This window comes from Microtus oregoni, unplaced genomic scaffold, assembly GCF_018167655.1.
Source record: "Microtus oregoni isolate MIOR12 unplaced genomic scaffold, Mior012 000007F_ref0000211, whole genome shotgun sequence".
In the NCBI taxonomy this organism is placed as follows: domain Eukaryota; kingdom Metazoa; phylum Chordata; class Mammalia; order Rodentia; family Cricetidae; genus Microtus; species Microtus oregoni.
Genome location: NW_024543066.1, coordinates 55,801,656 through 55,873,744, shown reverse-complemented (window position 1 = coordinate 55,873,744; position 72,089 = coordinate 55,801,656). Strand labels below are relative to the sequence as shown.

Genomic DNA, 72,089 nt, shown 5'->3' with positions numbered 1-72,089 from the left:
CCCTAGAATACTAAGGAGAGTCACATGACATTGCCATTGGCACACCAGGGACCATGTCCTGACCTCTCCCAGTTGATAAACTGTTTTGAAGAGCCAAGGAGGAGACTCAAATCAAACCACATGAGACAGTGATAGACTTCTCAAGGGTATGTGGACACTCATACCTCACTCCGCCTCAGAGTTCAAGTTCCCATGGGATGAGCCAAGTGTTAGGAGCATCTGTTTCTAAGTTTACACATCAATGAAGATGCCAGTGAGAGGATTAAACATCACCAAGTAGCTACAGGATGAATGTGTTCAACTACTGAAGATAAGAAAATTACAAACCCTAAGAAATGTTGTTAAGGAATTCATTGAGACTACATTAAACATCATGGATTAAGGAAAAAGAAAAATGTTGAAATGAGGTGCATGATCATAGCAGCTGAACTTTGTAACAGACAATTTAGAGAAAATTATGACCAAAGAACAGAAATGACATCATTCTACCAAGAACAAATTTGAGAGCAGGTGTGAAATGCTTCAGGTAAAGTAGCAGTAAAGGAGATATGCCTTACGAGTTTCTATTTGTGTTAACTGGCATACAGTTCTGAACAAGTCTCTGCTACTGGATTTGTGGCAGTTACCCCTGGGAGGGTTAGGGTCTTCTATGGGTTGGTGCTGCAACACAGTCAATGAAAGATCAAGGGGCTTCAGGGAACAAATTAGAGTTAGAACTTTGTATATGTGTAAATATTGCATGTATTTGAGAAAGGAATATGATAGTGGACATGCAGACAGATTATAGATACATGAAAATAGATGACAGAAGGTGAAGAGGTACAATCTCTATGTACGAAACTCTTGTTGATTGCCTTGGCAGGTTGCTTAGTCTAGGGGTTGTAACCCACCCTGCAGTCAGTTATTCCAGGGTCCCCGAGAGGTACTATCTGGAAGATAATGGGATAGGAGAGAAGAAGGAGGCTAAGCGGGGGGGGGGGGGGGGGAGGTGTTCCTGTCAAAGCCTCCGTTTATTAGAGATGGGGTACAGCTTATATAGGGTAAGGAGTTGGGGGGTGGGCACAGGGGCCTGGGCTCTTGCCGCATGGTTCACGTTGGTCACGTGGTCTAGATGGTTACCTTCGGTCAGGTCACGTAGGCCAGGAAGTCACAACTAGGAGTTGACACACCTAGTTCTCTAGATAGTTTGGAATGTGGGGCTGGTTCCGCTAACAGATAGCTCTCATTAACAGCCAATTTGGGTGTGGGGTAGGCTCTGTCAATAGAATGATTCCTAACACAATTAGGGGTGTGGGGTTCTCTGCAGACTCCCCAGGGTGATGGTTCCTGCAATAATCCTAGGAGGAAACGGCTCCTGACAAACTCTCGACACATGAATAAATATTCATGTTTCTCTATTACATTTTGTTTGTGCTCTATGAGCTCATGTGTCCCAGGTGAAATTTATTCATAAGACTTGGTACTTTCACGTCAACCAGCATTTAAGGAAAAGGGACTTGGCAAATTTAGTCTATATCATCTTTGCCTTTTCTCACTGATATATTTCGTTTAATTTGGTAAATCTTAAAGTATGACTATAACCATATTGTTCTATGCTGAAACATAACATCTCTATTAAATCTTGAAAAAACAAAATTAAAATACTGTGTTTATACATAGTTTATGAACATGTGGAATATAAATGAAAATCAGGCACACAGAGAAAACAGAGAGCTAATGCCCACAGAAAGACGTTCTTGTGAATGAGTGATTCTATTTAAAAATAACCCTTCTTCCTTCAGTCAGGATAAGGCCCCTTAGCCCTTTGTTTAACATGCAAGAGCAGACTGACTATATTTCTGTATTTTATATAGGTGAGCAAGAACCCTTCTCCTGATATTGTTCATACTAATGAGCTGTCTGACGTCAACAGTAATAGCACACCAATTCCTAGAGAGAGATTCTGGGTTCTACAGAGTATCCAGACATTTTGAAGTGGTAGACAAAAATAGCATATTCCTAAGCAGGATTACATGTAAATTCAAGAAATATCCAGGCTGGAGAGATGGCTCAGAGGAATAGAGCACTGCCTGCTCTTCCAAAGGTCCTGAGTTCAATTCCCAGCAACCACATGGTGCCTCACAACCATCTGTAATAAGATCTGGTGTTTTCTTCTGTACTGCAGGACACATGAAGGAAGAAACCTATATACATAATAAATAAAAATCTTTAACAAAAAAAATATTCAGTATAAAGTTATATGTTAGATAAGTGTAAAGAAATAAGCAAAGTAAGGACACCCACTCTCTCTGGTAATAACTACTGCCTTTTTATAATTAATGCATATAATTTTTAAAAACTTGGGACATGTCCATATATATCATTTATTGAACATTTTCATATTCTTTCAATTATGGTTTTAAAAGATTATATTACTTTTGATTGTGTGTATGTGTGTGTGTGCCTATGTTTGTAATTGAAGGCAGGAAGAGGGCATTAGAGGCCCTGAAGATGGATTTCCAGGGGCTGTGAGCTGTCAAGTGAAGATGTTGGGAACTAAACTCAGAGCCTCTACAAGAGCAGTGTGCATTCTGCACTGAGGAGCATCTCTCCATTTCTGTCTATAGAGAGCAGTGTCCGCACCCTGTATTTAGCAATTTGAACATCTGTCTGCTGTAACTGTGTACCATGATGCTCTATTTCTGTGAGCCACATTTTACTGTTTCAATGTTTCATTCATTTTTATAGTATTCAACAAATATTCTCCTTAAAATTTCCCTGTAATAGTTAAGTGGGAAATGAAACAGGACAGATATATTTAGAACCACACCTCAGCATAACTTGGTGCTGAATCAGATGCATTATTTAGGCTTTTAATAATGTAGGCATCTACACTGCACCCATATAGGAACAGTTGGGAACTCTGTGGATGGAGGCTGACCCCCCATCCCAAAAAACTTCAAGGTTTAATAGCTCAACTTGTACTATAAGCTGCAGGTATCACATAAAGAACCAGCAGTGAAGGAGGAAGCCAGAGGCATGACTAGTTCCCGAGACAATTACTCTGTGGGTATGCCAGACTGAAGGATCCAGGAATCCACTTCCTCCCTTCATACCTAACCCATGTCCTAATAGATAAAGCATTCCTGGGCACCATGGAGTTGAGTTGTTGAGGAACATCTAGTCACCACCAATCACATTACCATCTAAGTGTCATGAGGCAGAGCCACACATCTCCTGACACTGTCTGATAGGCTGAGGTAGAGCCCAGGATCAGAATAAAAGGGCTGAGGGACAGGGCACTTCCATCACTCACCTCCTGAGATACCCACAGATCCTGAGCTGCCTGCCATCTTAGTAGGTGTCCATGGGAACCAAGAGCAGAGACTTTTCCAGAGGGGTTGCCAGACTAGAGCTGAACACGGGACTGGGAAAGGTCTCTCGGCTTAGAGGCCATATCGATAGATCATAAAACATGGTGAATGGTGGGGGCTGAGGCAATGGGAACATGGACACACAGTAGTGGCAGTTCTGAGAGACACTGGAATGATTGGGACTTCCTGGCTCTGGAGAGAGCAAAATACCTTCAGTGTATAGCAGCCTCCTCAGGATGAGATGCTGAGCACAGAGAACTGAGCATTTGGACAGGCTTAGGAGGGAGTTGTTCTGTGAAGAAAATGCTTTTCCTCACTTTTGAAGAAGAGCTGAATCATGAAAGAACAAAAGAGTCTCATTTTGGCGTGGGAAAGAAAGAGAGCCCTGATTCTGGATCTGTTCATACATTTCTTTGATCAATAGGGCACCACCAGGATGACACTTTGCCACCCTTAGCCAGAGCAGGTGGTGATTTGCTTGCCTAGGAAGTCTGAACTCACAACAGGGACTCGTAGTGCCATGGCAGCTCTGAAAGGGCTTATTAAATATTTGTGCTTTTGGACCTGAATGTTATTCTCCATCAGTAATCTAGAAGATCTTGAAATTCTGACTTTAAACTAAAATCACCTTCAAGTAATGATTTCTCTTTGCTCTTACAATTACTTTTTTCTGAAATAATTTGTATACTGACATATCCATGAGACTAAGAGCAGTACACATTTTCCAATGTCACTAGGTAATCATTCAATACTTCTGGTTTCAGGTGACAATGCGTATCTCAGTTGCATGTGTTCTGCGGTTTTAGAGTCCTGATGCACATGATGTGATAGCTATAGTATAGTAGAATTATGGGAGTATAGATGGTGTTCTATGACTACCAGTGACACTTCTGGGGGCCAGGAGAAGCAAGGTGTTCACAGTGTCTGGTGTCTGATATGTGTGTGATTCTCTTGCAGCTCTTGAACACCCACAGACCGAGATGTCCTGCCAGCAAAGCCAGCAGCAGTGCCAGCCCCCTCCTAAGTGTGCCCCCAAATGCCCTCCCAAGTGCCAGACCCCAAAGTGTCCCCCAAAGTGTCCTCCTAAGTGCCCTCCTGTCTCTTCCTGCTGCAGTCTGGGTTCTGGGGGCTGCTGTGGTTCCAGTTCTGGGGGCTGCTGTGGTTCCAGCTCCGGGGGCTGCTGCAGCTCTGGTGGTGGTGGCTGCTGCCTGAGCCACCACAGGCCCCGCAGATCTCTCCGTCGCAGACACCAGAGCTCTGGATGCTGTAGCAGTGGTGGCAGCAGTGGATGCTGTGGTAGCAGTGGTGGCGGCAGTGGATGCTGTAGCAGTGGTGGCAGCTGTGGCAGTAGCCAGCAGTCTGGTGGTTGTTGCTAATCTGAAGAAGACTTCATCAAATGTCGTAGGAGGAAGCCATGCTCAGCAGACTGGTCCAGGTCTGCTTCCCTCTCCTCTCCTTTTTCTCTTTGGGCTGTGCTCTGAGATGCTGACATCTGTGAAAAGTTCTGTATTCCACTCACCAGATGACTGTGCTTCTTTCCCTCTTTGTTACAAATAAAAAAAGCCTTTGCGACAGTCCTGACAAGACTCTTGTTCATTTCTCAGCATCCTCTTGGTTCCATCTCAATGTTAAAACACACCGTGACCCATTTAAAAGTCTATTAGTCTTAATCTGTTTTTAATGTGCATCTGTGTTGTTTTTTGATTGCTTGAGGTTGATCTTGAAGCTGCTATGTTCGCTATCTGTACTGCTCAGATAGTAAATGGTACTAACTCCTGGTGGTTGACTCCTCCCCCTTGGTGTTCTGTGTATCTAATCTCATGGAGGAGGTACCAGGGAGGGTCGCACTCATCACTCAAACTCTTGGAAACAGTGGGATTAATTGACTCCAAGCAGAGGACAGCCCACAGTCACTAATCATGTGCTCCTTAGCAGGACCTCACAAAGGAGCCCTCGTGCATGTGAGCTGTTTATTTATTTTGGATAGCAATCCTCTATACAATGTATAGCATGCAAAGATGTTTTTCTATCTTATGGGCTTCCCCTTTGGCTTTGTGAAACCCCAGTTGTCAATTGTTGGCCTTAATTATTGGGCAAATGGAGTCCTATTGAGTAAGTCTTTTCTACACCTTTATCATGTATTGGCGTCTTTGTGGCCAGGTAAATTCACTTAAAACCTGAGAGAGTTTGAAAAGAAATTCTGGACATAAAAATACAGAGTTTTACACTGCTTCTTACTGTTTGCTGGTTGCATGCCACAGCTCCTTTGTGGGAGGTTTTCCTGATTCAGCTGTAGCAGAAAAAAGGCTGCTTGGTTTTAAAATGCAGCTCCCTGGGCCATGCAGCCAGCACGATCTCAGGCTATGGAGCATTTCAATGGCATTGGTGGGCTCAGGTGTTTGTATGCACATTCCAGGCTGGAAGAAAAGTAGCTGAGACCATGTCTTCAGCTCAGTGCTCCCTGCCTCAGCACGCTGTGGGATCAGGACTGCTAGGCGTGCACAAGCAGGAGAGCATGCTGGATTCCTGCCACAACACACAGAGATATTTCAAGGGCACATAGTGTGTTGCATGGCGGATTTAGCTTTTACTCAGAAAAAAAAGGGTTTATATGCTGCATGATGCTCTCCAGAGTTTAGGTGGTGAGGATGGCTCCCACCCAGCTGTCCTAGAGCTGAGGTGAACAACCTCCTCCATATTTAAAGCCTGAGAGAGGCGAGAAGTGGAGCCAGAACCAAGGGCCACTGAGACTAAGCTGCTTAGCATTATAAGATATGCTTCTTATCAGAAAATTATTACAGATACAAAAATAAAGACAAATTCAGATAAAAAAACCCTATAAATGGGTCATAGTGCTGGATAAATATACGTAGGCCTGGGAGAGAGAAGAAAAAGAATATAGCGAGTCATAAAGTAAGTTAATGCTCTAAAAAGAAAGTCTTTAAAGAGACAGAGTAGAGACAGTCATAGATTAAAAGGAGTAAAAAAAACACGCCATGTAAAAATGGAAAATTTACACAAAGTCTGGATTATGTATATTATTGTGTTTTCTTTGAATATTTTTGACTGTGAAGGAGCTAAGTACAGAGAGATATTTTATTATATGGGCTGCTAATCTAAACCAGCATGTATATTATATAAGTCTCTTGACTTCAGACTTGAGTCTAAGGATATGATGCTTTGGAAAAGAGATTCTTCTTTTGTTTTCACAGAAAATGAGAACCTGTGGATTGCTTCTAGATCAATTAGGTTTGATAGACCATCACCCATGAAAGGTTGCTGTGAACACCCTCAAAAAATACTTCGCCCAACTGCTGACTAAGATGAACCTAGCACACAGGATGCATGATGAAAAACCTGAGTAACAGCACCCCCAATCAGCAGGAAGCAGTATGGACAAAACTACCCCCATATTCCCAAATATTGTTTATAATTATTTACATTTAAAAGGGGACATGATATAGGTATGACTAATTTGCATTGGTATGAATCTTGGTTTATTGATATAAATTTAAGGTCAATTTTATATGTATTTCTGATCTTGATTAAGGTATTGTGATTGTGTAGTAGGTTATTTAAAGAAGTAATGTATAATTAAGAAATATAGGTTAATAGATAATTCTCTATAATAGTCAAGTTTGTAGTTATGCTAGTTAGATTTTCTAGATGTATAGAGATATATTTCCGTTAGTTAGGTATTCTTCAAATCTTTTAGAGATCTTCAGAATATGGCATTTAAAATATTTTAAAAATTTAAAACTTTTTATGACAGTGATATAATTGGCAGGACCAGTTACTCCAAGAAGAAGATGTGCATTGAAGAGGCTCTTTATGGAGTTGGTTAGCCATTTGGGCTGTTCTTGCCTGGACTTCTTAACTGGACATGCAGTACCTACAGAGAAATGACTGCTGAACTTGTCTAAAGATGAGATGATCCTTTTGGGTTCCTGCTTCATGAAAGAGACTGCAAGACACCCTGCAGGATACAGAAGAAAATGACTGGCAAACTGCCAATATAGACACACCTGTCTTTAAAATTTCCTACTTCATGTAAAAGTCTACTGGATACTATGGGCCTACAGGCTGAAAATGGGTACCCCAACAATACAGTAGAACTTTGGGTGACTGTCCAGGTGGCTAGATGTCTCTGTCAATTCTAGAGTTTTGGAAGTTGCTTACAATGCACTTCCAGTTTACTTAGGTACTATTATAAACTTCTGGAATCTTTGAGGGAGTTGAAGAACTTATAGTTATAATTATAGTTTTCCTTAGTTATGATAAAAAATAAAGTAGATATGAATATTGTAACTGTAATTCTAGCTTGATAACTATTTTGATATATGCAATTTTACTATGTTAAAGTTAAAGCCTTCCTTTTTGTTTAAACAGAAAATGGGAAATGGTGTAGGAGGTCCTTCTGTTCATGTGATGTTTTCATTGTTTAATGAATAAAGAAACTGCCTTGGCCTAATTGATAGCACATAACTTAGGTTGGCAGGGAGGACTGAATGCTGGGAGGAAGAAAGGCAGAAGAGGAAAGAGACACGATGGGGCCGCCAGAGACAGACATGCCAAATCTTTCCCAGTAAGCCACTGCCACATGGTTGTACACAAAGATTAATAGAATGGGTTAAACTAAAATGTCAGAGTTATCCAATAAGAAGTTAGAGCTAATGGGCCAAGACATGTTTTAATTAATACAGTGTCTGTATGGTTATTTCAGGGGGAAGCTGGCGGGGCAGCCAGGACGAACAAGCAGACCCCTCCTTGCAACAGATGCCTCTAAAACAATGTTGTATTTTCTCAGTTCTACCTCTCAAGTGCAAAGAAAAGACCATTTTCATTTGGATTACTATAGTGCTCTTAATAATTTCTTATATTCCAGAAGATGGGGAAAGTGCCTTTTAAAGCAGAAATGTCTGGTATTTTTAGCCCTCAGCATGCCAACAGTTTACTAGTCATGATATGCACATTGTCTTGACACAGTTGACTCGGTCTCCAGAGGTCACATTCAAGACTGATGTTACTGTTACAGAAAGCATTGTACTCACATTCACAACTATGCACAGGAGGTGAGTAGACAATCTGGGTGTTGCCCTGCACTAAGGCAGAAGTGTGAAGTAGCCACATAAACCTTGAATCCTAAGGTGAGCTATGTGGAAACCATTGGGAAATCAGGTATCTTGTCCTGACCTCTCCCAATTGCTAGTCTTTTGGAACAACTGAGGAGGAGACTAAAATCGAACCACGTGAGACAGGGAAAGGTTTCACAAGGTCACGTGGACACTCATACCTCAATTTTGCCTCAGACTTCAGGTTCCAATGGGATGAACCAAGTTGAGGAGTATCTACTTCTTAACTTACACATCAATGAAGATGTGAGTGAGAGGATTAAATACCACCAAGTAGCTACAGGATGAATGTGTTAAAATACCGCAGATAAAAACAAAAGCTCTAAGAAAGTTTGTTAAGGATTTCATCATGACTACATTAAACATCATGGATAAAAAAATAAAAAATGTGGAACTAAGCTGCATTATCACAGCAGCTAAATTTTGTGGAATATAATTTAGAGAAAATCATAATCAAAGAACATCATTCACCTAAGAACAAATTGGAGAACATGTGGGAAAAGCTTCAGATAAAGTAACACTAAGGGCTCCACATTGTAAGATTCTACTTGTGTTAACTGGCATACAGTCCTGAACAAATCTTAGCTGCCGACTCTGTGGTAGTTATCATTGGGAGGGTTAGGGTCTTCTATGCGTCTGATGCTGCAACACAGCAAATGGAAGATCAAGGGGCTCTAGGGCCTGTATTTTGAGTTAGAACTTTGAGTCTGTATAAATGTTACATGTATTTGAAAGAGAATATGATATTCAGACATGCAGGTACAATATAGATACACATAATTAGATGATATGAGGTAGAGAAGCACATATTTCTCTATGTGAAACTATACATTAATAAATGCTCATACTTATGTCTTACATTTTATTTGTGCTCAACATGCTCATATGTCCCAGGTACATTTTATTTCCAAGGACTGAAACTTCCAGAGCCCATCATCATTTAAAGAGAAAAGATTTTTGACAATGTTGTCTGTATTTTCTTCATATTGATACCTTTTTCCATTTGGATTTGCATAATCTTAATGATTCTCTAGAAACATATTATTATATAATGAATCACAACTATTTGTATTAAATACTGAAAATAAAAATATTCAAAATAATGTGTTCATATATAGACATGTAGAATACGAATGAAAATCAAAGGCACACAGAGAAGACAGAGTGCTAATGACCACAGAAACACATTTTTGTGAACTACTAATCAATGATTTTATTTAAAATAACCTACCTTCTTCCAGTCAGGGACATAGCCCGCTAATGCTTTATCTCACAGGAAGGAGTAAGATAACTCTGTTTTCCTATTACTTATAGGCGAAGAACATGATTCCTTTTATCTCGTGCAAACTCTTTTGCTGATTTTCTTCTTACTAATGAGCCATGTGACCTCTCCAGTAATAGCACACCGGTTCCTAGAGAAGATATGTTGGCTGCTAAAGAGTTTCCAGAAACTTTGACATAGAAAAGACTGAAGTAGCATATTCCTAAAGCAGGATTACTTGTAAATTCAAGAACTCTCCAATATATAGTTATATGTCAAACAAATTAAAAAACAGACCAAGTGAGGACACCCACTCTGTCTGGTAAGAACAGCTGCATTTCTGTAATTAATGCATATTATTTATTAAGTCCTACATTTACTTGGAACATTTGTATACATATCAATAATTGAATATCTCCATATACTTTGTTTTAAAAGATTACATTTTTATTTTTAAGGATGTGTGTGTGTGTGTGTGTGTGTGTGTGTGTGTGTGTGTGCATGTGTTTGTACTTTGGAGGTAAGAAGAGGATGTTAGAGGCCCTGAAGATGGAGTTCCAGGGGGCTGTGAGCTGTCCAGTGTAGATGCTGGGAACCAAATTCAGATCCTCTACAAGAGCAGTGTGCATTCTTCACTGGGAGCATCTCTCCATTTCTGTCTCTAGAGAACACTGTCCTCACACTATATTTCGTATTTTGAACTTATGTCTGCTGTAAACTGTGTACCATTATGCTCTATTTCTCTGAGCCACATTTTTACTGTTTCAACACTTAATTCATTTCCATAATATTCTATAAATATTCTGCTTAACTTTCTACTGTAATGGTTAACAGGGAAATAAAGCAGGACAGATAGACTCTCAGAACCACAACTTATTATAATTTAGTGCTGAACCAGATGCATTATGCAGGCTTTTGATAATGTAGGCATCTATACTGCACCCATACAGGCACAGTGGGTAACTCCATGGATGGAAGCTGACATTCAAAATCCCAACGTTTTATTGTATCGCTTAGGCTATCAGCTGCAGATATCACATGAAGAATCAGGATAAAAGGAGGAAGCCAGAGGTATGACTGGCTCCTGAGGCAAGTACTCTGTGGGAATGCCAGATTGAAGCATCCAGAAATCCACTTCCTCCCTTCATGTCTAAACCATGTCCTAAGATAGGTGCAGCATGTCTTGGCTCCATGGAGGAAGGGTGTTGGGATCATCTGGTCATCACCAGTCACATGACAATGTGGTGTCACGAGGCAGGGCCACCCCTGTCCACACACTCCCTGACTGGTTGAGGCAGAGCCCAGGATCAGAATAAAAGGGCTGAGGGACAGGGAACTTCAATCACTCACCTTCTGAGATACCCACAGATCTTGAGCTGCCTGTCAACTTGGTAAGTGTCCATGGGAGGCAAAAGCAGAGACTTTTCCAGAGGGGTTGCCAGACTAGAGTTGGACAGGAGTCTGGGAGGGGTCTCCACACCTAGAGGACATTGATAGATCATAAAACATAGTGAAGAGTGAGGGGTGAGGAAATGGGGACATGAATACACACAAGCCACAGCTCTGAAAGGCACTGTAATGTTTGGGTCATTCTGGCTCTGGAGAGGACCATGTACCTTCACTGTATAGGAACCCTTGGAAGGGGATGCTGAGCACAGAGACCTGAGCATCTGAACAGGCTCGGGGAGCTATTGGCCTATGAAGAAAATGCTTCCTCTAACTCCTAAAGAAGAACTGGATCTGAAAAGTCAACAGAGTCTCACTTAGGCTTGGGAATGAAATAGAGCCATGGTTCTGGGATCTGTTCACACACTTCTCTGATCAAGAGGACACCGCCAGGATGACACTGACTTTGTCACCCTTAACCTGTGGAGGTGGTGATTTGGATACCTCTGAAGTCTGTACTCACTACAGGGCCTCACAGTCCCATAGCAAATTTAAGTGGGTTTGCATATTTTTCTTTCAGGATTGAGATTACTCCCCCATCAGTAAACTAGAAGGTATCAATATGCTGACTTTAAACTAAAGTCAAATTTTGGTAGTGATTACTTTTTCCTTTTACAATTACTTTTCTCTGAAATATTCCATATACCACTTATGTGAGGACTATGAGCAGTACACCTTTTCCATTGTCACTAGATAATCATTCAGTGCTTCTGGATACTGGGTGACATTGAGTATTCTTGCATGGGTTTCTGAGGTTCTGAATTCATGATGAACATATTGTGACAGTGTGAGTATGCTTTAAAAGAAAGGACCATGAATGGTTGTTTTGAGGCTTATAGGGAAAATTCAGGTAACCAGAATATTTCAGGTGGCCACAGTGTCTGGTGTCTGACATGTTTGTGATTCTCTTGCAGCTCCTGAACACCCACAGGCCGAGATGTCCTGCCAGCAGAGCCAGCAGCAGTGCCAGCCCCCTCCCAAGTGCACCCCCAAGTGCCCTCCCAAGTGCCAGACACCAAAGTGTCCCCCAAAGTGTCCTCCTAAGTGTCCCCCTGTCTCTTCCTGTTGTAGCATGGGTTCTGGGGACTGCTGTGGTTCCAGTTCCGGGGGCTGCTGTGGTTCAAGCTCTGGAGGCTGCTGCAGCTCTGGTGGTGGTGGCTGCTGCCTGAGCCACCACAGGCCCCGCAGATCTTTCCGTCGCAGACACCAGAGCTCTGGATGCTGTAGCAGCGGTGGCAGCAGTGGCTGCTGTGGCAGCAGTGGCTGCTGTGGCAGCAGCGGTAGCAGCAGTGGCTGCTGTGGCAGCAGCTGTGGCAGTAGCCAACAGTCCGGTGGCTGTTGCTAAGCTGGTGAGGAAGACTTGACCAAGTGTTGCAGGAGGAAGCCATGTTCAGCAGATTGGTCCAGGCCTGCTGCCCTCTCCCCTCCTGCTTTCCTCCTTGCTCTCCTCTGAGATGCTGACATCTCATGTGAAAGATTCTGCATTCTACTGACCTGAATATAGTGCCCCTTTGCTTCTTTGTTACAAATAAAAAAGCCTCGGCAACCATTCCTAACGAGACTCTTGTTCATTTCTCAGCATCGTCCTCATCCCATGCCTTCCTCATCTTTTCAGAGTTGCCCTCTGATGTCTTTATTACGTGTGTGTTTCCTACAACTTTGTAACAACTCTTCTACTGTATAGGAACTACAATGGTGTTTTTATTTGAAATCTGATCTGAGGACTTAGAAATGGCAGTCACTTCTCACAATTTTAAAACCTGGGGAAACTTAGTGTCAATGGACTTGAAGGTCAATGTTCACTATTAGACACTTATTAGGAGGCTAACGATCAATACTGAGATTACATGAGCACAAAGAGCACATCAACCAATCACTTCTCTTCACAACTTCCTCTGTTATAAACAAAGTTTTGCTGGAGACCTACAGAAATTCTCAGTCTTTACATCCCTTTATTTTGCTGCTGTAGCTGAGTTGTTACAATATGGGAACTTCTGTTTACCTGACCACCTCAATGGTCTCCCTCCTTCCCTTCTGCTGGGGGCTGCTGAAATCCTGACATTGAGGAGATCTGCACTCAAGAGTGGATTGTTTGGCAATCTTTGCCTGTGCCTGCCCCATCTTCTGTCATTTGTTTTCAAGTCAAGTCACTAAGACAATGGTTTCACTGAACTGTGGACACCCTCAGGTCTCTAACTCTGCCCCCTCCCCCGTCCTTAGTAGGAAACAGGCTTTGTTGTCATTTTCCCAGTGTCACTTCACACTCAAGTGGTACCCAAATGCCGTCTTCCATCCTGTCAACCTTCTGTTTTAAGTTTATATATTCGTGTGTAATAATATTTAAAATGGTCCTAAACATTTAAATCACAGTATTATACATAATTTAAACACAATGAAATTCATTAATTTAAATGAAAAGTTGAATTGCTTTTCCAACACCGTTTAGAGTTATATGCCATAAAGAGTAATAATGTACACGCTGTGAATATTGTGAGAACTTGCCATTTGCTATTTGAGCAATTTATAAAAGAGAATAGTCCTCCTACAACATACAAATGAAACTGCGACTGAACATAATTTCAATAAAATTAATTATATGTTATAGGAAGCACCATTGAACTGATAGAAGATTTCAGTTTAGAAGCATATAATACACATTACACATTCCTACACGTGCACAGGTATTTTAATCTAAACTCCATAAATGATAGAAAATGTCCAAGAGTTTTCCTTCCGTGTCTGATGTGTCTAACTTAATGTTGTGGCTGTGCTCATATAGTCAACTGTGAGTGACTTAACTTTTTATTAGGACTGAATACAATTCCATTGATTATGCACACCACATTTTCTTTGTCCACACTGATGGTCATCTAGGCTGGTTCTATATGGTGGCTGTTACTAATAATGCAGTGACACCCATCAGTCTGTAGGTGTCTCTGTTGGACACTGACTTTGAGGCTTTGGTTGTGTACCTAGAAGTGGTGTAGCTGGATCCTAAGCGAATTCTCTCTCTCTCTCTCTCTCTCTCTCTCTTTTAGTATGATAACATTTATTTTAAATTCGTCACATCTTTTTACATACACATAGCAGGTGCTCTGCTGTTTACTAATATGCCTATTCCTCATTGTTCAAATTTCCTTTTCTTTTTTTTTTGTTTTTATTTTATTAATTTTTTTTTATTGAAAAAATTCTCTGCCTCTTCCCAGCCTCCCATTTCCTTCCCCCTATCCCCATTCCTCTCCCCCTCGCCCCACTCCTCTCCCCCTCCCTCTCTAGTCTGAAGAGCAGTTTTGAGATTCCTTTTCCCCAAGATCCTCAACAGCACTAGATACCATTGTTTCTGCTGATGGTGCACATGATGTGTTATAATTTCAGTAAGGCTCATTCCTAGTTTCCTGATGTCTCACAACAGTAAATATTCTCTGTAAATTGTTAGTCATTTCTCTTTTGAGTACTGGCTGCTTATTTCATTTTTCCTTTTATTAATTGCATGGTTTTAGGGTAAATTTGCAGTTCTCCGTGTCTTCTAGGTATTAATTTCCCAACAAATGTATTCTTTAATCCTGAGTGCTGTTCATTACTGGTTCTTACCTTTCCTGAGTATTCACTCTTCAATGTCATGGAAATATTCAGAATTCTCTTTCCTGAGCATGAAGAGTATTTTAGAAAGTCCTCACCGTGCCCTATGCCTTGAAGTCTTTTTTCCCTGATAGTCTCAAGTTGCCATAAGTCTTAGCTTTGGAGTTTGACTCATTTGAGGTTACTTTGTGCAGGGGAAGAGGACTGGATCCAGTTTATTCTTGTGTATGAGGATATTTTCTCAGGACCATTTGCTGAGGAGGCACAGTGTGTTAGTGACACTTTCATCAGCGATTGCATGGTTCTATCTGTGCACGTTTAACTTGGGTTCTGAAGTTTACATTACTGGTGCACACATTTGTTTTCTGGCAGTATACACAGTTTTTGGCATTTTATATAATAACTTTGCTCTGTAATATAATTTCAGTAGGTATTTTGAGTTCATGACATTGTCCTTTCTGTGTTTAATTTCTTTGCTGGTGTGAGTTATTTTAAACACCATTTTTTTAAGATTGCATTTTGTATTTCTGTAACAATTTCTATTATATTATATTTAATAACGATTGAAATTAATTTGGAGTTTGCTTTCTGTGATACAGTTATTTTCACAATATTAAATCTAGCTATATGTGAGAACGGTAGGTCTTCCCTTCTTTTATTATATTTTCAAATATCTTTCTTTGGTTTTTTGAAGCTTTCATTGAAGATCTCTTTTACTTCCTTGCTCCTATTTATTCCAAGGTTTTCTTTCTTTATTTTCTTTATCTGATTCCATGAACGTGGCTTTTCCCAGTTTCTATGTTAGGACTTTCAGTGTTGGCTTACAGAGATGCCACTGAACTTGGAATAGGTTTTTTTTTCTTTTAAATTTTTTATTTTTTTTCCCATTCAAAAATTTACACTTCCTCCCCTCCTCCCATACCCCTCCCACTCCCCCACTCCCCCTCCTCCCTCCTGCTCCCTCCTTAAGAGAGGGCAGGGAACCCTGCCCTGTGGGAAGTCCAAGGTCCTCCCCCATTCATCCAGGCCTAGGAAGCTTTGCATCCAAATAGACTAGGGCCCAAAAAGCCAGTACATGCAGTAGAAACAATTCCCAGTGACTTTATCAATGGCTTCTCAGTCAGCCCCCATTGTCAGCCACATTCAGAGAGTCCAGTTTGATAGATGCTCATTCAGTCCCAGTCCAGTCTGATTTGGTGAGCTCTTATTAGAACAGGCACACTGTCTCAGTGGGTGGACCAACCCCTTGAAGTCCAGACTTCCTTGCTCATCTTCTCCCTCCTGCTCTTCAATTGGACCTTGGGAGCTCAGTCCGTTGCTCTGATGAGGGTTTCTCTCTCTATCTCCATCCGTTGCTGTATGAAGATATTATGGTGATATTCAAGATAATCATCAGTGTGATAGAGGGGCAAGGCCAGTTCAGGCACCCTCTCCTCTGCTGCCCAAGGACCTAGCTGGGGACATCCCCGTGGACACCTGGGATCCCCTCTAGAGCCAAGTCTCTTGCTAACCTTAAAATGGCTCCTGTAATGTAGATATCTTCTTCCCTGCTCCTATATCCTCTCTTCCTCCATCTCCACTCTCCCACTCCCCGAAGCTCTCTCTGGTCTTTCCTTTCTCCCTTCTCTCTCCACCTCTTCCCTTCCTCCACCCTCACTCCTACTCCACCTCAATGTTCACTTTTCCCAAGCAATTTTGTTTCCTTCCAATTTCCAGGAGGATCTATATATGCTTCTCTTCGGGTTCACCTTGTTATTTGGCTTCTCTTGGCTTGCGAACTATAGGCTTAATGTCCTTTGTTTATGGCTAGAGTCCACTAATGAGTGAGTACATACCATATTCATCTTTTAGGGTCTGGGTTTTCTCACTCAGGATAGTGTTTTCCATTTCTATCCATTTTCATGCAAAATTCAAAATGTCATTATTTTTTACCGCTGAGTAGTACTCTAATGTGTATATATCCCACACTTTCTTTATCCATTCTTCCATTGAGGGACATCAACGTTGTTTCCAGGTTCTGGCTATTACAAATAATGCTGCTATGAACATACTTGAGCAAATGCTTTTATAGTATGATTGGGCATCTTTTGGGTATATTCCCAAGAGTGGTATTGCTGGATACTGAGGTAGATTGATTTCCAATTTCCTGAGAAACCGCCATACTGATTTCCAAAGTGGTTGCACAAGTTTGCATTCCCACCAGCAATGGATGAGAGTTCCGGTTGCTCCCTATCCTCTCCAGGATAGGTTATTATTGGTGTTTTTGATTTTAGCCATTCTGACAGGTGTAAAATAGTATCTCAAAGTTGTTTTGATTTGCATTTCCCTGATCGCTAAGGAGGATGAACATGATCTTAAGTTCTTTGGGCCATTTGAATTTCATTTGACAAGATTCAACACCCCTTTATGATAAAGGTCTTGGAGAGGTTAGGGATACAACGATCATATCTAAATATAATAAAAGCAGTATATAGCAAACCAACAGCTAATATCAAATTAAATGGAGATAAACTCAAAGACATTCCACTAAAATCAGGAACAAGACAAGGCTGTCCACTCTCACCATATCTCTTCAACATAGTGCTTGAAGTTCTAGCAATATCAATGAGCCAACATAAGGAGATCAAGGTTTTTTTTTTTTTTTTTTTTTTTTTTTTTTTTTTGAGACAGGATTTCTCTGTGGCTTTGGAGCCTGTCCTGGAAATAGCTCTTGTAGACCAGGCTGGTCTCAAACTCACAGAGATCCGCCTGCCTCTGCCTCCCGAGTGCTGGGATTAAAGGCATGCGCCACCACCACCCGGCAATCAAGGGGTTTTGAATCGGAGAGGAAGAAGTCAAACTTTCGTTATTTGCAGATGATATGATTGTGTACATCAGTGACCCCAAAAACTCTTCCAAGGAACTCCTACAGCTAATAAATACCTTAAGTGATGTGGCAGGATACATGATCAACTCAGAAAAATCAATAGCCCTTCTATACACAAAAGATAGAGAAGCAGAGAGGGAAATCAGAGAAATTTCACCTTTCATGATAGCCACAAATAGCATAAACTATCTTGAAGTTATAGTAACCAAGGAAATGAAAGACCTATTTGACAAGATCTTTAAGGCTTTGAAGAAAGAAACTGAAGAGGACAACAGAAAATGGAAGGATCTCCCATGCTCTTGGATAGGTGGATCTACAAAAGGCAATCTATAAATTCAACCCAATCCCCATCAAAATCCAAACAAAATTCTTTATAGACCTTGAGAGAACAATATCAACTTTATACGGAAAAACAAAAAACTCAGGATAGCCCAAACAATCCTATACAATAAACGAACTTCCAGAGGCATTACCATCCCTGACTTCAAACTCTATTACAGTAATGAAAACAGCTTGGTATTGGCATAAAAACAGAGACATTGACCATGAAATCGAACCCAAGACATGGATATTAACCCACAAACCTATGAACACCTGATTGTCGACAAGGGAGCTAAAGGTATACGGTGGAAGAACGAAAGCATCTTCAACAAATGGTACTAGCATAACTGGATGTCAACCTGTAGAAGGATGAAAATAGATCCATATCTATCACCATGCACAAAACTCAAGTCCAAATGAATTAAAGATCTCAATATAAATCCGACCACACTGAAACTGATAGAAGAGAAATTAAGAAGTAGACTGAAACACATGAGCACAGGAGACCACCTCCTATGTATAACCCCAGTAGCACAGACAACAAGAGCAACAGTGAATAAATGAGACATCCTGAAACTGAGAAGCTTCTGTAAAGCAAATGACATAGTCATTAAGACAAAAAGGCATCCTACTGAATGGGAGAAGATCTTCACCAACCCCACATCAGACAAAGGTCTGATCTCCAAAATATATGAAGAACTCAAGAAACTGGACATGAAAATTCTAATTAACCCAATTAAAAATGGAATAGGGTTATGAATAACACCACTTTTCTGTACATTGTATGAAAAATATTTTTCCAGTTAAATTTAGGGCATTTTACATATAGCATACTATAGTCGTCAAACAAAGCAATTTATCATATTGCTTTTGTCCTTGCATCCCTTTTTTGTCTATCTCTACCAGACCTCTGGCTAAGACTTTGAGAGTGGAGGAAGTGTACACTCTTGTCTTGGTACACATTATAAAGGAAGTCATTTGACATTTACATCAGTCATTCAGGAAACATTTGATGTATCTTTTCTATTTCTAATTTCTCAGTACTTTTTTTCTTTTTGGTCTGAGACAGGGTTTCTTTGTAGCTTTGAAATCTGTTCTGGAACTCACTTTGTAGACCAGGCTGGCCTCAAACTCATAGAGACCCACTAGCCCCTGCCTCCTGAATACTGGGATTAACAGTGTGCACCATCAACACCCGGGATCCTCAGGGCTTTTTTCATGAATGATGTTTGAGTTTGGTGTGTCATTTTGTCACCAGTGCAGAAGATTTTCACAATCCTGTCTAAGTCCATCCATACCCTCGGTTTCATTTAATGTTTAGTAATTGCTCAAGCATCTTAGCATCCATGAAGTCATAACAAATACTATGGTAAACTATTTTATTAATGTGCTTTGTTTTCAATGTTGTAATAAAATATTTATTGATTCATTAATTTTCTCACATGAACATCCTGTAGTTTGATGATATTCACCCCTTTTCATCCTACTAAGACCTACAAGACATCCTTTTATATCTTCTACCAAAGTCAAATTCTCTTCTTGGTTTTGTTTACTAGCATGAAAGTCTGTTCTGCTCATAGACTTCTAAGTGTGGACACATTCTTTGGAGCAGGGCAGCCTGGGAGTGGCCACAGCCTGAAAGAAAACTGGATCTTTTAGACCTGAAGTCAAAACTGTCTACGTGAGCTCAGCTTGCAGACAACCACATCTACTCTGATTTTTTTTGAAGGAGCTTGTCAACAATGTTTTGCTTTGTCCCTGCCTGACCTCTGATTGTGACAGTCTTATCACAACCCCCTCTGCAATGGTCCTTGAGGCTTGGGAGGGGTGTGACACAGATGTCTCATTTTAGGCTGATAATATGCAGACACTTCTCTGAACTTTGAACAGCTGTGATGCACTGCATGAACCATTGTTGATGGCACAAAATTGTTGTTCTGATAAGGTCTGAGGAGTCTGATCCAGACTGCAGTCTTCTCTGCAGTCTGCAAACACCAGGACCAGCAAAATAAGCATCCTTGTGAAGCAGGAAAGAAATATGACCATGAATGGGTGTGGAATGGCCAGCAATTAGATGCCCTTGCCTGAAGCTGCTGATCTTTGGGGATAGATGGAATGAGGTTTATGGTAAACAGAAATGTGCTTTATCAGATTCCCAAGGAAAACTGGATTTGACTTCTGGTCATCCAGTAAGAATTCTTCTACCTGGTTAGGACCCTTCTGTTCAGGACATTGTCACAAGTACTCCCATTGTGAGTGATGGGAAATTTTGGACAACTAGAATCCTCAGAATGTCAACAGGTTTTGGTCAAAATATTCATCTTGTCTTGCAGCCTAAGTCTCCAGAATTCACACTCAAGGCTGACTCTAGTCCTTTTCCAGCTAGCATGATACTCATACATACTTGTAACAGGAATAAGCATAGAGTTTGGGTGTTGCCTGCATGGAGGCAGAAGTCTGGACTAGCTGGCATCTCAGCCACATCATCATAGAAATCCTCAGGTGAGCCATTCATAACTACCGTTAGGGAAACCAGGGATTAGATAATGGCCTCTCCCAGTTGCTAAGCTATTTGGAACAGCTGAGTAGGAGACTAAAGTCAAGACATGTGAGACAGTGAAGTATTTCTAGAGACAATATGGACATGTGTACCTCACTCTGTCTCAGAGTTCAGGTTCCCATGGGATGAGCCAAGTGTTAGGAGTATCTGTTTCTAAGCTCAGACATCAATGAAGAAGCCAGTGAGAGGATTAGACATCACCAAGTAGCTATAGGATGATTGTGTTCAACTACTGATGATAAGAAAAATACAAACCCCAAGAAAGGTTGTTAATTGATCATGACTACATTACACATCATGTATTAAAAAAATAATGTAGACCTAAGCTGCATTACCATAGCAGCCAAAGTTTGTAATATAATTTCGAGAAAATTACCATCGAAAATCAGAAAACCACATATTCAACCAAGAACAAATTTGAGAGCAGGTGGGAAATGTTTCAGGCAAAGTAGCACTAAAAGGCGTAGGACATAAGGTAAGAGTTTTCATCTGTTCAGGTGTATAGTCCTGAACAAGGCTTAGCTTCTGATTTTGTGGCAGTTTCCATTGGGAGAGTTACTGTTATCTATGAGTCCGGTGCTGCAACATAGTCTATGAAAGATAAAGGGGCTTTAGGGGCCATATTTTCAGTTAGAAATTCGGGTATGTGTAAATATTACATGTACTTTTAAAAACACTTGGGGACAGATGATAGATGAAAATAACTGACAGAAGACAGGAAGATATACATTTCTCTACATGGAGACTCTCTGAAAATTTATAAGCACCCATGTTTCTCTACCATATTTTCTTGGTGCTCACCATACTCCTGTGTCCCAAACTCATATTATTCCCAAGGCTTAGAAATTTCAGAGTCCAGCAGCATTTAAGGAGAAGAGATTTTTGTTAATTTAGTTTGTTTTTTTCTTTGCCTCTTTTCACTGATATTTTATAGAGTTATGGTAATTTTAAATCATGGCTCTTTACAACCATATTCTTCTATGATGAATTCCAACTATTTCTACTAAATTTTGAAAAAAGAAAATTTTTCTAAATACTATATTCATATAGCCTATGGTCACATAGAATATAAATGAACATCAGAGGCATACAGAGAGAAGAGAGGTCTTATGACCACAGGAACACATTCTTGTGAACTACTAACCACTGATTCTTTTTTAAAGAACCTGCCTTCTGTCAGGGCCACAGCCCAATAGTGATATGTCTCACTTGTGAGAGTAGACTAACTCTATTCCTCTATTTCTCATAGGTGAACAGCATCATTCCCTGAGCCTCATGTGAACCCTTTTCTTGATTTTCTTCTTAAATGTGTCATCTAACCTTACCTGTCACATAGTTTTCATGAAAGAGATGTGCTGGCTTCTACAGAGTATCTATCAATCAATATTAAAATAGTAAAGACAAGAGTAGTATATTTCTAAATGAGTATTATATGTAAATTCATAAAATATACGATAAAAACATATTTACTTAGGGAGTTGGGGGGATGGCTTAGTGGTTAAGAGCACGGAGTGCTCATCCAGAGGACCTAAGTTTGATTCTCGGCTACCACATGGCAGATCACTTATATGTAACTCCATTCCATGGGACCTGAAACCCATGCAAAAATTTTATGGCAAAAGTTTTATCCAAAAAACTAAAGCACAAAAGAAAATATTTACTGAAACAAATGTAAAGAAACAGATAAAATAAGGATGTCCTCTCTCTCTGAACACAATTCCTGCTTTATTATTATTAATTCATATTAACTTTGCCAACTGTTGGTTTTCCTTGGTACATTTTCATATACATTACCTATTGAACCTCTTTATATTCTTTCAATTACTATTTTAGATAGTATTTTTATTTTAAATTGTGTGTGTATGTGTTTCTGTGTTTGTGTGTGTTTCTGCATAGAGGTCTCTCTGTTTGTCTCTCTGTGTGATTATGTGTACATGACTACATGTACATTTGGATGTCAGAAGAAGGTGTTAGACACCCTGAAGCTGGAGTTACAGGGGATTGTGCTGTTCAATCTAGATGCTGGGAACAAAACTCAGATCATCCAGAAGAGCAGTGTGCATTTTTCACTGACCAACCATCTCTCAATTTCTGTCTTTAGCAAGCAGTATCCAAAGGATATAATGAGCAGAATGTACATGTCTGTTGCTATCAGATGCTCTTTCCTGTGACCCATATTCGATCTGTTTTAATATTTTATTCATTTTCATAATATTCTATAAATATTCTTCTTAACATTTCACTGTAATGGTTATTGGGAAATGTAGCAGGACAGATAGACTCTCAGAACCACACCTCAGCATATGTTTGTGCTGAACCAGATGCATTATGCAGGCTTTCGATAATGTAGGCATCTACACTGTACCCATATAGGCACAGTTGGGAATTACGTGGATGGAACCAGACACCCAAGAAACTCAAGATTTTATTAGCTCAACTAGGGATATGAGTTGCAGATATCACATAAAGAACTAGCAGTAAAGGAAGAAGCCAGAGGCATGACTGGTTCCCGAGGCAAGTACTCTGTGGGTATGCCAGACTGAAGGATCCAGGAATCCACTTCCTCCCTTCATACCTAACCCATGTCCTAATAGATAAAGCATTCCTGGGCACCATGGAGTTGAGTTGTTGAGGAACATCTAGTCACCACCAATCACATTACCATCTAAGTGTCATGAGGCAGAGCCACACATCTCCTGACACTGTCTGATAGGCTGAGATAGAGCCCAGGATCAGAATAAAAGGGCTGAGGGACAGGGCACTTCCATCACTCACCTCCTGAAATACCAACAGATCGTGAGTTGCCTGCCATCTTGGTAAGTGTCCTTGGGACCCAAGAGCAGAGACTTTTCCAGAGGGGTTGCCAGACTAGAGCTGAACACGGGACTGGGAAAGGTCTCTCGGCTTAGAGGCCATATTAATAGATCATAAAACATGGTGAATGTGAGGGCTGAGGCAATGGTAACAATGACACACAGTAGTGGCAGTTCTGAGAGACACTGGAATGATTGGGACTTCCTGGCTCTGGAGAGAGCAAAATACCTTCAGTGTATAGCAGCCTCCTCAGGATGAGATGCTGAGCACAGAGAACTGAGCATTTGGACAGGCTTAGGAGGGAGTTGTTCTGTGAAGAAAATGCTTTTCCTCACTTTTGAAGAAGAGCTGAATCATGAAAGAACAGAAGAGTCTCATTTTGGCGTGGGAAAGAAAGAGAGCCCTGATTCTGGATCTGTTCATACATTTCTTTGATCAATAGGGCACCACCAGGATGACACTTTGCCACCCTTAGCCAGAGCAGACGGTTATTTGGATACCTAAGAAGTCTGAACTCACAACAGGGACTCGTAGTGCCATGGCAGCTCTGAAAGGGCTTATTAAATATTTGTGCTTTTGGACCTGAATGTTATTCTCCTTCAGTAATCTAGAAGGTCTTGAAATTCTGACTTTAAACTAAAATCACCTTCAAGTAATGATTTCTCTTTGCTCTTACAATTACTTTTTTCTGAAATAATTTGTATACTGACATATCCATGAGACTAAGAGCAGTACACATTTTCCAATGTCACTAGGTATCATTCAATACTTCTGGTTTCAGGTGACAATGCGTATCTCAGTTGCATGTGTTCTGCGGTTTTAGAGTCCTGATGCACATGATGTGATAGCTATAGTATAGTAGAATTATGGGAGTATAGATGGTGTTCTATGACTACCAGTGACACTTCTGGGGGCCAGGAGAAGCAAGGTGTTCACAGTGTCTGGTGTCTGATATGTGTGTGATTCTCTTGCAGCTCCTGAACACCCACAAGCCGAGATGTCCTGCCAGCAGAGCCAGCAGCAGTGCCAACCCCCTCCTAAGTGTGCCCCCAAGTGCCCTCCCAAGTGCCAGACCCCAAAGTGTCCCCCAAAGTGTCCTCCTAAGTGCCCTCCTGTCTCTTCCTGCTGCAGTCTGGGTTCTGGGGGCTGCTGTGGTTCCAGTTCCGGGGGCTGCTGTGGTTCCAGCTCCGGGGGCTGCTGCAGCTCTGGCGGTGGTGGCTGCTGCCTGAGCCACCACAGGCCCCGCAGATCTCTCCGTCGCAGACACCAGAGCTCTGGATGCTGTAGCAGTGGTGGCAGCAGTGGATGCTGTGGTAGCAGTGGTGGCGGCAGTGGATGCTGTAGCAGTGGTGGCAGCTGTGGCAGTAGCCAGCAGTCTGGTGGTTGTTGCTAATCTGAAGAAGACTTCATCAAATGTCGTAGGAGGAAGCCATGCTCAGCAGACTGGTCCAGGTCTGCTTCCCTTTCCTCTGGTTTTTCTCTTTGGGCTGTGCTCTGAGATGCTGACATCTGTGAAAAGTTCTGTATTCCACTCACCAGATGACTGTGCTTCTTTCCCTCTTTGTTACAAATAAAAAAAGCCTTTGCGACAGTCCTGACAAGACTCTTGTTCATTTCTCAGCATCCTCTTGGTTCCATCTCAATGTTAAAACACACCGTGACCCATTTAAAAGTCTATTAGTCTTAATCTGTTTTTAATGTGCATCTGTGTTGTTTTTTGATTGCTTGAGGTTGATCTTGAAGCTGCTATGTTCGCTATCTGTACTGCTCAGATAGTAAATGGTACTAACTCCTGGTGGTTGACTCCTCCCCCTTGGTGTTCTGTGTATCTAATCTCATGGAGGAGGTACCAGGGAGGGTCGCACTCATCACTCAAACTCTTGGAAACAGTGGGATTAATTGACTCCAAGCAGAGGACAGCCCACAGTCACTAATCATGTGTTCCTTAGCAGGACCTCACAAAGGAGCCCTCGTGCTGGCAGGAACCTGGAAGCCATCTCTTAAAGGAGCTGTGCCATTGGTCACTGTCAGCAAACAGAGTCCATCTGAAAAAAATGTAGTTACCAAGAAATCCTGTCTGACTCCATTTTTGTGTGTCTAGAAGCCCTTTTTAAAAATCTTTCTCATTCTTTATGTGGATATATGTGTGCCTTGTTGGAAAGCCATATGTAAAATGCGGTTACTCTCCCCATCCCTTAGACACTTCTAAATAATCACTCAGACATTTAAAATTAATTACAGAATGTTTGACCTATAGTTCAGACTTGTTACTAACTAGCTCTTACATTTAAATTAACCCATTTCTATTAATCTTCGTATTGCCACATGGTCATGACCTTTACTTATCTGCTGGCATCTTGCTTCTTCATCCACTGTGAGTGTCTCTAACCTCTGACCTTTCTCCTTGTGTTCAGTTTGGATTTCCCATCTAGCTATATTATGATAGCTGTAGGCCAAAGCAGTTTTTATTATCAACCAATGAGAGAAACATATATTGACAGTGTACAGAAGGGTTACCCACAATGGCTGACTCTTTGGAATTGAATAACTTATTGGTGTGCTCTTCCCTAGGGAAGACTGTATCTCCCATTCTCAGCATTCCTTAGCTGCCTGTACTTCTTTTTGTAGGGCTGAGGTCTCATGGACTTTCCTCTGTTTACTTGTAATGTTTATTGTTGTTGTCCTTTCTTAGCTCACAGTTAGGTAGCTATGTTAATGAGAATTTGTGGGTACAGCCTATGACGTTGCTAGGAGACACAATCACAGCAAACCCCCTGTTCTTCTAAATATTACATTTTTTTCACCCACTATTGCATAGTGACACCTGATCCTTTTGTACCAGAGTTGTTATGCAGATGTATCAGTTGGGAATGGTTCTTACAATATGCATTTTGATTGGCTGTGGTTTTCTCTAACAATTTCTTATTTGAGCAAATTTTCCTTAATAGTATCTGAGGACTACACTCTTCTGTGGTCATAAGGACAAATAAATACTTAGAGTAAAATTGGGGATTATCTTGATTCAATGAAGTGATTACAGTAAGTATTTCTCCAGGCTTCATGATTAATTAGCCCTTGGTATTTGCGTAGGGTTCAGTACGTTGCATAATTCTCTTCTTTTGAGGGGATCTCCAGTCTAATTAGAGAGCTGATAGATAATCCCAAGGTGTGCATGGCACAACTGTATCCTTGGAGTTATTGTGTCAATGCAGCTCATTGCTGTGCGTCATAGGAACCATAGCTGGGTAGGACTATTGGTTTGTCCCATCATTTGGAAGCTTGCAGGGAGCCTTCAGGTATCATGAAACCTAGTCCTCGGTGAGGAGACATCCAACTCTATTCCAGCTCTGTGTCCTAAGGCACCAGGTCTGAAATGCTTGGTGTCATCAGCAATAGAAACTTCCTGTTCACCTGTGTGGGGAAAGCAAGCTCAATGCAATATCCTGCATGTTTTGGGAGTTCCTTGGCCTTTCCCTATTGACTACTGAAAACAGGGATTCTCATGAAGGACATTGGGTAGTTTTTAGATGCTCCTTGGCTGTTGAAGGGAACATTTTCAGCACAGGTGAGAAAATGTCATTTAAACTGTATATGTAATTTTAGACACAAACTTACATGCATTATAACTTGTTGAAGTAAATAGCCAATACTATAATTCTTATGAGTTTTTCAGACATCCTTACTGATATTTTGTCATTCTTTCCATCTTCTGTAGTTACAGCTCTCCTCCTCCCCCACTAAGGCCCCCAACTTTTCTACATTCCCCTGAAAATGTGTTGTAGAGAATTATTGTAAGTGTGCTACATTTTTTTTATGCTGTGGAGCTTTGTTTTAATGATGCAAAGATGTGCTGCATTCTTTTTCATGTTACATTTGTATAACTCTGTGAAGCTGTATTACTTTTTCTCTGTAAAATGCCTGATTGGTAAAATAAAGAACTTGAATGGTCAATAGGTAGTCATGAAAAAGGTTATCCAGGGCTATCAGGCAGAGAGAATAAATAGGAGGAGCCATCTGGGAAGAGAAGAAGCAGGAGCAAGAAAAGAAGAGGTGAGAAAAGAAGGGACAGCCACACTGTCAGACAAACAAGGAATCAGAAGGAGAGAAAAGATTTACAGAAACAGAGAAAGGTGAGAGCCCAGAGGCAAAAGGTAGACAGGAAAATTTAAGTTAAGAAAATCTAGCTAGAAACAAGCCAAGCTAAGGATAGGCATAAAGAAGAAAGAATAAGCCTCTGTGTATGATTATTTGGGAGTTGGGTAGTGGACACCCACAGAGCAAAGAGCAGAGAAATAAGAGTAAAAACCAAACAAAAAGCTATACAGCTGTAACACTGTATAACATTTTAATTTGTATTCCACTATTCCGGTCTCTATAGCTCCCCCAACACCAAGTCCTGCAATGTGTCCTTTTACTTTCCTGATGTGTCCAGGGTATGTACTCACATCTGAACATTTGGAAGTAGGAGTCTCAGACAAGGGAGAGCATGTGATATCTGTCTTTCTGGGTCTGGCTTTTTTCAATCAATATAATCTACTTCCATCCTTTAGCCTGTAAAGAACAGCATTCTATAGTGTACATGCAAAACATTTTTGTATCTATTCCTTGGTTCAGGGAAATTTAAGTTGTTTCCATTCCTTAGCTACTGTGAGTAGATGAGCAATGAACACAGCCTGAAAAGAATCTGTGAAGAACAAGTGGGTGTCCTTAGGCATATGCAGAGGCGGCTATGTGGTTCTTTACTTCAGCACTTTGAGGATTCTCTGTAAATATTTCTGTAGTGGTTGTACCAGTTTGTAAACACACCAACAATGAACGAGAGTTCTTTGTTCCTTCTCCTGCCTCTGACTGTGGTTTGTTGTGTATTGTTTTCTGACCTTTGTCTCTGATTGTAGTAAGAAAAAAATCTCCACATTGTTTTCAATACATCTCACCAACTGGTAGGAAGGATGAACATTTTTTTGAGATATTTCTTATCAAGTGTTTTATTTATCTCTTTTTAAAAGTTCTTTTCATTTTCTTTTGTCTTTTTGAGAACTTTCTGTTTATGCCTAAAGCCCATTTTCAAATTGGTCATATTAATTTTCATTTTTTATGTGAGTTGTTTATTTATTTTGGATAGTTATGCTCTGTAAGATGTATAGCATGCAAAGATTCTTTGCTATCCTATGGGCTTCCCCTTCAGGTTTGTGAAATCCCAGTTGTCATTTCTTGGCCATAATTATTGGGCCAATCGAGTCTTATTCAGTAAGTCTTTTTCTACACCTTTATCGTGTTTGATACTGTACCTGTTTTCTTCATTTCTTTCAGTGTTTCGTGTTTGAAATTTAGAACTTTTATTTAGAGTTCATTTTTATGCAAGGTGATATATATAGGTCTAGATTTCTTTTTGTTGAAGATCTTTTCTTTTCTCCCGTTTATGTCTTTAGCATCTGTGTTAAATACTGAAGTTATGTGTACTTGTGTTTGAATTTGAAGGGTCCTGGAATAAGAATATAAAAATGTAGATTCCACAAATGAGAATGTAGAAATAAAGAAATATAAAGTTGTAAGCCTAGGAGAATGAAAACAGACTGTCAGCAGCTTTCTCAGTTGCTTGAAGAATAACTATTAACAGTGTGATATTTTGCTTTACAATCAATAACTCTATTTATAAGGCCAAAGCATCTCTCTGCAAACTGAGAGCTAGCCCATGGATATGAGCTGAGTCAACTTTTAGGAAATAGATAAATGACCTCTGGGTTACACATTATCCCTGTTATATGAAACTGGCAGCATCAAAGGGGAGACCACAGGGCTTAGTAAACACTGCCTGGAAGTACGAAGGAAGACAATAGATTACTAGTTCAACTGAAAAACTCTGTTAACGAGATTGTAAAATAGAACAATCTGTATTTGAGTTTTCCCTTGAGATTGTAAAAATTCCTTTGTTCAGACCTAATGCTTGGTGCCCCGACTATAAAAAGATGGGTTCAATTTATAAAGAACTCAAGAAACTAGACCGTAAAAGGCTAATCAACCCAATTATAAAATGGGGCACTGAGCTGAACAGAGAATTCTCAACAGAAGAACTTCAAATGGCCAAAGGACACTTAAGGTCATGCTCAACTTCCTTATCGATCAGGGAAATGCAAATCAAGACAACTTTAAGATACCATCTTACACCTGTCAGAATGGCTAAAATAAAAAACACCAATGATAGCCTTTGCTGGAGAGGTTGTGGAGAAAGGAATACACTCATCCATTGCTGGTGGGAATGCAAACTTGTGCAACCACTCTGGAAAGCAGTGTGATGGTTTCTCAGGAAATTAGGGATCAACCTACCCCTGGACCCAGCAATACCACTCTTGGGAATATACCCAAGAGAAGCCCTATCATACAACAAAAGTATATGCTCATAGAAGCATTGTTTGTAATAGCCAGAACCTGGAAACAACCTAGATGCCCTTCAATGGAAGAATGGATGAAGAAAGTATGGAATATATACATATTAGAGTATTACTCAGCAGTAAAATACAAGGACTTCTTGAATTTTGCATACAAATGGATGGAAATAGAAAACACTATCCTGAGTGAGGTAAGCCAGACCCAAAAAGAGGAACATGGGATATACTCACTCATATTTGGTTTCTAGCCATAAATAAAGGACATTGAGCTTATAATTCGCGATCCTAGAGAAGCTAAATAAGAAGGTGAATCCAAAGACAAACATATAGGCATCCTCCTGAATATTAACCTTCATCAGGTGATGAAAGGAGACAGAGACAGAGACCCACATTGGAGCACCTGACAGAAATCTCAAGGTCCAAATCAGGTCCAGAAGGAGAGGGAGCACAAGCAAGGAACTCAGGACCGCGAGGGGTGCATCCACACACTGAGACAATGGGGATGTTCTATCGGGAACTCACCAAGGCCAGCTGGCCTGGGTCTGAAAAAGCATGGGATAAAACTGGACTTGCTGAACATAGCAGACAATGAGGACTACTGAGAACTCAAGAACAATGGCAATGGGTTTTTGATCCTACTGCATGTACTGGCTTTGTGGGAGCCTAGGCAGTTTGGATGCTCACCTTACTAAACCTGGATGGAGGTGGGCAGTCCTTGGACTTCCCACAGGTCAGGGAACCCTGATTGCTCTTCGAGCTGATGAGGGAGGGGGACTTAGTCGGGGGAGGGGGAGGAAAATGGGAGGCGGTGGCGGGGAGGAGGCAGAAATCCTTAATAAACAAATAAAATTTAAAAAAAGAACAATAAAGAGCGAGTGAGAGAGCCCCCCCCCCCAAAAAAAAGATGGGTTCAGAAACTGGTCTTTGCCACAGTCTTACAAACACCATCTCTGGCTCTGGCTGTGGTTTCAAAAAGCTGATAAGCTTTTTGTGTCCCATGGAGATTTTTAAAATTTTATTCCTGGATTCTGGTTTCTGGAATAAAGTTTGCTTCTGGTTTATTAGACGTTGGTGGTCTGTCCCCATCCTTGGGCAACAGAATTCTCTGTTTTACTCTATTGTTCTGTGTTTCTGTTGTTGTGCCATTTCAGTGTCTCCTTATTACTATGAGTCTGTTGTCTGAAGATCTCGAAGGGTAAGCTACTCAGCAATGAATATTTTGACTGTATGGGGTCTTTTGTGGTTCCCTATAAATTCTAGGATACAATTTTTATTTATTTATTTTTTTTAAAAAACCCTCTTTTCCATTGAAATGATTGAGATTGCCGTGACTCTGTTAAAAGCTTTTGTTAAAATGACGATTTTTACAATATTAATTCTGTCTATGAACATGTGTGGATATGGAATAGGATATAGGGAGGGGGACAGTGACCATAATTGTCGTAGAGGGGGCATATAGAAAAGTAATTGCGTAGAAGCTTCTCATATATATAAAAGAAATCTAAGTGGAATCACCCAATAATGGAGAAGACAAAGCCACAACAGGACATCTTGAGCTAACAGTGACAGAAATGGATTCAACATAAGTGATTTATTTGCATTACAAGCCCTGTGGAATTCCTAAGCAATGCAGTTGTTTGCTAAGATTATCTGTTGCTTGTTGTCTACAAACTGATGACAAAGCTCTGTTGCCAAAGACAATACCTTCATATCTCATCGAACATGGAGAAATCATGCTGGTGCCTAACTGGAGCCTTCACGGCTCCTGAATAGTGTTCATGGTACTGGAATGTAATCTGCAAGGTACAGAGGAAAAGATAAACACCATCCAGTGTTGTATCCTCTAATCTGCCAGGGTGATCTGCTTGTAAAATATGCTGGCAGAATAGTAGTAGCACAAAGGTTGTGGAAATATCCAACGGCTATTTCACTGAATTTAAGGCCTAGTCCATGAGATAGATCCGATGCATGACCCTGCTTTGTTGGCCATGGGCCTGAGACTAAACAGGCCATGGAACTAGAGAGAATCAAATGCTACTGTATTACTAAAGGAACACTGCAACTAAATGACCCCCAAAGACATTCTTGAGTCTCCATAGATCAGTGTCTCAGTTACCCAGCATTGGAGAAAGTTCATCATGCAGAGACCCATACAGGACAAGTCACTGAGAGTCCTCAATGGCATCATGTTTTTATCAAACCCTTCCTCCAGGGTTCAGGGAGCTATGCTGAAGAGGTCATGGAAAGAGTCCATGAGCCAGTGGAGACAGAAGACACAAAAGAAACAATCCCCTCCAGACTCAACAGCACTGAAGCTCATGTGAATTCACAGACACTGTGGTAATAGACACAAGGCCTGTACAGGGTCAAGAGAGATGGTTTTCAGCATAGAGAAGGGACGTAGACACTGCAAGGAAAGCTTCAGGGAAATCACTAAGAGGACCACTTAGTGGTTAGAGAAAGGCTTAGTGAGGATTAAAGTGCCAGGGCTGTCTCCCAGGGAGCAACTAGAGAGAAAGAAAATGGTGGAAAATCACATGGATTTAATATGACAGTTGGCAGAGTTAGGCCCTTGTGCCTATACAGGCTGTTTGGATTGGCCAGGAACTAGATACCTTTGCCTTAGGTAGTTTATCTTGGAGGGCAGGTTAAGAGATTCGTTTCTGATAAACAGAAATCTCCCCTATGATGATCCTGAGAGATGCTGAAACTAGCCTTCCATTTACCTAACTCTAAGGTTTCTGTTACCTTGTCAGAGGGCTTCTGTGTAGGACTTTGACACCAGCACTGCTGTTTGGGGCTTCTTTGGACCGAGGAGACAGAAGCCCCCATTCATTTCCCAGAAGCTATCTCCACGTAACAACTCATAACAAAGGAAAAATTTTTTCCCCCAATGAAGTCCCATTTGACATACAAACCACATGCAAGGGCAGCTGCGGGCCTAGTAGTAGGTAAAGAGCACAAAAATATTTGAGAGGTATTGTTGGAGATTTATGTTATTTTATCTTAATTCTTTGGACATTGTTCACCTTAATGACACTTGGCTTATATATTATGCTTTGTGTTTTTCTATTTTATGGGTCATGTGTGTGTATTCACAGCTATCTCTGTGTAAGCATGTTTCCAGTGTTTTTCCTTTCTCTTTTCTCCTGTTTCATTTTATTTATTTTGATTTACTGGTTCTTTCTTTTTATTTTTTATGTTGCCTGTTTGATTTTAAAGGTTATGAGTAAGAACGGATAGAATTAGAATGGTGAAGAGGTAGGGAGTATCTACAAATAGGTGAAGAGGAGGGACCATGTTAGGAATATATTGCATAAAAAGAATTATTATTAATTAACAAAATGAAATGTCAGGAAAAAGATGCCTCTAAAACAATGTTGTATTTTCTCAATTCTCCCTATGAAGTGCAGAGAAATATCATTTTCATTTGGATTCCATCTAGAGCTCTTAGTGTTTTTTTTTTTATGTTCTAGAAGATTGGGAAAGTGCCTTTACAAAGCAGAAACAGCTGGTATTCCTTGCCCTCTGGATGCCAACAGTTTGCTAGACATGATATGCACATTGTCTTGAGGCAGTTGACTCAGTCTCCAGAGGTCATATTCAAGGTTGATGTTACTGTTCCAGCTAGCATTATACTCACACACACATACCTATGCACAGGAGGTGAGTAGAGGACCTGGGTGTGGAGTAGCTGGCATGTCAGCCACATAACCCTAGAATCCTCAGGTGAGCTATGTGGAAACTATTGGGAAATCAGGGATCATGTCCTGACCTCTCCCAATTGCTAAGCCTCCTGGAACAACTGAGGAGGAGACTAAACTCAAACCACGTGAGACAGGGAAAGGTTTCTCAAGGTCATATAGACACTCGGACCTCAATTCTACCTCAGACTTCAGGTTCCAATGGGATGAACCAAGTTGAGGAGTATCTATTTCTTAACTTACATACGAATGAAGATGTCAGGAAGAGGATTAAACATTACCAAGTAGCTACAGAATGATTGTGTTAAACTACTGAAGATAACAAAAACAAAAACTCTAAGAAAGGTTGTTAAGGATTTCATCATGACTACATTAAACATCATGGATAAAAATAAAAATGTGTAACTAAGCTGCATTATCACAGCAGCTAAAGTTTGGGGAATATAATTTAGAGAAAATCATAATCAAAGAACAAAAATGATATCATTCACTTACAAACAAATTGGAGAGCAGGTGGGAAAGCTTCAGATAAAGTAACACTAAGGGCTCCACATCGTAAGATTCTCCTTGTGTTCACTGGTACACAGTCCTGAACAAGTCTTAGCTGCCGACTTTGTGGTAGTTACCATGGTGAGGGTTAGGGTCTTCTATGCGTCTGATGCTGCAACACAGCAAATGGAAGATCAAAGGGCTTTCGGGGCTGCATTTTGAGTTAGAACTTTGAGTATGTACAAATACTACATTATTTGAAAAGAGAATATGATATTCAGACATGGAGGCAGATTATAGATACACATAATTAGATGATATGAGGTAGAGAAGCACGTATCTCTCTATATGAAACTATAGATTAATAAATACTCATATTTATGGATTGCATTTTATTTGTGCTCAACATGCTCATGTGTCCCAGGTACATTTTATTTCCGAGGACTGAGATTTCCAGAGCCTACCAGCATTTAAGGAGAGGAGATTTTTGTCAATTGTGTCTGTATTTTCTTTGTATTGGCACCTTTTTCTCTTTGAATTTGCTTAATCTTAATGATTCTCTAGAAACATATTATTATAAAATGAATCAACTATTTTTACTAAATACTGAAAATAAAAACATTCAAAGTAATATGTTCATATATAGTCTATAGACATGTAGAATATGAATGACATTCAGATGCATACAGAAAAGACAGAGTGCTAATGACCACAGAAACACATTTTTGTGAACTACTAATCAATGATTTTATTTAAAATAACCAACTTTCTTTCACTCAAAGATAAGTCCACCAGTGCTTTGTCTCACGGGAAGGAGTAAGATAACTCTGTTTTCCTATTTCTTATAGGCGAAGAACATGATTCCTTTTATCTCGTGCAAACTCTTTTGCTGATTTTCTTCTTACTAATGAGCTATGTGACCTCTCCAGCAACAGCACAATGGTTCCTCGAGAGGGATATGCTGGCTCCTAAGGAGTTTCCAGAAACTGTGAAATGGTAATGACTGGAGTAGCACATTCCTAAAGCAGGATTCCTTGTAAATTCAAGAACTATCCAATATAAATTTATATACCAAACAAATTAAAAAACAGACCAAGTGGGGATACCTAGTCTCTCTGGTAACAACAACTGCATTTCTGTAATTAATGAATAATATTTTTCAAATCTTGGATTTACTTGTGGCATTTTTATACATATCAATAATTGAACATCTCCATATATTTTGTTTTAAAAGATTACATTTTTATTGTTAATGATGTGTGTATGTGTGTGTGTGTGTGTGTGTGTGTGTGTGCATGTACGTGTGTGTGTCTGTGTTCATACCTTGTAGGTGAGAAGAGAGTGTTAGAGGCCCTGAAGATGGAGTTCCGGGGGTCTGTGAGCTGTCCAGTGTAGATGCTGGGAACTAAACTCAGATCCTCTACAAGAGCAGTGTGCATTCTGCACTGAGGAGCATCTCTCCATTTCTGTCTCTAGAGAGCAGTGTCCTCACCCTGTATTTAGCAATTTGAACATCTGTCTGCTGTAACTGTGTACCATGATGCTCTATTTCTGTGAGCCACATTTTACTGTTTCAATATTTCATTCATTTTCATAATATTCTTCAAATATTCTCCTTAATACTTCACTGTAGTAGTTAAGTGGGAAATGAAGCAGGACAGATAGACTCTCAGAACCACAGCAGCATTTCTTGGTGCTGAACAAGACGCAACAACATTATGCAGGCTTCTTATAATATAGGCATCTATACCGCACCCATATATGCACAGTTGAGAACTACATGGATGGAAGCTAACATCCAAGAAACCCAGTGTATTATTGTATCAATAGGACTATCAGCTGCAGATATCACATGAAGATTCAGCAGAAAAGGAGGAAAACAGAGACATGACTGGTTCCCAATGTAGGTACTCTGTGAGTATTCCAGGTTTAAGGATTAAGGAATCCACTTCCTCCCTTCATGCCTAAACCATGTCCTAAGGTAGATGCAGCATGCCTTGGCCCCATGGAGGAAGGCTATTAGGATCATCTGGTCATCACCAGTCACATGACAATGTAGTGTCACGAGGCAGATCCACCCCTGTCCACACACTCTCTGACAGGCTGAGACAGAGCCCAGGATCAGAATAAAAGGGCTGAGGGACAGGGCACTTCCATCATTCACCTCCTGAAATACCCACAGACCGTGAGCTGCCTGTCAACTTGGTAAGTATCCATGGGAGGCAAGAACAGAGACTTTTCCAGAGGGGTTGCCAGACCGGAGTTAAACAGCAGCCTGGGAGGAATCTCCACACCTAGAGCCCATATTCATAGACCATGAACCATGTTGAAAAGTGTGGGGTGAAGCAATGGGGACATGGCCACTGGAATACTTGAGGCATTCTGACTCTGGAGAGAACAAGGTACCTTCAGTGGATAGGAACCCTTGGTATGAGATGCTGAGCACAGAAACCTGAGCATCTGGACAGGCTCAGGGAAGAGTTAGCCTGTGAAGAAAATGCTTCCCCTCACTCCTGAAGACCAGCTAGATCAGGAAAGGGCAACAGAGGCTCACTTAGGCTTGGGAAAGAAATAGATTCCTGGTTCTAGAAACTCTTCACACACGTCTCTGATCAAGAGGACCCCACCTGGATGACATTGACCTTGTCACCCGTAACCTGTGGAGGTGGTGATTTGGAATACTCTGAACTCTGTACTCACAACAGGGGCTCACAGTCCCATGGCAAATTGAAGTGGTTTTGCATATTTTTCTTTGAGGGACTAAGAGTACTCAACCATTAGTAAGCTATAAGGTCTTAAAATACAGACTTTAAACTAAAATCTCCTTCAAGTAATAATTAGTCTTTGCTTTTACAATTATTTTCTCTGAAATAATCTGTATACTGGCACATCTAGGAGGACTAAGACATCAGACTTTTTTTTTTTTTTTTTTTTTTTTTGGTTTTTCGAGACAGGGTTTCTCTGTGGTTTTGGAGCCTGTCCTGGAACTAGCTCTTGTAGACCAGGCTGGTCTCGAACTCACAGAGATCCGCCTGCCTCTGCCTCCCGAGTGCTGGGATTAAAGGCGTGCGCCACCACCTGACATCAGACATTTTAAATGTCACTAGATAATCATTCAGCACTTCTGGATACTGGGTGACAATGAGTATCTTGCTTGCATGGGCTTCTGAGGTTCTGAATTCAAGTTGCCCCATTGTGACAGCGTGAGTGTGGTATAAATGAAAGGGCTATGTATGGTTACTTCAGGGCTCATAGGTGAAATTCGGGTGGCCAGAATGTTTCAGGTGTTCACAGTGTCTGGTGTCTGATATGTGTATGATTCTCTTGCAGCTCTTGAACACCCACAGACCAAGATGTCCTGCCAGCAGAGCCAGCAGCAGTGCCAGCCCCCTCCCAAGTGCACCCCCAAGTGCCCTCCCAAGTGCCAGACACCAAAGTGTCCTCCTAAGTGCCCCCCTAAGTGTCCCCCTAAGTGTCCTCCTGTCTCTTCCTGCTGCAGTCTGGGTTCCGGGGGCTGCTGTGGTTCCAGTTCCGGGGGCTGCTGTGGTTCAAGCTCCGGGGGCTGTTGCAGCTCTGGCGGTGGTGGCTGCTGCCTGAGCCACCACAGGCCCCGCAGATCTCTCCGTCGCAGACACCAGAGCTCTGGATGCTGTAGCAGTGGTGGCAGCGGTGGATGCTGTGGCAGCGGTGGCAGCAGTGGATGCTGTGGTAGCAGTGGTGGCAGCAGCTGTGGCAGTAGCCAACAGTCTGGTGGCTGTTGCTAAGCTCAAGAAGATTTCATCAAGTTTCACAGGAAGAAACCATGCTCAGCAGACTGGTCCCGTCTTGCTGCCCTCTCCCCTCCTGCTTCCCCCCTTGGGCTGCCCTCTGAGATGCTGACATCTGTGAAAGGTTCTGTATCCCACTCACTAGAAAACAGTGCCCCCTTGCCTCTTTGTTACAAATAAAAAAGTCTGGACAACGGTCCTGACAAGATTCTTGTTCATTTATCAGCATCATCCTCATTCCATGCCTTAGTCATCTTTTCCTGCAAACGGAGAGTGTCACTCTGAGCTTTGTAAGCATGTGTGTGTTTCCTATAACTTTGTACCAGATATTCTACTGCATCCATAAGAACTAAGATGGCCTCTTTAGTAGCAACTTGATGTGAGGACTTAGAAATGGTAACCACTCATCAGAGCTATAAAACCTGGGAACAACCCAGTGTCCATGGACTTGAAGGTCAATGTTCACTATTAGACATTCATTAGAAGGAACAAGATTAATCAGATTAATTGAGGATAATGAGAACATCAGTCAGTCATTTCTCTTCACATCTGTGTTTTTCTTCCTCTTTTGTAAGTGAAGTTTGACCTAGACCTACAGAAAATTACATTGTTTCCATCCCTTTATTTTGCTGCTGTAGCTAAGTTGTTACAATGTGGGAACTTGGGCACAGCTGACCACCACAATGGTCTCCCTCCTTCCCTTCTGCTGGTGGCTGCTTAAATCTTGACACTGAGGAGTTCAGCACTCAAGAGTGGATGGTTTGGCAATATTTGCCTGTGCCTGCTCCATCCTCTGTGATTTGTTTTCAAATAAACCCACTGCAGTAGTGTTAAACAGATGTTTCATTGGACTGTGGTTTCTTTTAAGTTTCTAACTCTGCCCCCGTCCTTAGTAGGAAAAGGCTTTGTCATCATTTTCCCAGTGTCTCCTCCACATATGAGTGACCCTCAAAATGCCCTTGTTGAGCCTACCACCTCTAGATTCAAGTTCATATGCACATATATGCAAAGAGTTTAAACACAATAAAATGCATTAATTTAAATAAAAATTTGGTTATTTTTGCAAAATATTTAGAGTTATAGAGTTATATGCCACACTGAATACTGTTAAAGCTATTTGCATGCTTCAATGTATGCATGTAACAATGTATAAACAGCAAAGCCTCATTATAGTATATAAATGAATATGTGGTGAACATTTTCAATAAAATTAAATTTTATGTTGTAGAAGGTGCAACTGAACTGACAGAAAATTTCAATTTAGAAAAGTATAGTAAATATTAAACATTTTGTATATGTTCATGTATTTTAGTCTATATTCTTATATGACAGAAGATGTGTGAGACTTACCTTTCTGTGAATGAGCTTTTAACTAATCTGATAGCTGAATCCATCCATTATTCTACAAAGGATTTAACTAATTTTTATGAATGAATACAGTTCCAATGACCACGCTACCACATTTTCTTTCTGTACACTGATGGTCATTTAGATAGGCTCTCTATGGTGGCTAATATTGATGATGCAGTACACATGTCAGCCTGTAGGGGACTCTGTGGGACATTAACGTTGAGTACCCAGAATTGTTGGAGCTAGATCCCAAAGCAATTCTAGTTTTGATGTTCCTCTTCTTCAACATTCTCCCCATCATGGTTGGTCACAGGTTTTTTTTTTAATGGTGGCCACAATGACTGCTGTGAGCTGGAATCCAAGAGTAAGTGCACTTTCCATGACTGTGGTGGCTAAAAACATTATTGTTCTTTCGAGGTCTGTGAAGAATTTTGGTGGGATTTCGATGGGCATTGCATTAAATCTGTAGATTGCTTTTGGTAAAATTGCCATTTTACTATGTTAATTCTACCTACACAAGAGCATGGGAGATCTTTAAATTTTCTTGTGTCTTATTCAATTTCTTTCTTCCGAGATTTAAAATTCTTGTCATACAAGTCTTCCAATATTTTTTTTTTCCTTTTAGTTTTCAAGACAGGGTTTCTCTGTAGCTTTTGAAGCCTGTCCTGGAACTAGCTCTTGTAAACCAGACTGGCCTCAAATTCATTAGAGTTACTCCAAGAGACCTTAAGCTATTTATGGCTATTGGGAAGGGTGATGCCTACCTGATTTTTTTCTTAGTCCATTTATCTTATGTGTAAAGGAGGACTATTGATTTTTTTTTTAGTTATTCTTGTATCCTTCTTCATTACTAAAGGTGTTTATGAGTTGTAGAAGTTCCTTGGTAGATTTTTGGAGGGTCAGTTATGTAAATTATCATATCATCAGCAAATAGTGAGAGTTTGGCTTCTTCTTTTCTTATTTTAATTCCCTTGATCTCCTTTTGTTGTTTTATTGCTCTAGCAAGAACCTCAATTACTATATTAAATAGGTATGAAGAGAGTGGACAACATTGTATTTTTCCTGATTTCAGTGGGATCACTTTGAGTTTCTCTCATTTATTTTGATGCTAGCTGCTGGATTGCTGTATATTGCCTTTATTATGTTTAGGTATGTTCCTTGTATCCCTGCTCTCTCCAAGACCTTTATCATGAAGGGATGTTATATTTTGTTGAAGGCTTTTTCAACATCTAATGAGATGATCATGTGGTTTTTATTTTTCAGTTTGTTTATAGGGTGAATTACATTGACAGATTTTCATATGAGGAATCATCCCTGTATCTCTGGGATGCAGCCACCTTGATCATGGTGGATGATTTTTTTAATGTGTTCTTGGATTCAGTTTGCCAGTATTTTATTGAGTATTTTTACATCAATGTTCATGAGTGAGATTGGTTTACAATTCTCTTTCTTAGTAATGTCTTTGTGTGGTTTGGATATCAGGATAATTGTAGCTTCATAAAAGGAGTTTGGCAATGTTCCTTCTGTTTCTATTGTGTAGAACAATTTGAGGAGTATAGTTCTTGCTTGAAAATCTTATAGATTTCTGCACTGAAACCATCTGGCCCTGGGCTTTTTTTTTTTTTTTTTTTTTTTGATTAGGAGACTTTTGATGACTGTTTTCTATTTCTTTAGCACATAGATCTATTTAATTTGCCTCTCTGGTCTTGATTTAATTTTGGTCAGGGATATTTATCAAGAAAATTGTCCATTTCCTCTAAGTTTTCCAATTTTGTAGAGTACAGGTTTTTGAAATATGACCCAATGATTCTCTGGATTTCCTCTGTGTCTGTTGTTATGTCCCCCTTTTTGTTTCTGATTTTGTTAATTAGGATATTCTCTCTACGTTTTAGTTAGTTTGGATAGAGGCTTGTCTATTTTGTTGATGCTCTTGAAGACAAAGAACTAACTCTTTGTCTCATTGATTCTTTGTATTGTTTTCTTTGTTTGTATTTTGTTGATTTCAGTTCTCAATTGATTATTTCCTGTGGTCTAGACATCCTGGGTGAGTCTCCTTCTTTTTGTTCCACAGTTTTCAGGTGTTCTATAAACTCACTATTGTGGGATTTTTTTTCCAACTTCTTTATGTAGACATTTAGTGCTATGAACTTTCCTCTTAACACTGCTTCCATTGTGTCCAATAAATTAGGCATATTGTGTGGTAATTTTCATTGAATTTTAGGAAGTATTTAATTTATTCCTTTGTTTCTTCCTTTATTTCCTCCTTGACTTATTCATGATGAAGGTGAGCATTGTTTAATCTCCATGCATTTGTGGATTTTCTAAAATTAGTGTTGCTGTTGAATTCTAATTTTAAGCTATGGTGATCCAATATGATACATGGGGTTATTCCAATTATTTTGTATCTGTTGTCGTTTACTTTGTTACCTAGTACGTGGTTAATTTTTGAGAAGGTTCCATGAGGTGCTGAGAAGAAGGTATATTCTTTTACATTTTGCTGGAATGTTCTATTGATGTGTGTTAAAGCCCTTTGAGTCATAACATCTTATTCCCTTATTTCTCTGTTAATTTTCTGCCTGACAGTTCTGTCCAGTGATGACAGTGGTGTGTTGAAGTCTCCACCTATTAGTGTGTGCAGTTTAATGTATGAGTTAAGCCTCAGTAGTGTTTCTTTTACATATGAGAATGCCCTGTATTTGGGGCATAGGTGTTCAGTACTGAGATTTCCTCTTGATGGATTTTCCTGTGATTAATATGAAATGTCCATCTTTGTCTCTTTTGATTGATTTTCATTTAAAGTCTGTTTATTTAGATATTAGGATAGCTACACCAGCTTGTTTCTTATGTCCATTTGATTGGAAAAATTTCCCCCAACCCTTTACTCTGAGACAATGTCAGTCTTTAAGATTGAGATGTGTTTCTTGTATGCAGCAGAAGGATGGATTTAATTTTCATATCCTGTTAACTTATATTTTTTTATAGGTGAGTTGAGTCTATTAATGGGGTATTAATGACCAGTAATTGCTAGCACATGTTAATTTAGTTTTGTTGTTGGTGATGTTATTTTGTGTGTTTTTCCCTTGCTTGGGATTTTCTGCTGAAGATCATCTATTGTCTGTGTGTTTGTGGATGTAGCTAACTTTCTTGGGTTTGAGTTTTCCTTCTAGTACTTTGTGTAGTGCTGCATTTGTGGTTACGTATTAGTTAAACCTGGCTCTGTCATGAAATATCTTGTTTTGTCTGTCTATGGTGATTGACATGGGTATAGTAGTCTGGGCTGGCATCCGTGGTCACTTAATGTCTGCATAACACTTGACAAGGATCTTCTGGCTTTCATTGTTCCCACTGAGTAGTCAGGTATAATTCTGATGGGTCTGCCTTTATATGTTATTTGGCTTTTTTCCTTCACAGCTCTTAATATTCTTTCTTTATTCTGTATCTTTAGTGTTGTTATTATTATGTGGCAAGGGGACTTTTTTTTTTATCCTGTCTGTTTGGTGTTCTGTAAGCTTCTTGTATCTTCATATTCATATCTTTATTTAGGTTGGGAAAGTTTTCTTTTATGATTTTGTTGAATATATTATCTGTGCTTTTGAGCTGGAATTCTTCTTCATCTTCTACCCCTATTATTCTTAGTTTTGGTCTTTTTTATGATGCCTCAGATTTTCTGGATACTTTGTGTTAAGCTTTTGTTAGATTTAATGTTTTTTTTTTTCACCAGTTAGTCTATTTCCTCTATTGTATCTTCAGCACTTGAGATTCTCTCTTCCATTTCTTGTATTTTGTTATTTATGTTTGCATTTGTGGTTCCTGATTTTTTTCTCAGAAAATAATAAATGGATTATTTTCCATTTCCAGAATTCAGTTTTTAAGTTTTGAATATTTTTTTCATCTGTTTGATTACTTCTTGGTTTTCTTTAAGGAATTTATTCATTTCTTCCAAGTTTTTGTTTACCTTTTCCTCCATTTCTTTGAGGGAATTTTTCATTTCCTCTTTAAGGGCCTCAAAAACTCTCCTAAATTTAGATTTTAGGTCATTTTCTTCTGCTTCATCTATATTTGGGTGTTCAAGTCTTTCTGTTGTAGAACCACTAGTTTTTGTTGGTGTCATGTTGCTCTTGTGGTGTTGAGTGTGTTCTTACCTTCTCTGGCCATCTTTTCCTCTGATTGGTGTAGTTGGGGCTGTGTCTTTGGTGATAAATCTTCCAGGTGCCAATGGATCCAAGGCTCAGATGTTGCTCCTCATGGTTCAGTCAGGTCCACAATTCCAGTTGCACAGAGGCCATTTGGTATTTCCAGAAGTTTTTGAGGCACAGGCAGTTCCTTGTCCAAAGGCCAATCATGCCAAGAAGAAAAAAAACTCTGAGTGGAGTGTCTTTAGTGCTTAACATTTTCTCAAGAATAGGCAATTTATGTTTTCTCAGGAATAGATTCGTGCTGCCAGGAGCAATCGTGTCTCATTTCAACAAAACCCAAAGTTACTTAAATGCCATATTTTACAGCTCTTTGATGTGGGTGAAGATTATCTATCTATGCAGAATACAATCTCTATGTATCTAAAGAACCTGATTAGTCTAACTATAAGTATGACAAACATAGATGACTATTGATCTATAGTTCTTAATACCTATATAACTTAAAGACTAAGACTTCATATTAGAATATTAAACAACAAACAATTGTGCAACAAATGAGGACAATGACCTCAAAATGTAAACAATGTATACAGAGGTAGAAATGTGCATTGCAATATAATAAATATATCTTAAATCGTATCAATATACAAAAATGTTTTAAACAGAGGTAGAAGCATGCATGTATACTATATGACAAAATAACCTTGCCTAGGTATACAAATATTGTGGATGAAAATAGGATCATATTCAACATAATTTAAGTTTGTATCAATATAAAGAATTTATACCAATGTAAATTGCCTATAAATAATAGCTCACAAGTATTCACTCTATTACTCGCTATTATTATTAGTGTAAGCTCACACTAATCTATTATCCCATCCAATTCCCCCCAATTTTTAAAAAGATCCCTGAGCATATGAAATTCCACCCTAATCCCCAACTTTAATACAAATTATAATTAACCCCTAAATGATTTCCTTTACCCTAAGGACAAATATTGTTGGGAGAGGGGACATCGTCTTCTAGAATTACTTAGAGCTGTCATGCGCATGATGTTATTTTTATGGTATCCTGTGAAAGTAAAATGATGGTTAAGTTCCAAGATTACTGTCTGGTATAATTGCAGATAGTCTCTGAGTATTCAATAGGGTTTTTCTGATTTTTCCTATTTGGAGTTCTGGCCAGAATGTTGTAAAAAGTACACCATTTCAGCTAACCAAGTTGGAACCATCTTGAGCAGCTTGTACCCAAAACAGGTCTTATAGTAGTGCTATCAGCATCATGACATCATATCAACCAGGTGGAATTGTTGTGGGTCCCCCATCTTATCCTTGGAAACTTCAAAGATTACTGCAGGAAAATTTATTATTCATTGTGGAAAACTTAAACATTATTTATATAGACTTATACAGACATATATATTCAATGAAAGGTACAATAGAAACAAAAATAGTTAAAAAGAAAAGTAAAATTTTCTCTAACTTCTTTTTTCTTTCTGTCCCATATTATGGCTCCTGACATGAGACAGAAACTCTGAATTTTTATTTTAACAACATACTTCAATTTAGAGAAGGACAGAGCCAGTGTTCAAGCCCAAAGCCAGCTTTATATATTCATATATATGTAAATTATATATGTATAAATACATGTGTAAATATGTATTTATATATATATATATATGCTACCCGATCTCATAAATTATATTCCTTTTTCTCTATAATCCTTCCATTATGAGGTCAACACATTATTGAAATACACTGGCTGATTTAACTCAGAAGACTTTTCTATTATCCAATGTCTCTCTGCTACTGTTGTCCCTTTCTCATTAGCGTTAAGAAAATTCAAAGTTAATAAAGCATTATGCAATCTATTTCTGTAGTATTTTCTAACCCTTTCTGTTTGTTTAACATATCCTTTATAGTTATATTTGATCTTTCTATAACTGCCTGACATGTAGAATTGTATGATATACCTGCAATATGCTTAATATTATAATAAGCAAAACACTGTTTTATTTTCTTAGAGACATATGCTGGCCCATTATCTGTCTTTGTATTTGCAGGTATACCCATAATGGTCATAAATTCTAATAAATGTGTGATTACTAAATCAGTCTTTTCTGAGTTAAAGCAGTTGCCCACTAAAAACATGAAAAAGTGTCGATGATGTGGTGTACATTTTTTAATTTTCCAAATTCTGCAAAGTCAAACACATCCATCTCCCAGATTTTATTCCTTTGAGTACCCTTTGGGTTAGTATCTGCAGGTAGCAGTGTTTGGTTATAGAAAGAGCAAATAGGGCATCTCTTTATAATCTTATTAGCTTGTTGCCATGTAATAGAAAATTCTTTCTTTAAACCTTGGCTATTGACATGATGTTTTTAAATGAAATTCTGAGGCCTGCAACACACTTCCAATTAATAATTGATCAATTTCTGCATTACCTTGTGCAAGAGAACCTGGCAGATTCATATGGGATTGGACCTGTGTTATGTATATAGGACAAAGCCTAATCCTGATTATGAATTGCACCTGGATAAATAATGAAGTCAATTCTGTATCATCTGGTATAAATTCAGTGGTTTCCATATGCAAGACAATTCTTTCTGCATAATGTAAATCAGTAATTATATTAAGAGGTTTTCTAAAATCCCTTAGCACCATGAAAATAGCATATAATTTTGTCTTCTGGACAGAATTATAAGGGCTTTGTTCCACCTTACTTAATTCTTCTGATTTGTAACTTGCCTTCCCTGATTTATTTGTATCAGTATAAAATGTATGTGCTCCAGTTATTGGAGCATCACGTACAATTTGTGGAATAACCATAACCATATAAGCCTTGCAGAATACAATACATAGTATTAGCAAAAAAAAGTTACTAAAATTTCAATATTAATGTAGTCTGCCATATTGATTTATGAGATCCAGTAAATTGTTTTAGGTGTAATAATCTTTATTGTCCAGCAGGTGTCATGGTTGCAGAGTCCTGAGTAGCAGGGACGCAACTGGTGGTGACAGGGAAGGTCATGAGCTCCTTTCATTGCCCACCTTGATATTGGTTAAATACTGAGAAATATTCTTTGCTTGACAAATAAAAGCAATTAAATCAATTTCATACATGGAGCAAGAAACCCAGAACTCATGGGCAGGGAGCACAAACCGGAAGCTGCACAAGTCGTCATATGGCAAGGAGCTGTGCCAGGGAACCACACCAGGGAATTAAGCAGTGGGGGCAGCAGTGGGGGTGAGGGGCATACAAGTACTTGGGAAATTTCCAAGTCATTGCTTGCAGTAAGCTCCACTGTGGTGGGGGTTCTACAAAAAAGCCACTTAGGTAAAAGCAAGCCAAGTGGGCAGGGTTGGAAGACTTTCTGGGCCGTGAACTGGTTTGACCTTTAGGCCATCCTCCTGGTAGGTATGGAGTCCAAATCTACTTGCCAGATGAAGATGGATGCTTAAAAGAAATCCCACACTAGCTCAGAACTGAGAATAATAGAGGGTTATTTATTCAGGGGGAGACTCACAATCAATATCCTCTGCTGTAACAGAGAACAACAACTGAATCCTGCAGCCAGAAAAGAGGCCAGATGTGTGCTTTACATGGTCATAAGTAGTATAAGAGGCCACACCCAAATGAGCGGGTAACTTAAAGGCTACTGGCTGTAGGAATTCCTACAGCAATTATGGTTTCTGATTTTGTGTTTATTTGAGTTTTCTGTTTGTGTAAATATTGGTGTCTCTTCATGAATATGTATTTCTAGTGTTTTTCCTTCATCTTTTTTCCATTTGTTTATTTTATTTATTATGATTTTCTTGTTGTCTATTGTTTCCTTTCTAAAGAGAGTAAGAGGAAGAAGTCATAAATTTGGAAGGATAAGAAGGTGGGGAGTATCTGGGAGTATATGAAGGAAGAGGGAACCTGATCACAATATATTCTATAGGAAAATTATTTTCAATTAAAAGTGAAAGCTAAGAAACTACATTTCCTTTGTTGTATTCATATTGTTTTTTTTTTTACTTCTCTTTACAGCCTAAAATATCCTTCCTGAATTATTCTATATCATGCTGGTCATTCAATAGATTATTGTTGAATCTCAACTATATGGCTTATTTGTTACTATTGATTTCTAGTTTGACAAGGCAAAAATTATTTTAAACCTTTCATTATTGTTAAGAGTTTTTATTGTCAAAATGTGATCTATTTTTAAGACAGTTTTCATGGCTACAAAAACTAAACCACACTTTGCATCTGATGAATGAGATGTTTTGCTTATGTGTATGAATCAACTTGACCTACGGTGAAATTTTACTTTGTAGCTTCGGTGTTTATTTTTAGATTTTATGAACTGTAGATTGATTGAGTAGAATATTGAAGTGAACCACTCAACGTTGGATATCTCTCTGTGTGTCTCTCTGTCTCTGTCTCTCTCACACACCTCACACACACATGCACATAGATGCATATGGTAACAGAGTTAGTGAGAGAGATAGAATAAGCATTATTATTTGTATAATATGTTTTATCATTTTTTGAAGAATTCTTTCTAAAATAATGAGACAATTTTGAATAGTTTTATTACATGCCATCAATATATTAAAATTTGACTACTAACAATAATCAAATAGCATTATTTTAAAAGATGTTAATTAAAATTGAGTGATTTACAGATTTTATACTTTGAGATTATTGATTCATCATGTGTAATTGTTAAACAGGCAGTAAAGAACAAACATCCCCAAAACAACATTGAATTCTCTTGATACATCCTCTGGGGTTAAGAGAAAAGAACATTGTTATTTAAATTAGTTCTGATTAGAGTTTTTAGTGTTGTCTTATATTCCAGGATATGGAAAAATAATCTCATAAAAGAAAAATATCTGACAACTGAAACCTTCAGAGTGTCAATAGTTTTTGGTCAAAATATTCATATTGTCTTATGGCCTAAGTCTTCAGAGTTGACACTCAAGGTTTGATTCTAGTCTTCTTCCAACTAGCATGATACTCATACACACCTGTGTGCAGGAGGTAAGCCTAGAGCCTGGGTGTTGTCCTGCACAGAGGAAGAAGTGTGAACTAGCTGGCATCTCAGCCACATCACCCTAGAATCTTAAGGTGAGCCATTCTTAACTACCAATGGGGCAATCAGAGATCAGGTTCTGACCTCTCCCTGGAGCTAAGCCGCTTGGAACAGCTGATGAGGAGACTAAAATCAGACCGTGTGAGACAGTGATAGACTTCTCAAGGTGGACACTCATACCTCACTCTGCCTCAGAGTTCAGGTTCCAATGAGAGGATCCAAGTGTTAGAAGCATCTATTTCTAAGCTTACACATCAATGAAGATGCCAGTGAGAGGATTAGACATCACCAAGTAGCTACAGGATGGATGTGTTCAACTACTGAAGACAAGAAAAATACAAATTCTAAGAAATAATGTTAAGGAATTCATCAAGACTACATTAAACATCATGAATTAAAGAAAAAGAAAAATGTTGAAATAAGCTGCATTATCATGGCGGCTGAAGTTTGTAACCTCTAGTTTAGAGAATATCATGACCAAAGAACAGAAAACGACATCATTTAAGCAGGAAAAAAATCTGACAGCAAGTGGGAAATGCTTCAGAAAAGCAGCAATAAAGGGGCTATACCTTAAGGAGTTTCTACTTGTCTTACGTGGTATATAGTCCTGAAAAAGTTTTGCTAACTGACTTTGTGGTAGTTATCATTGGGAGGGTTAGGGTCCTCTATGGGTCTGGTGCTGCAACAAATTCAACAAAAGATCAAGGGATGTTAGGGGACAAATTAGAGTTAGAAGTTTGTCTAAACACTGGACAGATCGGTGATAATAAATGGCAGAAGACAGACAGGTATCTTTTTCTCTATATGAAGACTCTCTCTACATTTTTAAGTACCCATGTTTCTCCACCATATTTTCTTTTTTTTTTTTTTTTGATTGTATTAATGTTTTTTTTATTCTTTGGAAAAGGAGAAGAAAAAACAAGTTTCCACCTCCTCCCAGCCTCCCATTTCCCTCCCCCTCCTCCCACCCTACGCCCCCTCCTGCCACCCTTCTCCCCCTCCCCCCACTCCTTTCCCCCTCCCTCTCCAGTCCAAAGAGCAGTCAGGGTTTTCTGCCCTATGGTAAGACCTAGGACCTCCCCCCTCCGTCCATATCTAGGAAGGTGAACATCCAAATTGGCTAGGCTCCCACAAAGCCATCACATTACGTAGGATCAAACCCCCGTGCCATTGTCCTTTGCGTCTCATCAGCCCTCATTGCTCGCCATGTTCAGAGGGTCCAGTTTTATCCCATGCTTCCTCAGTCACAGTCCAGCTGGTCTTAGTGAGCTCTCAATAGATCAGCTCCACTGTCTCAGTGGGTGGATGCATCCCTCATGGTCCCGACTTCTTTGCTCATGTTTTCCCTCCTTCTGTTCCTCATTGGGACCTTGGGAGCTCAGTCCAGTGCTCCAGTGTGGGTCACTGTCTCTATCTCCATCCATCACCAGATGAAGGTTCTATGATGATATGCAAGATATTCGTCAGTATTGCTCTAGGATAGGGTCATTTCAGGTTCCCTATCCTCAACTGCCCAAGGAACTAACTGGGGACCTCGACTTGGGCACCTGGGAGCCCCTCTAGGGTCAGGTCTCTTGCCAACCCTAAAGTGGCTCCCTTAACTAAGAATTGTGGTTCCGTGCTCCCCTGTCCAACCTTCCTTTATCCCAATCCTCCTGTTTTCCCAAGGCCCGACCTCCTTCCCTTCTAACTTTTCTCTCCCCATCGCCCCTTACTCCCATCCCACCCCACCCCCAAGATCCCAATTTTCTCCCCGGCAATTTTGTCTACTTCCCTTAGCCAAGAGGACAACTATATGTTTTTCCTTGGGTTCCCCTTCTTACTTAGCTTCTTTAGATTCACCTATTGTAGACTCCGTGACCCTTATTTATGGCTAGAAACCAATTATGAGTGAGTACATCCCATGTTCATCTTTTTGGGTCTGGGATACCTCACTCAGGATAGTGTTTTCTATTTCCATCCATTTGCATGCAAAATTCGAGAAGTCATTGTTTTTTACCGCAGCGTAGTACTCTAATGTGTAGATATTCCATACTTTCTTCATCCATTCTTCCACTGAAGGGCATCTAGGTTGTTTCCAGGTTCTGGCTATTACAAATAATACTGCTATGAACGTAGTTGAACAAATGCTTTTGTCATATGATAGGGCATCTCTTGGGTATATTCCCAAGAGTGGTATTGCTGGGTCCAGGGGTAGGTTGATCCCAAATTTCCTGAGAAACCGAAACACTGACTTCCATAGTGGTTGCACAAGATTGCATTCCCACCAGCAATGGATGAGGGTACCCCGTCCTCCTCAGCCTCTCCAGCAAAGGTTATCGTTGGTGTTTTTGACTTTAGCCATTCTTACAGGTGTAAGATGATATCTCAAAGTTGTTTTGATTTGCATTTCCCTGATTGCTAAGGAAGTTGAGCATGACCTTAAGTGTCTTTTGGCCATTTGAACTTCTTCTGTTGAGAAATCTCTGTTCAGATCAGTGCCCCATTTTTTAATTGGGTTAATTAGCATTTTAAAGTCTAGTTTCTTGAGTTCTCTATATATTTTGGAGATCAGACCTTTGTCTGTTGTGGGGTTGGTGAAGATCTTCTCCCAGTCAGTAGGTTGCCTTTGTGTCTTAGTGACAATGTCCTTTGCTTTACAGAAGCTTCTCAGTTTTAGTAGGTCCCATTTATTCAATGTTGCCCTTAATGTCTGTGCTTCTGGGGTTATACATAGGAAGCGATCTCCTGTGCCCATCTGTTGTAGGGTATTTCCCACTTTCTCTTCTATCCTTTTCAGTGTGTTCGGGCTGATATTGAGGTCTTTGATCCATTTGGACTTGAGTTTTGTGCACGGTGAAAGATGTGGGTCTATTTTCATTCTTCTACAGGTTGACATCCAGTTGTGCCAGCACCATTTGTTGAAGATGCTTTCTTTCTTCCATTGTATACTTTTAGCTCCTTTATCGAAAATGAGGTGTTCATAGGTTTGTGGGTTAAAATCCGGGTCTTCTATACGATTCCATTGGTCGACTTCTCTGTTTTTATGCCAGTACCACACTGTTTTCATTACTGTAGCTCTGTAATAGAGTTTGAAGTCAGGGATGGTAATGCCTCCAGAAGATCCTTTATTGTATAGGATTGTTTTGGCTATCCTGGGTTTTTTGTTTTTCCATATAAAGTTGATTATTGTCCTCTCCAGATCTGTGAAGAATTTTGATGGGATCTTGATGGGGATTGCATTGAATCTATAAATTGCCTTAGGTAGAATTGCCATTTTTACTATGTTGATCCTCCCAATCCAAGAGCAAGTGAGATCCATCCATTTTTTGGTATCCTCTTCAATTTCTTTCTTCAATGCCTTAAAGTTCTTGTCAAATAGATCTTTCACTTCCTTGGTTAGATTTACCCCAAGATATTTTATGCTGTTTGTGGCTATCGTGAATGGTGAAGCTTCTCTGAATTCCCTCTCTGCTTCCATATCCTTTGTGTATAAGAGGGCGACTGATTTTTTGGAGTTGATCTTGTATCCTGCCACATTACTAAAGCTGTTTATAGCTGTAAAAGTTCTTTGGTGGAGTTTTGGGGGTCGCTTAAGTACACTATCATATCATCTGCGAATAACGAAAGTTTAACTTCTTCCTTTCCAATTCGAATCCCCTTGATCCCATTATGTTGTCTTATTGCTATTGCTAGAATTTCAAGCACTATATTGAAGAGGTATGGCGAGAGTGGACAGCCTTGTCGTGTTCCTGAGTTAAGCGGGATGGCTTTGAGTTTCTCTCCGTTTAATTTGATGTTAGCTGTCGGCTTGCTGTATATAGCTTTTATTATATTTAGGTATGACCCTTTTATCCCTAATCTCTCCAAGACTTTTAACATAAATGGATGTTGAATTTTGTCGAATGCTTTTTCAGCATCTAATGAGATGATCATATGGTTATTTTCTTTCAGTTTATTTATATGCTGGATTACATTGATAGATTTTCGTATGTTGAACCAGCCCTGCATCTCAGTAATGAAGCCTACTTGATCATAATGGATAATATTTCGGATGTGTTCTTGGATTCGGTTTGCCAGTATTTTGTTGAGGATTTTTGCGTCGATGTTCATGAGTGAGATTGGCCTGTAATTCTCTTTCCTGGTTGAGTCTTTGTGTGGTTTTGGTATCAGAGTATCTGTAGCTTCATGAAAGGAATTAGGTAATGACCCTTCTGTTTCTATATTGTGGAATTCATTAAGGAGTATAGGTATTAGCTCTTCTTGGAAGTTCTGGTAGGATTCTGCATTGAAACCATCTGGTCCTGGGCTTTTTTTGATAGGGAGGTTTTTGATAACAGCTTCTAATTCTTCGCGACCAACAGGTCTGTTTAGATTGTTCACCTGTCCTGGTTTAACTTTGGTAAATGGTATTTATCTAAAAAAGTGTCCATTTCTTTTACATTTTCCAGTTTTGTGTTATACAGGCTTTTATAATAAGATCTGATGATTCTCTGAATTTCCTCTGTGTCTGTGGTTATGTCCCCCTTTTCATTTCTGATCTTATTAATTTGCGTATTCTCTCTCTGCCGTTTGATTAGTTTGGATAGGAGTTTATCAATCTTGTTGATTTTCTCCAGGAACCAGCTTTTTGTTTCATTGATTCTTTGGATTCTTTTCTGTGTTTCTATTTTGTTGATTTCAGCCCTCAGTTTGATTATTTCCAATCTTCCACTCCTCCTAGGTGAGTCTGCTTCTTTTTTTTCTAGAGCTTTCAGGTGGGCTGTTAAGTATTCAATATGTGCTTTCTCTGTTTTCTTTAAGTGGGCACTTAGTGCGATGAACTTTCCTCTTAGGACTGCTTTCATAGTGTCCCATAAGTTCGAGTATGTTGTTTCTTTATTTTCATTGAATTCCAGGAAGACTTTAATTTCTTTCTTAATTTCTTCCTTAATCCAGGTATGGTTCAGTAGTTGACTGTTCAGTTTCCATGAGTTTGTAGGCTTTCTGGGGGTAGCATTGTTGTTGAATTCTAACTTTAATCCATGGTGATCTGATAAGATGCAGGTGGTTACTAATATTTTTTTGTAACTGTGTAAGTTAGCTTTGCTACCGAGTATGTGGTCAATTTTCGAGAAGTTTCCATGAGCTGCAGAAAAGAAGGTATATTCTTTCCTCTTTGGGTGGAATAATCTATAGATGTCTGTTAAGTCCATTTGCTTCATTACCTCCATTAATTCTCTAATTTCTCTGTTAGGTTTCTGTTTGATTGACCTGTCCATTGGTGAGAGAGGAGTGTTGAAGTCTCCTACTATTAGTGTGTGTGGTTTGATGGCTGCCTTGTGTTTTAGTAATGTTTCTTTTACATACGTGGGCGCTTTTATATTAGGGGCGTAGATATTCAGGATTGAGACTTCATCCTGATGAATTGTTCCTGTTATGAGTATAAAATGCCCCTCTCCATCTCTTCTGATTGATTTAAGTTTGAAGTCAACTTTGTTAGAAATTAGTATGGCCACACCTGCTTGTTTCTTAGGTCCATTTGCTTGATAAGCCTTTTCCCATCCCTTTACTCTGAGTAGGTGCCTGTCTTTGTGGTTGAGGTGTGTTTCTTGTAGACAGCAGAATGTTGGATCCTGCTTTTGTATCCAATCTCTTAGCCTGTGCCTTTTTATAGGTGAGTTGAGCCCTTTGACATTAAGTGATATTAATGACCAGTGGTTGTTAACTCCGGTCACTTTTTTAGTAGTAGGGTTTGTGTGTTTCCTTTCTTTGAGTTGCGCTGGTGAAAGGTCTCTAGATGACTGAGTTATTGTGGGCATTGTTGGACTCCTTGGTTAGTGATTTTCCTTCTATAATTTTCTGTAAGGCTGGATTTGTGGCTACGTATTGTTTAAATTTGTTTTTATCCTGGAAAATTTTATTTTCTCCATTTATAGTGAACGAAAGCTTGGCTGGATATAGTAGTCTGGGCTTACATCCATGATCTCTTAGTTTTTGCAGTACATCTATACAGGACCTTCTGGCTTTCATGGTTTCCATAGAGAAGTCAGGTGTAAGTCTGATAGGTTTACCTTTATAAGTAACTTGGCCTTTTTCCTTTGCGGCTCTTAATATTCTTTCTTTATTCTGTATATTTTGTGTTTTGATTATTATATGGCGAGGGGATTTTTTTTTTTTGATCCAGCCTATTTGGTGTTCTGTATGCTTCTTGAACCTTCATAGGTACCTCTTTCTTCAGGTTGGGAAAGTTTTCTTCTATAATTTTATTAAGTATATTTTCTGTACCGTTGAGCTGCACTCCTTCTCCTTCTTCTACTCCAATTATTCTTAGGTTTGGTCTTTTTATTGTGTCCCAAATTTCCTGAATGTTTTGTGATGAGAATTTGTTGGTTTTGCTGTTTTCTTTGATCAGTGTGTTTATTTTCTCTATGGTATCTTCAGTGTCTGATATTCTCTCTTCTATCTCTTGTAATCTGTTGTTAGTACTTGTCTCTGTTGTTCCTGTTCGTTTACCCAGATTTTCCATCTCCATTCTTCCCTCGGTTTGTGCTTTCTTCATTGCTTCCATCTCATTCTTCATGTCTTGAACCGCTTCCCTAACCTGTTTGATTGCTTTTTCTTGTTTCTCTTGGTTTTCTTGTGTGTCTTTGAGCGATTTATTCATTTCCTCTACCTTTTTGTTTGTAATCTCTAATTGTTTATGGCAGTTTTTCACCTCCTGTTTAAGGTCCTCTATTATTTTCATATAGTTCACTTTTGAGTCGATTTCTTCTATTTCTTCAGGAGTACGGTGTACAATTCTTCTTATTTCGGGATCCCTGGGTTCTGGTGGTATCATGTTGCCTTTCAGGTTGTTGGAGGAATTCTTGCATTGGCGCCTTCCCATCTCTTCCTTCAAATGGAGCCAGGAGAGGCCTGGTCTCTTGGTCCAGTCTTTGCTGTGATTGACTCTCTGGGTATATCTCTTCAGTGTAGAAGCAGGAACCGTTCCCGTCCTGATGGGATTCCTCAGCAACTAAACAGGGCCACCAGTAGCCCAATGATCCAGGGCCAACAGGATGAATGGAGCAGGGGGGTGGTGGTATCCAGGAGCGCGCAGGAAGCCTGGCACCAGAGCTGAAGGTGCCCGGCTCCCTTACAGGGGACCCTGAGGCCTGCCTGGTAGGCAGGCACTCACCGCTCTGGGTGGGTCGCCTTAGTTTAGGAGCTTGAAACTGTAGTTGAGCACTGGTCCTAGCATACAGCAGGGGAGGGTTGGGAAGGGGTGCTGGGGGTGCTGGGTCGTGCGAAAGAAAGACAGCCCTGCAGAAGGAGCTGGGGGGGGGGGGTTGTGCTCTCTTCTAGGACAGTCCGCCCCTGGATAGCACACACTCACCCGTCCTGATGGGATTCCTCAGCAACTAAACAGGGCCGCCGGTAGCCCAATGATCCAGGGCCAACAGGATGAATGGAGCAAGGGGGGGTGGTATCCAGGAGCGCGCTGGAAGCCTGGCGCCAGAGCTGAAGGTGCCCGGCTCCCTTACAGGGGACCCAGAGGCCTGCCCGGTAGGCAGGCACTCACCGCTCAGGGTGGGTCGCCTTAGTTTAGGAGTTTAAAACTGTATTTGAGCACTGGTCCTAGCATACAGCAGGGGAGGGTTGGGGAGGGGTGCTGGGGGTGCTGGGTCGTGCGAAAGAAAGACAGCCCAGCAGAAGGAGCTGGGGGAGGGGGGGTTGTGCTCTCCACCATATTTTCTTGGTGCTCACCATGCTACTGTATACCAAGCTCATACTATTCCCATTGCTTGGAAATTTCAAAGTCCACCAGCATTTAAGGAGAAGAGATTTTGCCAATCTATTTTTTTTTATTTCTCTTTGCCTCATCTAACTGACATTATTTAGATTTAGGGTAATCTTAAATCATGACTCTTTACAGACATATCATTCTATGATGATTAGCTAATATTTCTAAACTTAGAAAAGAAAAAAACATTCAAAAATATGATCATATATTGTCTATGGTCATGCAGAATATAAATAAAAATCTAAGGCACACAGAATGGATGTCTGATGACCACAGGATCACATTCTTGTGAACTACTAATGAGTGATTCTTTTAAAAATAACTTGCCTTCCTTCAGACAGGGATACAGTCCACTAGCCCTTGTCTCTCTCCCTCTATTTCTTATAGGTGAGCAGCATCTTCCCTCAGCCTCATGTGAACCCTTTTCCTGAATTTCTTCTTACTAATGTGCTGTCTGACATCACAAGTAATAGCACACAGCATTCATGAAAGAGATGTGTTGGCTTCTACAGAGTATCCATCAATATTGAAAGAGTAAAAACAAGAGTAGTATCTTCCTAAATGAGGATTACATGTAAATTCATGAAATATCTGATATGAAAATACTTACTGAGTGGTTTGGAGAGATGGGGAGAATATGAGATTGTGAGCTGCCTAGCATAGATGATAGGAACCAAACTCAGGTCCTCTATAAGAGCAGTATGTATTCTTCATCAATGAGGCATCCCTCAACTGCTATGATTAAAGAGTTATATCCTCACCCTATATTTAGCAGTTTCCACGTGTGTCTTTTGTTTCATTTGTTTTCATAACAGTCCTATATTCTCCTTAATACTGTAACCCCATATTTAAAATGGGAGATGGCACAGTCTCAATTTACCATTGTGCTATGGCAGATGTATCATACAGGATTTCGGTGGTGTAGATGTTTAGACTGGTCTTACATCGGCACAGTTGGGAAAGTGCAGACATGGAAGCTGATGCAGAAGAAACATCAAGGTTTTGCTCGTTCACTATGGGCTCCATGTTACACATTTCACATTAAGAAGAAACAGAAAAGAAAGAAGATGGAGAAATGACAGGTTCCGAAGTTAGGTAGCTGCAAGTATGTGAGATTTAAGGATCCAGGAATCCACTTCCTCCCTTCATACCTAAACTATGTCCTAAGATAGATGCAGCACACCTTGGCCCCATGGAGGAAGGCTATTAGGATCATCTGGTCATCACCAGTCACATGACAATGTGGTGTCACGAGGCAGATCCACCCCTGTCCACATACTCTCTGACAGGCTGACACAGAGCCCAGGATCAGAATAAAAGGACTGAGGAACAGGGAACTTCCATCACTCACCTCGTGAGATACCCAGATTCTGAGCTGCCTGTCAACTTGGTAAGTGTCCATGGGAGGCAGGAACAGAGACTTTTCCAGAGGGGTTGCCAGACGGGGGACAGGAAAGGGTCTCTCAGCCTAGAGACCATATTGGCAGATCATAAAACATGGTGAAGGGTGAGGGGTGAGGCAATGGGAACATGGACACACAAGCCACAGCCTTGGTTTCTGAGGGACGTTGGAATGATTGAAGCCCTCTGGCTCTGGAGAGAACAACAATCCTTCAGTGTATAGGAACCTTCAGTTCAAGACTCTGAGCACAGAGAACTGTGCAACTGAACAGGCTCAGGGGGAGATGGCCTGTGAAGAAAATGCTTCCCCTCACTTCTGAAGAAAAGAGCTGGAGTCAGGAAAGGGCAACAGAGTCTCACTTTGGTGAGGAAAAGAAACAGAGCCCTGGTTCTGGGATCTGTTCTCACACTTCTCTGATGAAGAGGACACCGCCAGGATGACACTAACCTTGTCACCCTTAACCTGTGGAGGTGGTGATTTGGATACCTCTGAACTCTGAACTCACAACAGGGCCTCACAGTCCCATAGCAAATTTGAGTGAGCTTGCATATTTTTCTTTCAAAGACTGGGATTACTCACCCATCAGTAATCTAGAAGGTCTTAAAATACAGACTTTAAACTAAAATCACTTTCAAGTATAGATTACTCTTTGCTTTTGCAATTATTTCTTTCTTAAATAATCCGTATACTGGCACATCCATGAGGACTAAGACCAGCAGACATTTTAAGTGTCACTAGATAATCATTCAGCACTATGGATGACAGGTGACAATTAGCATCTCACTTTCATTGTTCTGAATTCAAGACACCACATTGAGACAGTGTGAGTGTGATATAAATGAATGGTTGTTTCAGGGCTTACAGGTGAAATTCGGGTGGCCAGAATAATTCAAGTGCACATAGTGTGTGGTGTCTGATATGTGTGTGATTCTCTTGCAGCTCCTGAACACTCACAGGCCGAGATGTCCTGCCAGCAGAGCCAACAGCAGTGCCAGCCTCCTCCCAAGTGCACCCCCAAGTGCCCTCCCAAGTGCCAGACACCAAAGTGTCCCCCAAAGTGCCCTCCTAAATGTCCCCCTAAGTGTCCTCCTGTCTCTTCCTGCTGCAGTCTGGGTTCTGGGGGCTGCTGTGGTTCCAGTTCCGGGGGCTGTTGTGGTTCAAGTTCCGGTGGTTGCTGCAGCTCTGGCAGTGGTGGCTGCTGCCTGAGCCACCACAGGCCCCGCAGATCTCTTCGTCGCAGACACCAGAGCTCTGGATGCTGTAGCAGTGGTGGCAGCAGTGGATGCTGTGGCAGCAGCTGTGGCAGTAGCCAGCAGTCTGGTGGCTGTTGCTAAGCTGAGGAAGACTTCACCAAGTGTTGCAGGAGGAAGCCAAGCTCAGCAGACTGGTCCCGTCTTGCTGCCCTCTCCCCTCCTGCTTCCCTCCTTGCCCTGCCCTCTGAGATGCTGACATCTCTTGTGAAAGGGTCTGCATTTTACTCATCAGATAACAGTGCCCCGTTGCCTCTTTGTTACAAATAAAAAAGCCTTGGCAACCAGTCCTGACAAGACTCTTGTTCATTTCTCAGCATCATCCTCATCCCATGCCTTCATCATCTTTTCCTACAGAGAGCGGCACTAGGAGCTCTTGTCTCCTTTAAGACATATATGTGAGCTGGGCATTGGTGGTATACTCCTTTAATCCCAGCAGAGGCAGAGGCAGGTGGATCTCTACGAGTTCAAGGCCAGCCTCATCTACAAAAGCTAGTTCCAGGATAGGCACCAAAGCTACACAGAAACCCTGTCTCGATATTAAGTTCCTTTTGCTACAACTATTTCAGTCTTAAGTGCGGTTCAGCATTATAATACTGTAGCCATTTTCAGGGACCTTAAGGACTTCAGCTGCCCTTAAGGCTTGTAACATGGCATCACTATTGTGTGCCTTTTCTAAATTTCTGCAGCTAAATGTCTTTCAACCAAAGAACGGATGAGGAAAATGTGGTACATTTAAATAATCGAGTACTACACAGCAGAAAAAAATAATGATGTCTTGAATTTTGCAAACAAGTGGACAGAGCTAGAAAACATCATTTTGAGTGAGGTAATCCAGATACAGAAAGACAATTATCACATGTATTCACTCATAAGTGGTTTTTAAGCATAAAGCAAAGAAAACCAGCCCACAAATCACAATCCCAGAGAACCTAGACAACAATGAGGACCCTAAGAGAGACATACATGAATCTAATCTACACAGAAAGTAGAAAAAGACAAGATCACCTGAGTAAATTGGGAGCATGGGGACCTTGGGAGAGTGTTGAAAAAGAGGGAAGAGGTGGGAAAGAGAACAAAGAAAACTGTAGAGCTCAATAAAAAAATTAAATAAAGAAACCCTGTCTCAAAAACCAAACCAAAACAAAACAAAAAGACTTGTATGTTTCCTAGGACTCTGTACCAGCTGTTTTACTCTATCTATAAGAACTAAGATCCTCTTTTAACAGTAACCTGATGTGAGGACTTAGACATGTCAGCCATTCCTCACAATTATAAAAACTGGGGAAAACCCATGTCAATGGAATTGAAAGGTCAATGTTCACTATTAGGCAGTCACTGCAAGGATAAAGATCAATAATCAGATTAATTGAGGACAATTGTTGGGGGAGGGCTGCTTATTGGTTCCTGGCTGCTGATCCCCGAAATAATCACACAGAAACTGTATTAATTAAATCACTGCTTGGCCCATTAGCTCTAGCTTCTTATTGGCTAACTCTTACATATTAATTTAACCCATTTCTATTAATCTGTGTTTTGCCATGAGGCTGTGGCTAACCAGGAAAGTTCCAGCTCCTGTGTCCAGCGGGGCTACATGAATTTTCTCTGACTCCACCCTTCTTTCTCCCAGCATTCAGTTAAGTTTTCCCAGCCTACCTAAGTTCTGCCCTCTCAACAGGCCAAGGCAGCTTTCTTAATTCATTAACCAATCTTATTCACAGCACACAGAGGAGAATCCCACACCAGACAAGGAGAACATCAACCAGTGACTTCTTTTCACATCTGTGTTTTTCTTGCTGTTTTGTAAGAAAAGTTTGACCTAGACCTAAGTCACCACCGCAATGGTTTCCCTCCTTTCCTTCAGCTGGTGGCTGTTGAAATCTTGACATCGAGGAGATCAGCACTCAAGAGTGAAGTGTTTGGAAACATTTGACTGTGCCTGCTCCATCTTCTGTGATTTGTTTTCAAATCAAGTCACTAAGACAATGATTTCATTGAAATGTGGTTTTCTTCAGGTCTCTAACTCTGACCCCATCTTTAGTAGGGAATAGGTTTTGTTGTCATTTTCCCCATCATTTCGATGTACCGGAGGCCTCCAAGTGTCCTCATTCAGCATAGCACCCTCCAGTTCATGTTTATGTATACATGTGTATGTAAAGATGTTTTTCAAAAGTTCCTGTAACATTTAACTACCAATGTTATTCATATTTCAAATTTAGTGAATTTAAATATAGTGTTCTGTTATTTTTGCAAAATATTTATAGTTTTACAAAATATTTATTTTTGACACAAAGAGCAATGAACACACTGAATACTCTTAAGAGTTATTTGCAAGCTCATTCAACAATTTATAAACAACATAGTCTCACTATAAGATATAAGTGAAAATATGTGAGCATATTTTCAATAATGTTCAGATTTACGTGTTAGAAACCACCACTGAAATGACAGAAATTTTTACTTTGGAAAAGTTTAATGAATATCAAACATTTTTGCATATGTTCATGTATTTTAGTCTAATTTCTCATATGATAGAAAATGTATAATACCTGTTTCTGTGAATGAGATTTTAACTTAATGTAATAGCTGAGTCCATCCATTATCCTGTAAAGGACTTAGCTAATTTTTATTAATGAATGCAGCTCCATTGACCATGCTATCACATTTTCTTTGTTCACACTGATGGTCATCTAGTTTAGCTCTATATGGTGGCTGTTATCAATGATGCAGAACACATGTCAGCCTGTAGGGGCCTCTGTGGGACACTAACATTGAGACTTGGTTGGGTGGGTACCTGGAATTGTAGCTAGATCCCAAAGCAATTCTAGTTTTAGTTTTGAGGCTCCTCTTCTCCAACATCCTCCCCAGCACGGTTGGTCACAGGTTTTCTTGATGGTGGCCACAATGACTGCTGTGAGCTGGAGTCTCAGAGTCTGTGTCCTCTCCGTGACTCTGGTGGCTAAAAACAAAGAATGGTCCCATGGATTGTTGGTCATTTCTCTTCCAAGTACTGGGTGTTCGTTTCATTTTTCCTTTTATTAACTGCATGGTTTTTATGGTAACTTTTTACTTCTCTTTTTCTTCTAGGCATTAATTTTTCAACAAATATATAGTTCTGCCCATTTTTCTCTCATCTTAGGAGCTGTCTCCTTACTGATTCTTACCTTTCCTGAGTATCCATGCAGGTTCATGTATATCTTCACCATTCTCTTTCCTAGGGATGAAGAGCATTTTAGAAAAATCCTTGCTGCTTCAAATATGCTAAATTCTTTTCTCCTTGATTGTCTTGAGTTGCTGTCAGTATTAACTTCAGGACATTGACTCCTTTGAGTTGATTTTTTGCAGGGTAAGAGTAATAGATTCAGTTTATTCTTGTGTATGAGGAGATCTGGCTTTATCAGCACCATTTAAGTAATCTGTTCTTCAATATGTGTTACTGACAGTTTCCACAAAGATAGCATGTCTGTAACTGTGTAGGTTTATCTGTGGGTTCTAAAGTCTACATTAGTAGTGCATACATCTGTTTTCTGGCAGCATGCAGCAGGGTTTTTTTTTTTGTTACTGGATACAATAATTTTTTTTCTGAAATATATTTTCAAAGTAGGTGTTTCGATGCTTTCTACATTGTCCTTTCTGTGTTTGATTTCTTTGCTGGTGTGAGCTCTTTTAAATACCATGTAAGTTTTATGATTGCATTATCTACTTCCATAAAAATGCCTATTATATTGTATTTGATAAGGGTTGAATGAAATTTTAGATTGCCTTCTGTAATATAATTATTTTCATATTCTTAAATCTACCTATATGTAAAAATGGGGTTTCTTCCAAACTTTAATTGTTTTTCTCAAATTTCTTTCTTTAGTTTTATGAAATTTTCATTGTGGAACTCAAAAGAGTAAAATCCTCCTTGCTGCTGATTATTCCAAGGTGTTTTTTCTTCTTTTTATGATGTCATGAATATGTCCTTTCCTGGTTTTTCTGTTAGGCATTTCAATCTTGGCTTATGGAAATGCTACTGAACTTGAAATAATGATTGATTTTGTAGCCTGCTGTAGGTGGAAGCTGCATGTTTGTTCTCAGATGCACAGACCTGAAATAATTACACAGAAATGGTATTAATTAAATCACTGCTTGACCTTTTAGCTCTGGCTTCTTATTAGCTAGCTCTTTCATCTTGAATTAACCTATTTCTATTAATCTGCAAATCACCCAAGGCAGTAAGGTTCTGTCTGGTGGCTTGGGTCTTTTTCTTTTGGCAGCTACATGGCATCTCCCTGACTTCACCTTCTTTTCTCCTGTCTCTCCTTGGAATTTCCACCTTGCTATATTCTGTGCTGCCAAGGCCCAAAGCAGCTTCTTTATTAACCAGTGTCAATAAAGCATATTCACAGCTTACAGAGGGGAATCCCAGATCAGCCTGCTACTTTGCTCAGCATTGTATGGAAGACATGCTTTTCCAGTAGAATTTTAGGGCGTTTTATGTTGGGATACTATTGCCTGCAAACAGAGACAATTCGTCTTCTGCCTTTTGTGCTCGCATCCCTTTTATGTCTTTGTCTCCCAAAATTCTAGTTAAGATTTTAAGAGTGGAGACTGTGGACACCATTATCTTAGTACAAACTATAAAGGCATATATGTTAATTTCATTTAGGCAATATTTGATATATCTTTTCTATTCCAAATTTCTTCAGTAGTTGATCATGAATGATATTTGAGTTCTCTGTGTGCCATTTTGGCACCAATGGAGATGATTGTCACATGACCATCCTTAAGTCTATCTGTATAGTCTGTTGCACTTAATGATTAGTAATTGTTCAAAAATCCTAGCTTCCATGAAATCATACCAACCATAAAGGTAAACTTTTCATTTAATGTGCTCCATTTTCAATGTTTTAATGCAATATTTATTGTGGAGACCCAAAAAGCCTTTTTCCAAGTTGACCAAAGGTCAGAGAGTTGGGACTCATCTCTAGTTCCTTCAAGGTTATTGTACCTAGTTGTAAATCAGAGAGTTCTGCTCTTTCTAGGTTATTGTCAACAGTTGTGGCTAATTGCCAGACCTTGTGCTCCTGGGATAAGGAAGTGATTGGTTCCTACTTTCAAACAAAAGTCCAAGGATCCAACTAAGTTCCAGTTCCCTTTATGGAGATAACTTGGGGTTCCACCTAGGGATTGGTTTGCCTACAGAGTGTTTTGGTCTAGGGAGTAAGAGTGATTTGTTGACTTGTTTTTTTTCTAGCAAGGGAATGTTTAACTCTGAATTTAGCCCATGACTTTCCATTAGTATGTTCATTTCCTTGTATCATGTTAATACAGTCTTTTGTCTTACTCCTACCTTTTGGGGTCAAGGGTGTTTTAAACAATTGGAAATTAACCGTGGGTGAATTTTTCAGTACTTGCTGAAAATTCCCTCCCAATACTATGCTATATGTTATTGTGTTTTATTATTTTCATTCACATCTTCATATTCTTTACTGTATTACTAATCCCCATGCCCTCACCCTGGCAAGAGGTATTTTTGTTGAGGCTGATCCCCCAAAATTTATTAATTCATTAATTTTCTTATGGTGTCCTGTAATTTGATCATGTCCACTCGTTTTTCTCTTGGTTTTGTTTTATATAGCCCAGAAAGACTGTACTGCCCATGGACTGAGTGTCTCCTGAGTGTGGAGACATCCTCTGGGGGAAAACAGCCTAGGGGTAGCCATACCCTCAGAGAAAACTGAATTGATGTTTTTTTTCCCTTGTTTTTATTAAGAATTTTTAAAATATAATTTGTTCTCAATTTACATAGCTATTCCCATTTCCACTCCCTCTTTTCCTACCTCCTTCCCCCACCCTATACCCCATCTCAGACCTCAGCAAGGCTAAGGCTTCCCATGTGGTGTCAACAAAGTCTGGCACTTTAAGACAAGACAAAATGCCCTCCCCACTATATCTAGGCTGAGCAAGGTATCCCTCCAAAGAGAATGTGCTCCTAGACACCAGTTCAAGGAGTAGGAATACAGCCTGGTCCGACAGCCAGTGGCCTCACAGACTGCCCAAGCCTCACAATTGTCCCCCACATTCAGTGGGCCTAGTTTGCTTCTATGCTGGTTCCCCCAGTATGTGCATCTAGTGATTGTGATGTTTTGTTCATGTGTATGAATCAACTTAACCTAGGGTGAGTTTTACTTTGTAGCTTCATTGGTTAGTTTTTCTGACCTATCTATTGATGAAAGTAGAATATTGAACTGAACCACTCAAAGTTGGCCCCTAGATTACACATAAACACATACATGTATACACACAAGCACATACACATATGTGGAGAGAGAGATGAGATAAGCATTATCATTGGTGTAATATATTTTATGGTTTTTGAAGGCCTTTTAATAAATCAGTTTGAAATAATAAGAGTTTTGAAGTTTTATTACATGTCATCAATATATTAAAATTATACCACTAGCAACAACCAAATAGTAATATTTAGAAAGATGTTAATTAAAGCTAATTGATTTGTAGCTTTTATACTTTCAGACCATTGATGTATGATTTGTTATTGTTAAGCAGGTAGACAAGAACAAACATCTCAAAACAACATTGAATTTCTTGATTTGGCTTCTGGTATGCAGAGTAATGAACATTTTTATTGAACTATTTCTGATTAGAGTTTTCATTAGGGATATGGAAATGGCCTTATAAAAGAGAAATATCTGACAACTGAAACCTTCAGAATGTCAACAGATTTTTGTGCGAAAATACTCATATTTTCTCAAGGTCTAAGCCTCCAGAGCTCACACTGAAGGCTTGATTCTAGTCTTCTTCCAGATGACATAATCCTCATACACACCTGTGTTCTGGAGGTCAGCTGAGGACTTGGGTGTTGTCCTACACAGAAGCTGAAGTGTGGAGTAGCTGGCATATCAGCCACATCAACCTAGAACACTAAGGTGAGTCACGTGGCACTACCATATGGAAATAAGGGATCATCTTCTGACTCTCCCAGTTACTACGACCTTTGAAATGACTGAGGAAGAGAATATAATCAAACCAGTGAGACAGTGAAAGATTTCCCATAGTCATGTGACACACATCCCTCACTCTGCCTCAGAGATCAGGTTCCATTAGAGTGAGCCAGGCCCTTAGTTTGGAGTATCTTTTTCTAAGCTTACACACCAATGAAGATGCCAGTGAGAGTATTAGACATCACTGAGTAGCTACAGGACAAATGTGTTCAGCTACTGAAGATAAGAGATACACAAGCCCTAAGAAAGGTTGTTAAGGAATTCACTATAACTACATTCAAAGTCACTAAAAGAAAATTAAAAATACAGACCTAAGCTTCATTATCATTGCAGCTAAAGTTTGTAACATACAATTTAGAAAAAATCATGACCAACACTCATCTAAGAATCAATCTGAGGATAGATGGGACATGTTCAGATAAAGTAGCAGTAAAGAGGGTAGAGAAAGAGTTTCTATATCTTTTTAGTGGTGTACAGTCCTGAACAAGTCTCTGCTACTGGCTTTATGGCAGTTACTGTTGGGAGGGTTAGTCTCTTCTATGCATCTGATGCAGCAACACAGTCAATGAAAGATCAAGGGGCTTCAGGGGACAAATTAGAATTAGAAGTTTGGGTATGTGTAAATATTAGATGTATTTTTTTAAAAAAAACTTGGTGACAGAGACTGATGATAATAAATGACAGAATACAGGAAAGTATACATCTCTCTATATGAAGACTCTTCTATACATTTATAATCACCCATGTTTCTCTACCATATTTCCTTGGTTCTCACTATGCTCCTGTGTCCAAGCTCATATTATTCCAAAGGCTTGGAAATTCCAGAGTCCACCAGCATTTAAGGAGAACAGATTTTTGCCAAGTTTGTACATTTCTTTCCCTCTTCTAGCTTACAATTCTTAGGTTTAGGAAAATCTTACATCATGACTCTTTATAACCATATCCTTTAATTTTGAATCACAACTATTTATAGTAAATATTCAAAAAATAGTTCAAAATAATAATTCATGTATAGCCTATGGTGATGTAGAATATAAATATAAATCAGGCATGCAGAGAGAACAGAGGTCTAATGACCACAGAAATACATTCTTGTGAACTTCTAATGTGTGATTCTTTTTAAAACAACCTGCCTTGCTTCAGTCAGGGATACAGCCCACCAGCCCTTTGTCTCACAGGTGGGCGAAGACTGATTCTATTTCTCTGTTTCTTATAGGTGAACAACATGATTCCCTCAATCTCACATGAATCCTTATCTTATTTTCTTCTTAGTAATGTGTCATCTGACCTCACCAATAATAGCCAAAGATTTTATGAAAGAGTTGTGTTGGCTTCTACAGAGGATCCATCCATATTGAAAGTGTAAAAACAGGGTAGTATATTCCTAAAAGATGATCACATGTAAATTTATGAAATATCTAATATGAAGATATTTACTGAGACAAGTGTGAAGAAGCCGATAAAATAATGGTGTTCTTTCTCTCTGGACACAATCGCTGCTGTATTCTTATTAATGCATATGAGTTTTGCCAAATATTGGGTTTCTTAAGACATTTTCATATGTATTGTTTCTTGAACCTATTTATCTTCTTTCAGTTGCTATTTTTAAAATTATATTTTTTTCAAGTGTGTGTGTATGTCTGATTGTGTGTCCATCGGTGGGGTTATATGTACAAAACTGAATGTATCTTTGGAGGTAAGAACTGGGTGTTAGATGCGCTGAAGCTGGAGTTAGAGGTGTTTGTGAGATGCCCAACACAGGTACTAGGAACTAAACTCAGATCCTCCACAGAGCAGTGTACGCTCCTCACAGATGAGCATCTCTCAATGGCTATGATTAAACAGCGGTATCCTCTCCCTGTGTTTGGCAGTTTCCATGTGTGTCTTTGGTGAACAGTCTACATGATCATTTGATCTTTCATTTCTTTTCATAACCGTTTTATATTCTCCTTAATATTGCACTGTCACAGTTAAAAAGGGAGATGACACAGCCTAAACAGAATCCTGAACCACACCTTAGAACATCTTGGTGCTGTTCTGGATCTGGAATGTAGGACTTGACTGGTGTAGATGTTTAGGCTGGGCTTACACAGGCACAGTTGGAAAGTGCAGACATGGAAGCAGATGTTGAAGAAATTTCAAAGTTTTGCTGCCTTGATATGAGCTTTGTGCTGCACGTATCACATTAAGAAGGGACAGAAAAGAAAGAAGATGGAGAAATGACTGGTTCCTAAGTCAACCGCTCTGCAGGTGAGCCAGGTTGAAGGATCCAGGAATCCACTTCCTCCCTTCATGCCTAAGCCATGGTCTAAGACAGATGCAGCATGACTGGCCCCATGGAGGAAGGGAGTAAGGAATGTTTGATCACCATCAGTCACCTGACCATGTGGCTTTCAGGAGGCAGGGACTCCCATGCAGACTGAGCCCAAGACCAGAATAAAAGGGCTGAGGGACAAGGCACTTCTATCCACTCACCTCCTGAGATCCCCACAGATCGTGAGCTGCCTGTCATCTTGGTAAGTGTCCATGGGAGGCAACAGGTAGAGACTTTTCCAGAGGGGTTGCCAGACAAGTTTCACAGGGGACAGGGAAAGGGTCCTTCAGGCAGAGGCCATGTTGACAGATTATAAAATATGGTGAACAGTGAGGGGTGAGACAAAGGCGACACACACACACACACACACACACACACACAAGCCACAGGCTTGGTTTTGAGAGACACTGGAATGCTTAGGGCCATCTGGCCTTAGAGAGAACAAAGTACCTTGGGTGTATTGGAACCCTCAGAATGCGATGCTGAGCACAGAGAGAACTGTGCATCTGAACAGGCTCAGGGCAGAGATAGCCTGTGAAAAAAATGCTTCCCCTAACTCCCAAAGAAGAATCTGAGTCAAAATCAGGCAACAGGGTCTCACTTGTACTTGGGAAAGAAAGAGAGCCCAGGTTCTGGAATCCGTTCCCACACTTCTCTGATAAATAGGACACCACCAGGATGACATCAATCTTGTCACCCTTAGCCTGAGAAGGTGTTGATTTGGATACTTCTGAGCTTGCCTCATAACAGGGGCTAGTAATCCCAAGGCATCCAGGAATGGTTTAGGTATTTTCCACTCAGGGTCTGAGCTTACTCCTTTAGTGACATAGAAGGTGCTTTGAAATATCGACCTTAAACTAAAATCACCTTCGAGTAATGACTGCTCTTTCCTTTCACAACTACTTCTCCCTGAAGTAATCCAAATACTGGCATATGTGTGAGAACTAAGACCAGCAGACATTTTCCAATGTCACTAAACATTCATCCAGTGCTTCTGGATGCCAGGTGACAATTAGTATCTCAGTAGCATGGGTTTCTGAGGCTCCGAATTCAAAATGACCCACTGTGACAGTGTGAGTGTGTTACAGATGAAAGGACTAAAAATGGTTGGTTTGGGTGCTTAGAGGTGAAATTTCTGGGGGAAGTCAGATGGGTCAGGTGGACACAGTGTCTGGTGTCTGACATGTGTGTGATTCTCTTGCAGCTCCTGAACACCCACAAGCCGAGATGTCCTGCCAGCAGAGCCAGCAGCAGTGCCAGCCCCCTCCTAAGTGTGCCCCCAAATGCCCTCCCAAGTGCCAGACCCCAAAGTGTCCCCCTAAGTGTCCTCCTAAGTGTCCCCCTAAGTGTCCTCCTGTCTCTTCCTGCTGCAGTCTGGGTTCTGGGGGCTGCTGTGGTTCCAGTTCTGGGGGCTGCTGTGGTTCAAGCTCTGGAGGCTGCTGTAGCTCTGGCGGTGGTGGCTGCTGCCTGAGCCACCACAGGCCCCGCAGATCTTTCCGTCACAGACACCAGAGCTCTGGATGCTGTAGCAGCGGTGGCAGCGGTGGCTGCTGTGGCGGCAGTGGTGGCAGCAGTGGCTGCTGTGGCAGCAGCGGGGGCAGCAGCTGTGGCAGTAGCCAGCAGTCTGGGGGCTGCTGCTGACCTATACCATGAAGATCACAAACGGGCAGTGCAGGAGGAAGCCGTGTTCAGAAGACCAGTCCACAATTCCTCCTCTCCTCTCCTTCTAGTTCCCGGATCCTTGGCTGAAAATCTGTATCAAGTTCAGAATCTGCACCAATGATCTAATGTCTTCTTCAGTATTTTGTGATAATAAAGCTTTCCGTATTGAGTCTTCTGAAACTCTTGTTTATCTTGGCCAGAATTACCCTCACACGTTAGTTTCAACAACCGGGCTCAGTGGTACCTTCAACTGGCTTGTATCTGTAGTGTGACATAATCAGTAATACGGGCCACTCCACAGAATAGAGGTTGTAAAGGGTCTATCATCCTTCACTGTGATTGTGTGGCCCCCATCCAGCAGTCATGTTCAATCCAGATTACTTTCCTGTTTTGGCTACCTGTGTGTTTTCTCTGGTATCATCCCCTGTCTTCTGTGTTCTGCAAGTAACTGTGGTGGTATTCTACCTCTTCACGTGAAGTATAACTGGTCAAAATCAGCTCCTCGCTGTCGTGGAAAGTTAGATAAGCCAAGTGCCCATTACACAACAATAAAGGGACTTAAATATGAGAATAAACACAAAATATTCATAGAAGATCACATATTGGGAAAACTTGAAATGTTGGAACTTTCGGCAACTTCTGTGAAATGATACTATGGTGACACAATGAAAACAGGTTTCATGAAGTGCATTAATTAATGCTAAAATTTTCTGTGCGCGACTGGACATAACCCACGCAGCAGAATGATAGTCTTTGCCATATGCCAGTCATATCAGAATGTGTAATAAACTCTCTCAACTCATCAACATATAAGCAAACAACCCAATTTAAAACTTAGAGGAGACTCATATTGTTATTCAGCCTTCCCAGGTCCTCCCCACCCCAAAGATGATGCCCACAATCAGCTGGAAGCAGTTTTGAGAATTCGCCGCCCCAATTCCTTCAAACTGTGGCGTCTAATCTCCTGATTTTTATTGTAAGGAAGAGGTGGGAATGTTATTCTTTTGGTCTCTGGTCCCTTTAAGGGACAAGCCACGCCCATTCCCAGTGATCTCTGCCCCCTGCCCCGCCCTCTCTCTCTCTTTCTCTCTCTCTCTCTCTCTCTCTCTCTCTCTCTCTCTCTCTCTCTCTCTCTCTCTCTCTCTGTCCCCTCTTGGTGTGCGAGCACATGTCTCTCTGTCTCTCTCTTTCTCTCTCTTTCCTCTAAGCAATAAAGATTCAGTTCTGATTCATACTATGTGTCTGTCACATGTCCCTATCCAGGAGCCCCGCTCACCGTTCGGCACCAAACTACGGAGCCAGGGCCCGGCACCTGCCCGCCCCACTGGGGATCCACCTGGACTCCCGGACCCGCGGCTAGCTGTCTGCCCACTGGCCGCCACCAGCTGCCGCCTGGGACACCCAAACATTTTTTAAAATCATAAACATATATACATTTGTCCAAAAAAAGAAGATACAAAATGATCCATAGACACAGGTAAAACTGTTCAGTATGACTATTAGGCAAGAAAAACCCGTAATGAGATATAGCGTCTGAACTGAGTGTGATCAGAGAGAACACAACATAGCCTGACAGCTCCTATGGACTGTGTGGGGGAACTGGTAACTCTGTGGATTGTTCAAAATGCCTATGAGTTTGAATTCTCCTTTCCTCAAAAATTTAACAGAATTAACTACGAACCAACAAGTTCACACCTCCTCTGTACTGTCTGTTTTTGTACGTGTGTATTTGTGTATGGATCTCTGGGTACATGTGTAGAACATATGCATTGAGAACAGAGACTTACAGAGCTTTTTCTACACAGTGTTCACAGAAGCCCTGTCTACAATAGCCAAAAGATGAAGGGCATTCAACTGTATATTGATTAATGATTGTATTTAAAATATGGTTCAAGTATGCCAAAGAATATGATCTAACCTTCTGAATGGCAGGTATAGGTATAGGCTCACGCCTATAATCACAATCAGGAGGATTACAAGTTCAAGGACACCCTGACTGCATAGCTGTTTCCTGACCAGCCTTGCCTACATGAGCAAAAACTTTTCTCAAAAAGAAATTACAGAAATATATTGTAATGCCTGTGTTACTCTGGGTAGAGTTCATGCACCACTGTACCCAACTGTGAGCCAGGCAAGGGCCTGGAGATTGAAAGAACACACAAGAGACCTGGGTCATTTGAGAGGAGATAAGCAGAATGCCATTTATTCAAGCTTAGGAAAAACCTTATATACCTAGCTGCTGCACAATGTCCTACCCCCCCAGGCAGGTGGGAAATTACCATACCCAAGATGGAGTAAACAATGCCCTACAGCTAATCAGCAGGGTGGGGGGGCAGAGGGAGCACAGGAACAAACAGAATGGTTTGCCTGAAAATGCAACAAGATGTCTGGCCAGAAACTGTCCTCAAGATGAACCCGGAGAGGAGGAGTAGACCCTACAATATATGTGCATGTTACAGTATG

At 40.2% G+C, this 72,089-nt stretch overlaps 5 protein-coding genes and 1 non-coding gene across 6 annotated transcripts; 5 read left to right on the top strand and 1 right to left on the bottom strand.

The window, feature by feature from the left end:
* The first annotated feature begins 4,333 nt into the window (after window positions 1-4,333).
* On the top strand, window positions 4,334-4,729 carry LOC121450347 (late cornified envelope protein 1C-like). Its single transcript, XM_041655166.1, has one exon. It carries the CDS (start codon window positions 4,334-4,336, stop codon window positions 4,727-4,729), a length of 396 nt encoding a protein of 131 aa, XP_041511100.1.
* A 7,400-nt stretch (window positions 4,730-12,129) lies between these two features.
* LOC121450346 (late cornified envelope protein 1C-like) lies at window positions 12,130-12,537 on the top strand. The gene has a single exon (XM_041655165.1). The coding sequence runs from the start codon at window positions 12,130-12,132 to the stop codon at window positions 12,535-12,537; it is 408 nt and encodes a 135-aa protein (XP_041511099.1).
* An 11,792-nt stretch (window positions 12,538-24,329) lies between these two features.
* LOC121450345 (late cornified envelope protein 1C-like) lies at window positions 24,330-24,725 on the top strand. Its single transcript, XM_041655164.1, has one exon. The coding sequence runs from the start codon at window positions 24,330-24,332 to the stop codon at window positions 24,723-24,725; it is 396 nt and encodes a 131-aa protein (XP_041511098.1).
* Window positions 24,726-58,355: 33,630 nt separating this feature from the next.
* Window positions 58,356-58,727, top strand: LOC121450344 (late cornified envelope protein 1C-like). The gene has a single exon (XM_041655162.1). The coding sequence runs from the start codon at window positions 58,356-58,358 to the stop codon at window positions 58,725-58,727; it is 372 nt and encodes a 123-aa protein (XP_041511096.1).
* A 510-nt stretch (window positions 58,728-59,237) lies between these two features.
* LOC121451145 lies at window positions 59,238-59,380 on the bottom strand. Its single transcript, XR_005974678.1, has one exon. It is a non-coding gene; the product is annotated as a small nucleolar RNA SNORA33 (small nucleolar RNA).
* A 9,811-nt stretch (window positions 59,381-69,191) lies between these two features.
* On the top strand, window positions 69,192-69,605 carry LOC121450343 (late cornified envelope protein 1C-like). The gene has a single exon (XM_041655161.1). It carries the CDS (start codon window positions 69,192-69,194, stop codon window positions 69,603-69,605), a length of 414 nt encoding a protein of 137 aa, XP_041511095.1.
* Window positions 69,606-72,089: the final 2,484 nt, after the last annotated feature.

Coding starts and splice junctions, on each gene's coding strand:
- LOC121450347 (XM_041655166.1), top strand. CDS start 4,334: ATGTCCTGCCAGCAAAGCCAGCAGCAGTGCCAGCCCCCTCCTAAGTGT.
- LOC121450346 (XM_041655165.1), top strand. CDS start 12,130: ATGTCCTGCCAGCAGAGCCAGCAGCAGTGCCAGCCCCCTCCCAAGTGC.
- LOC121450345 (XM_041655164.1), top strand. CDS start 24,330: ATGTCCTGCCAGCAGAGCCAGCAGCAGTGCCAACCCCCTCCTAAGTGT.
- LOC121450344 (XM_041655162.1), top strand. CDS start 58,356: ATGTCCTGCCAGCAGAGCCAACAGCAGTGCCAGCCTCCTCCCAAGTGC.
- LOC121450343 (XM_041655161.1), top strand. CDS start 69,192: ATGTCCTGCCAGCAGAGCCAGCAGCAGTGCCAGCCCCCTCCTAAGTGT.